Source organism: Rousettus aegyptiacus, unplaced genomic scaffold (genome assembly GCF_014176215.1).
Source record: "Rousettus aegyptiacus isolate mRouAeg1 unplaced genomic scaffold, mRouAeg1.p scaffold_m13_p_6, whole genome shotgun sequence".
NCBI classification, from domain to species: Eukaryota; Metazoa; Chordata; class Mammalia; order Chiroptera; family Pteropodidae; genus Rousettus; species Rousettus aegyptiacus.
The window spans coordinates 75,888,485-75,951,313 of NW_023416309.1; the positions used below are offsets into that span (position 1 = coordinate 75,888,485).

Below are 62,829 nucleotides of genomic sequence, written 5' to 3' on the forward strand. Positions count from 1 at the left end.
AGTTCCTTAGAACTTGAAGCCACACCCCCACACCAGCACCCTAGTAGAATACCTCCAAGACTATGAATTCAGCTCCCACCTTTTGTTCAGAGGATAAGTTCACACAGAGGCTATCCTGTGCCCCCCTGAGCCTGCAGAGTGGGGAAGCTGAGTCACAGTGGGATGTCCAGGGTTTGGATGCCTAGAGACCCATCTGAGCAGCTACCTCAGTTTCCCCACTTCAGGGGCAGCCCCGCATCCTTGGCCGGGACTGCCCACCTCTTTCTCTCCTGTTTCCACTCCCAGCAGAGGCACCTCAAGGCTATAAATAACATAATAGTCCAAAGGCCAGAAATCCGTGGGTTTGTATTGGCCATACTTTAATCGGGGCCCACCGGTAGCCAGGCTGAGAACTCCAGGCTGGAGGAGCCTCATGCTAGGTGCAGGCACGGGCCCAGGCCTCCCACAGAGGGTGCTGACAGCTCAATTCCCAGTCCAAATGCAGGTACTGCCAGATCTCTAGCTGGGAGCGAAGAAGTGGCAGGTGCAGCAAGCCAGAGTCCCTGAGCAACAGCCAAAGGTGAGCAGAGGCACTGACACTGTGGAAGCCAATGGGAGGGGTGCAGGCAGGGTGAGTGGGACCTCCCTACTGCAGGGCAGGGGGCTCAGGGGCCCTCTGTGGAGGCCTGGGTTCCAGAAAGCAGGCTTTGTCTCTCCATGTCCTTGCTGTCCATGTCCTTGCTGTCTGGCATCCCTATGGGAGGAAAGAAGCTCAGTCAGCCCCAAAGAAGACAGAGGTGCTCTGGGACCAGGCCCGGGCAGTCTGTCAAGAAATCTTCTACCTTCCATTTAAAAAATAAATTCCAGATCCAACCCCTTCCCCCTGCCTTCAATGCCATCACCATGGTCCCAGCCCCACTGCTCTCCCTTGATAGCTGCAGAGCTTCCTATGGTCTCCCTGCTTCAATGCCAAGCTCCTACAGTCTGTTCTCAACACAGCATCCAGAGTGGTGCTTTTGCAGTATAAAACAGATGCCTTGGGACTTTTCACAGTGCTCCCATCTCACTCAGAGTTAAAGTCACACGGTCCCTACAAGGGCTCCCCGAACTCCCCGTATTCCGGCCCCATTCCTGCCACCTTCATCTCTATCCTCTTGCCCCTGCTCCAGCCACACTAGCCTCCTTGCCAGTCCTCAAACACATCAGGTACCTTCCCACCTCAGGGCCTTTGCACTACCTGCTCCCTCTGCAGGAAGCACCTTCCCCAGAGAGCTGCATGTCTCCCTCTCTCACCTCTTCCAAATCTCTGCTTCAGCGTCACCTGTGCAGTAAGGACCTCCCTCATCATCCTTTCAAAAATTGCCCCTACCTGCTCCACTCCACCCACTTTCCTGCTTTATGTCTCTCTGCAGCACTTATCACCTCAAACATACTCTATCTTTTCCTTTTTCTGTTGTTGTCGTTGTTTTTGTTTTGTTTTGTTTATTTTGTTTTGTTTTTTGTTTTTTGTTTTTTGTCTATCTCTGCCTTCTAGAGCACTGGCTCCATGAAGGCTTGGACTTGGCATGCACTCCCCAACATCTGCAACGTTGCCTGCCTGGCACATAACAAGGGCATAATAACTATTTTTGAATGAATGAATAAATAATTGAACACGTAAACTGGCCAGGGGCGCAGGGGGTGGCCAGTGTTCCTTGCTCCTACAGTTTAGCTCTGACGCCAGCATGGGTAAGAGAAGTAGGGGTACCTGTGTCAGGCTGCCTGGCCTGGTCCTGGTCTCCTTCCAGGTGCAGTGCAGCCAGTAGGAAGCAGCCGCCCCCTAGGGCGATGATGAAGGTGCAACACAGAAAGCTCTGCTGAAGACTGAGGAAACGTTGCAGGTAGGAGTCGGGGCGCCTGGCTCGCAGAGCGCTGGAGATCTACAGAGGAGGGAGGCTGGGTCTGCCAGGTCCACCAGGCCAGCCTCTAGGTCTCATCATGTGTAGGTCCCCACCCCCCAGACCTTCCCCATCCCACACATACTAGGGCATGCCTGCAGCCCAGCCACCCACCCAGCCTTACAAGTCCAGTGAGATAGGGGCTGCCAGCGTCTCCCAGGATGTGGCCCACTGTGATCTGAAGCGCCTCCGCTGTCCCTCGGCATCTGGGCACCACCACTGACTGCAAGACACAGGAGCACCAGGGGAACTCCCCAAGTGAGGGCAAAGAGTGGATGCCTCTCATAGCCACCTCCCGCTCCCCATCTGCCAGGACTTGCCTGGAGGTGTGATAGGTTGGCCAAGAAAGTAAGATAAGAGGGAGTCAAGACCCCAATACCTGAAGCCCCACCACCAGAATGCCAGACCCCTCCAAGTCTTAAGAAGTCTCCCCAGTCCCCCAGGACGGGGCTGCCAAGTCCCCTAATGAGGGCTACCCCTCTTGAGGGTTTTCTCTTGAACCAAGTGGGAACCAGGCATGGCTGTGACAACAGTGATGGAGCTGGGGTACCCTAGCTCAGGGACCCAGGAGGCAATAATACAGGCGGGTAGGGTGAAGAGTGGGTACCAAGCCAGGAGTCTACATGTGTGGGCACTGGGTGGGATGGTACAGGCAGCTCTCAGGAAATTCAAACCCCACTGGACAGACACCAAGGCAGGCTTGGTTGGGAGGCCCACATGACTACACGGAAGAGAGTTGGGGGGAGGGTTAGAAATATGAATTCTGGAGGCAGATACTCGGTGTTCCAATCCCAGATCCCCACTCAATAGCTGCGTGACCAGGCCAGGTGCTTCGCCTTCCTGTGCTTCGGTCTCCTCATCCCAAAATGGAAATAAAAACTATACCTACATGGAGGGTAGTGCTCATTATTATTCTTCATCTGGTATCTGGAGGCTTTATGTGGACATCAGACAGAAATAATGCCCCGTGATTCTAGGAGGCAGAATGCTTCCGGGCATTTGAACATGCTGTGCTTTCTGCCTGGCAAGCCTTCCCCTCTCTGGTCCAGTTGGAGCATTCTTATTGGGCCTTCAGGATTGACCTTTAGGTCATCTCCTCTGTGAAGCCTTCCCAGAGTTCGGGGGCCTACCCTGACCTCCCATAGCCCCTGTGTGTGCCCCTAAGTGAACACATGTCCCTCACAATTGGGACTGTTCCCTCTTTGCTTCTTACCCTTACATTATCTTGGCAGCAAAGCTCCTGTCTCATTTCTCTTGGGCTCCCTGGGGCACAGCACGGTACCAGGTACAGAAGGGACTAGCTGAAAGTATGCCAACTAAATAAATCAAGCAGAACTGGGAGACTGGTCCCAGGAGAAACCCTGCCAGAACCCAGGGCTGCAGCAGGAGTAGGTGGGGTGGAGGAAGGGGTTCTAGCAGAAGCCACAGGTCACACAGTCCCTACGGGGCACCCACAGGAGAGCTTCCCACCACAGAGCCTTATCCCCAAGACCTAAATGTCCATAATCTGAGCCCATAATGTCAATAATCAGATAATAATAATGATAGTAATTATTAACATTTATTAAATGCTTCCTGCATGTTTTTATATATCACGTGTATATATATATTTTGTATATCTATTTAACCAAACCATGAGAAAGATACAATTATTATCCACATGTTATAGGTGAGGAAATCTTCCACAGGAAGGGTAACTTGCCCAGAATTGCCCAGCCAGGAAACAGCAGGGCTGCGGGCTTTGATCTCAGGCCTTCTTCCTGCATGGCCTGGCCTTTTGACCACTCTGCTGCTGTGAACAAGGAGGAGACTTTCCAGCAATGTTTATGTGTTTGTTCTAGAAACATTTGGAAAATAGAGAGAAGGCTAAAAAGGGCAAGTTCATCCTTAGCCCTGCAAACAGGTAACTGGCAGGGAGATTGGGAAAGGGCATTAAGGGCAGCGGAGAGTGTGAGCAAAGGTATCCCTTTGTGAGCAGGAGCTGCAGGGGGTTTGTGAGAGGGGCCTTGTGGGTGGGTAGGGCAGAGTGGCAGGAATCACTCCTGTGGGTGACCAGCTAGTCCCAGAGTCACTGGTACTCTTTCCAGGTGGTGAGAGAAGCTGGGCCTCCCACCCGTCACCGCCACCTGCCAACAGGCCTAAGAAGGAACTGACCACAGCTCTGCATCTTCCCTAAGCTCTTCCTTCTCACCCCGTAATGTTGTGATTACTCACTGGTGGTTCTGGGGAAAAGGGCAGGGCCTCCTAGAGGACGGGACCTGAGTGTCTAAAAATGTCCTTTTGGAGCCAGGGCTGTCTGGACCCTCAGAGTAAGATCCAGGCAGGCTGGTTCCATCCTCCCCTCCCAGGAATGCCAACCAGCTGGGCCAACACCAAGCCACTGCTGCCATTGGCAAAAAAGGTAGGTCTCCCCCAGTCTGTTTTGGGTCTGCATTGTGTCTCCACATAGTCAGGGGCCACGACTGGGCCCGCCAGCAGCTGGAGAGCCCACGTGGTAATTTTAGGAGAGGCTTTTGGGTTCCCAAAACTCCAGGCTCGCTCTATTCTGAGACAAAAACACCTCTGTTTTTGACTTTCCCTTCTTAGAAGAGCTATTCCCTTTATAGCCTGGGGCATAACCAGTGCCAACCGAGGGCCTACAGAAAGTCAGAGTGGCAACCACCAGGTGAGACTTCCTGGCAGTCTGCCTCTTGCAATCCCCACTCAGCCCTCACACCCAGACACCCCTGGGAATGCGAGCAGACAGCTACCTGGGAGGCAGAAAGCAGAGCAGGGAAGAATTGAGACAGGGTCAGCAGGAGAAGAGGAGGGTGATAACCCTTCAGGGGGTAGGAAGAAATCTGCTGAGGAGGTGGGGGATGAGCCTGGCAGCTGGATTCCAGAGCCCCAGAGGACAGACCTGGGAGAGGGAGTGAGGTCCCCTTCTGCTCTATTCCCTACTCCTGGGGTGAAGTGAACTGGCTCTGGGGTACCCCAAGTGGAGCCCAGAAAGATAGGAGGGTTGGAAGGCAGGTGAAGACACCATCAATAGGTTTGAGGGAGCAGGGAGCTCAGCCTGGAGAGACGCAAGCTCAAGAGATACAATGTCAACTTTCCAGGAAACACAGCCTTCTGGGGTCCAGCCAGGCTAGAGAGAGTTTGTTAGATCTGAAGTTGTTCCTGGCTGTAATGGAGCCAGATCCTTTCACCAACAGAGTCACCAGGAAACAGGGGCTATCCAGGATTCAGGGAGGAAGCTCGCTGTCAGAGGGTATGTGAATAATGAGATGAACAGTGCTCATCAGAATTTTGCAGAGGGTTCATGGAATGGGGAACTGGCTGTGTCAGACCAGTGGTCTCCAAGTATGCTGAGAAACATCTATATAAGGATCACCTGGTAGCTCATTAGAATTGCAGATCCCTATACCTCAGCATAATCCCACTAAATCAGATTCTGAGGATAGAGAACCTAGCTCATTTGCAATGAGTTCCCCAAACCTGAATCAATAAAGTTTGAGAACCACTGGACCAGAGAGAGCCTCTGAGGTCTCTTCCCCAGAAAGAATCTGGCTTCTCCTACTTGTGGCTAAGTGATCAAAGAGAATAGTGCCTCTGGGACAGGACTGATACGCAGGCCAGAGAGTCCTACACTGACCCCTCAGGCATATGTATGATGAGGGTAGCACAGTGGTTCCCAACCTTTTTGGCACCGGGGGACCGGTGCTCCTATGAGAATTTAATGCCTGATGATCTGAGGTGGAGCTGAGGTTGTAATACTAGCGCTGAGGAGCAGCTGCAAATACTGATGAAGCTGGGCTTGCCTGCCACTCGACTCTTGCCGTAAGGCCTGGTTCTTAACAGGTTGGGAACCCCTGGGATAGCAGATATTAGTTAACTTGTCATTATAAACTGGGAAGCACAATCGAGGGCCTCCTTACTCCCTGGGACCTGCCCGATGAGACTGCCTGTGCCTCAGGAGCAAAAGTAGGCCAGCAGGTGGGACCTTCCTGCACTTCCTGGCAAATCCATGTCCCCACACAGTTCCTGCCCCCACCCTATTCCAGGCTGCTTCCCCCAGCCTCTTAACCCCCCACTCCACATCCTCCTGGCCCCCTCTCCACCTTTCTCTCCTCCCCGCCCCTGGAGGCTACTCCTGCCTCATCTCCTGAAAAGCAACACTAACTCTTGCCAACTCCAGCTCCCATTCTCTCTCTCCTGTCTCCTCAGCACATCTTCCTGTGTGCGTGGTCTATACTGCAAGTCTCCTTCATTCCCTACTCTTTCCTCACCCGGCTCCAAGCTGGAGTCTGCCCCTCCATTCCGCAGCCTGCCCCTCATCTGCATTTTGCCAGAGGCCACTCCCTCCTTGAGTGTCCCCTCTCTGCCAGGGGACTAAGCTCCAAGGGCTGCAAGAACTAGTCTAGCTCCCACCACCAAAGTATCCAAAAGCAATCTTTCATTAAGGGGCTTAAGGAAGGTAGGAAGGAAGGGGGGCATGACATGCCTTCCTAGGGTAGCGGGCCTTGCTAAGCTTTGGAGGTTGGAGGCCTCAGCCAGGGACGGATACCAGGAAGCACCAGGTGGTCTTAATCATGGCCAGCCGGCCCCCTGGGCAGCTCCAGACAGCTCCCCAGCAAAGCTAGATCTTCGAACCAGGGCTGAGTAGCCCCACAACCCACCCCTTCTCCCCAACCTCTGCCCCAAACATACACACAGCTCTATAAAGAGCCTGTTCAGCCAGGTTAATCATTCTTTCAAACACAGACACTGTGGGGGACACAGGCGCGGTCTTCACATATCTGTGAGGCTGTCATGTGGAAAAAGGAGCAGCACAGTGGGGGGCAGGTGGAGGAAGCTGCAGGTGGCAGGTTTCAGCCCCATCTGAATCATCTGAGAAAACAGCTATGTTAGAGTTAGGGGGTAGCTCCCTGTGCCTAAAAGTAGGCAATTCCACTAAAGAAAATGTTTGCCGACACTTTTCCGCTTCCCCATTTACTGAGGGTTTCCTGCAGGCTCTCTCGCTCACCCTGCCAGGCCGGTATGATTAGCCCTTTTTATAGATAAGGAAACTGAGGCCCAAGGCCATTCAGGAGGTCTATAGCCAAGTTTGGGCAGGTGCCCAAGTTTTCTGTCTGGAGAGAGAAGAGAAGACCTGCCAGCCCTGCTGCTGATACACCCACTCAGGACTCCAAAGACAGGGCAGGCCTGTCTGCACCTGCTGAGCCTGGGCCATGGGAAGCGGGCAGAACAGCTAGGTAGGAAGTAAGCATCCAATCACGGTAATATTAAAGCAAGCTTTGTTGGCTAATTAAGTAACTGCTCTTCCCCACACCCCTTTCATACTTAAATTTTAGGACTCTAGGATATCTCTGGGAGATGAAAGATGAGAAAGTAGAAACCTCTGACTAGCTATCAGCAACCTGGCCAGCATTCTCTGTGCTGGTCACAGGGCAAAAGCTTCACACGTATCATTTCATTTCTTCCTCACAATAACCCATCAGGCATTTTCATACCCATTGCCGCATGGGGAAACTGAGGCTCAGAAACACAAAGTGAATCGCCTAGGTCACATAGCTAGTAATTGACAGAAGCAGGGCTGAAATCCAGGTCTGTTTGCTGAATCCAAGTTTGTGCCCCTGCTACACCATCCTTAGGACAGCTCTCAGCCAATTGCCAAACTTCTCTGCTTCCCTTGTGCCCAGCACTGACCTGTGCCAGCCTGCCAAGAGGCAGGAAGAGGGCTCTTGGGGTGCCCCTAGGTCTGAGACTCTGTGTTATTCAAAAGGGCACAGTCCATTAGTGTTCAAAGCCCTTCCCTTCATGTCTCTGAGAAGGAGGCAGGGAGGTTGGACTCTGGACCTAGCGAAGTTATGCGGTCAAGACAGCATCAGGCCTCATTATAGCCTGAGCTGGCTTCCTAGCTTGACATGGGAGCTGGGGCAATCTAGAGTCACCTGGGCTCAGTGGCTATAGCCCTAAAGTCCAGCATGCCCAGACTGGAGGCCAAGGAGCCTGCTTGCTGAGGAGTGTAGTCAAGAAAGGGGGAAGAGGGAGGGAGCCCTGGAGTCAAAAAGCCTGGGCCCTCTTCCTGGCTCTGTGCCTTTGCATGTTGTGTGACCTTGATCCAGGCACCTGCTTTCTCTGAGACTCTATCTGCTCATCTGAAAAATGGGAAGTGATAGTCAGAGGAGAGGCTTGAGAGTGTCAGGGGGCACCTGGTCCAAGACAACTATTCAGTGACCTTGGTTCCCTACCCCATGATCTCTGAAGCCCCTCCCAACCTCTGGGCCACTCAACAGCAGCGGTCCATCCCTGAGCTGAACAGACTTCAGCTCCCACTGCTCAAGAGGCCCCAGGACCAGCCCCCACTCTGACCCCCACACCTACCAGCAGGATGTCAGCAACTACTGCCCAGTTGCAGGACAGAAGCAGCTCCCCAAGGGCCAGGAACACCTGTGGACAAAGGGAGGCCAGGGTGAGGCTCCCAGGACTTCAGTCGCCTACCCCTCCCAGCACCGTCTCTTCCAGCCTGTGGAGAGGGAGACTGACACTCCGCAGAGGAAGGCACCAAGACTTATGGGGTAGACGAGGTCGAGAACTTCGTTTCCAGTTACAGCAGCCTCAAAGGTGGGTAGACAGTCCCATCTGGGCCAGCTGGTAGCCATGATTCGGAGGGTGGTGACAGGCCCCACTCAGGCCTGAGAACGGCACTCTCCCTGATGGATGGCCCCCAGAGTTCAGCTCCTGAGGTCACCTGGGGTGCCCAGGGAGGAGGCAGTCAGGACACCCAGTCCACTTTTAAAGGTAGGGAAACAGACTCTAAGAGGAGAAAAGCCCAGGGACTACTCAGAGCTTACCCATCCCTTCTTTGTATTCCCCTAAGGCTTGATCATACTGATAAGGTGCCTATTGTGTGTCCCCTTCCCCCGCCCTGCCCAGATGTCCACTGGTGACTGAAGGCCACTGCAAGCCTGTCTCTCCCAGCTCCCTGAACCCCCCACCTCATGCCAAAGGATTAGGACAATCCTCATTCCACTTACTCAAGAAGAGTTTAATGAAGCAAGAAGAAAAAATGTCTTATTTCTCCGAGCTTCCAAGAGCTTATTGCTGGAGTGGAATTAGTCATTCCTGAAGTCACGGGGCTGTGCCCTGGGCAGCCGAGGCCCTGACTCCCAAAGGCCCATAGGCACCCAGGGCAGAGAAACCAAAGGACCATTGCCTGCACACCTGTTGCATGCCAACCACGTCCAATCTTGTCACCTGTCTAACCTCTCAGCCATCTTATAAGGCGAATATTATTAAACCCATTTCACAGACGAGGATACTCAGGCCCAAGGTATTATATCAAGCCACTTTCTGGCAAGCCTCCTACCACTGTGGCTGTCCCTTTGAAAGATGAAGAATAGGAGGTCGTGACGGGGAAGACTCTATAGAAATTTCAGCAGCCACAGTGCCCAGTGAGGCTGGCAGGAAGGAAGTCAGAGGAAAGCCCAGGATGAGGAGGGCCTCCAGGTGGAGGTGGCACTGACCAAAGCCTTGAAAGGTAAGTAGGGATCAGGATGGGCTGAGAAAAGCCCCAAGGCCATGCCAGGCAGAGGATCCATGAGAGCAGAGGCAGGGGGGCTGGAATGCACCCACCGTGCTGGTTGGGGCAGAAATATGGTCCCGTGCAATGGAAAAAGAGCAGAACCCACGGAGGAGAAAGAGCAGCTGTGTGTTCTCAGTCTAAGTAGTCCCTGGCCCTCTGCACCCAAACTGTGGAACCCTTAAGGGCAGGGTGGGTAGGCACTCACAGGGGTGGGACTGAGATCTGCTGGCAGGTCAGGTCTCAGGTGGGGCCCAGGCAGGCCACAGACCCACATTCCAGCCTGACAGGATCTGTCACCTCAACTTCCTGAAGCCACATGAAAGCCCAGGCCAGGCTCACACCCACCCTCCCCACACATTCCAGCCACCTCCACCTGGACTGCCAGGCTACTCCCCTCCTTACACCTCCAGCTTGTGGCTGTCCTTCACTCCAAATAGTGGGTAGCAGCCGCTGGAAGCCATGCATTCTGCTGGTGCTGCAGCCTCCCATTCTGTCTCTCCCTGCCCCCCAACACCCACAGGACATACTGAAATACACCTTTTCCTTCCTCCAGCTGGAGCAGGGTGGATCCCGACCCCAAAATAGAGCCGATCAGAGGGAGGCTGCAGCCACAATGGTGCCTTTCAGGCTGAACAAGCCTCCGAAGGATGCCAGATTTCCTAGGACACACCTGGAAACCGGCCTCCAGCCACAAATCCTCATCTCCACAAAGGAGGTGGCTGCTTTGAGGGGCAGAGGGCCTGGCTGGGGAGAGGCCACCTCCCAATCCAGTAATTACAGAGTCTCTTGAGGAGGCTGCTCAAGGAGTGACTCTCCAACAAAGGGGTGTGACCTCCTGGGGAAGACAGGCCCAGCCCCACCCTTCCATGCTGCGGAACCCAGGGGAGGTCACCACCCTCTAGGCCTTGGTTTCCCCAACAGTACAACAATGGAGGTGGCCCAAATGCTCTGCCAGGAATCTCCAGCACCAACAGCCTGTGCTTCTAAAGCTGTGACTCTCACTTGGCCACTACTCATGTTCCCCACAGTGTGTGTGCAAATGAGTCTTAGAGTTCGGAAGCTTCCGTGACCGATTCAGACTTAGTTCCTCAATTAAATAACTGAACAAACTAACTAAAAGAGCCGTGGGTGAGATAAAGTCACCATGAAGAATTTATCTGACTGTTTCTAGCTACTCCTGCATGGGTGACTCAGTGCCACAGTGCCAGGCACCTCCTGGACACCCTCTCTTGAACTATTATAGGCACCTCTCACTGACCAGATCCCCAAATTCATTCTCTCCTCCTATCCTCCCATGTCACTGTTCTAACCCAGTGTAGCGAAGCCAGCCAGGACACAAGCCCCAGACTGGCCTGGACCAGCAGGCTGCCGAAGCTGCTTCTCTGAGAAAGCTTGTTGTAGGCCATCGCTCAGGCCAGAGGGGGACGTAAGGGGCTCTTACGTTACTAGTTCACCCTCGCTGCCCTCCAGTCAGTGAATCCTGTCCATTCTGTATCCTAAATGTCCTCCTATCTGCCCATTCCTCCTGTCTGCTGTTGGTCTGGTCCAGGCCACCCCTTCTCTCTCCTCCTTACCAGTTTCCCAGGCTCCACCACCCTCACACCCACTGTAGCCCTGGAGGGGACTTCCAAAAGGGAAATCTGACTCTGCCCTTATCCCCTTAGCGCCTGTGCATGCTTCTCTGAACCCTGAATTAGTCCCCCTGGGTGATAGGGCCTGGGAATGCTGCCTGGAGCCTGAGAAATGTGGAGCCCCTCGGCCCTTGGCCTTTTCCATTTCACACTCAAGAGGATTTCCTCTTTAAGCTGGGGCAATGATGATGAATGTCCCTGGCCTTAGTCACAGAGGAAGGCACATATACACACACCCGCTCACACTGTAATACAGGCACACACTCACGTACACACGCAGTCACACAAGCATACACAGACATGTGCGTATGCAAAACCTCACGCATGTGTACACAAGCTTCAACATGTGCACACTCATACATATGCACACATACATGGACACTCGTAACATGGAAACATACAGAAAACACACACCACAGTACATGCAAATGAAAGTAACATGGATGACAGTTGAAATATTAAAAGTGTGAGAAAAGTACCAACCAAACAGGTGGTGGCTGTAAACACTGGTACACGCTTACTGGGGTGAACTTGCTGAAGAGCAGCCTAGCATGTATATCTGTAAGCTTGTGGTCTCATGATACAGACAGCAAGTTATATACACACAATCACACAGGTACACACAGGTACGCATGTATACAAACATGCTTATGCCCTCACATTCATGCACATGGACCTGCATACCCTCATGCCTTCACACACATACATATTCACAACTCCCCTCCAGTACACCTGCATGCACAGCAAGGCAGTGGGAGGGAGTAGGAGGAAAGATGGGGCCCTGCCCAGAGAAGGCTCAGTCTCTATGGGGTGGTGGGGGTGGTGTCTTCACCTTGGTCCATCTCGGTCTTCCCATTGGGCAGTAACTGATCTCTGACCTTCAAAAAATGGATTCTAAGCCCCCCAGGAAGGAAGAAAGCAAATATCCCCCATGGGCCCATAGAGACTAGGGCAGAGCTAAGACTCAGTCCTCCCTTTATACAGATCAGCTCCTTGCCCTGTATGACTGAGCAGGTCAAGACACAGGTCCGAGCAGACTGGCTGCCAGCAAGCTGCCAACTGGCTGGCACACTTTACCCCCAGGCCTGCCAACCTGTAATCGCAGAGACTGGCTTCAGGGCACAAGAGCACCACCTGTTTCTCAGGGGCCAGCAATAACCTGGCAGCCTGGTAGGCAGGCAGGTGGGGAGTGAGGAAATGAAGAAGCAGAGCTCTGGTGTCCTCCTAAAGAATTCAGCAGAGATTGTGGGCTTTCTGGGTGGGCTCTGCTGTCCATCCAAGAGGAGACAGCTGCCGCGTCATGGCAGGGAGGCGGGGCCCTCAAAGGAAGGTCAGGTGGGCCTTTCTCAGTCCTTCAGAGGCAGCCCATGGCAAGTCTGGCTACTTGAACTCAAGATGCGAAAGAAAAATGGCTTATTCAAGAAGTCTCCCAAGGGCTAAGTTATAGAAAAGCCCCTCCAGAGCTGGGGCACCTGCATAGTCACGCTGTCTGCCAACTACCCCACCCCCCCGTGCTACCACCACCACAGGCTAGAGAGCAGACCTCACAGCCATCCCCAGAATCCTTTGCTGACCCTGACTACAGCTATAGTGGGCACAGATCCTGGCTGATCCTGGCAACCACCTCGCAAGGCTCCCCTGTGGGCACCAGGCTGATAAGATATTGGTCCTTGCCCAGGAGTCTTTAAGGATAAGAAGGGCAGCATACCCTCCTGTGTGTAAAGGCCTTAGTGACAGCCAGGCTATCTCTGCTCTGTGTAGTGGTGGCCACATCTCTCCTTGGGCAAGTAGGGAACTCAGAGTCATGATCGAGTTTGGGCTAGAAGGGGCCTTAAAGACCATCGGGGGCAACTCTTATGTAAAGATGGAGAATTGAAATTGCAACATAGACTTCCCTTCCCTCAAAAAGTAAAAAATATTAAGTTGGGGAAAAAAATTGTTTTTCACCAAAGAACAGAACAAAACCTAATGAGATATACATTAAATATTGACAGCCAAGGGGGGGGACAGACAATTCTGCAGTGGAGTACAGAATATAGCCATTCTCAGCTCCCCTCTCCAAAACTATTCCCACTTAATTCCCACTCTTGATCAAGAACCAGTGGGAAAGCTATTAGGGGAAAATGGGTAAAAGTGGAGAAAGTAAATAATGGCTCTGCTTACTGACTCCACTCAAGGGCAGAGCACAGCCCCCATCCCAGAAGGGGAGTATACCCAGTAATTAAATGGAATGAACCCTGTGGTAGAGGATTTACCTAAATCCTGGAAGAGAGAACAGAGCCCGAGTGTTGAAACAAAGACTCCTCACTGCCTCACCTGAGCCCTGCAATTCCCTCACGCAACAGAAAACCTAATGCTCAAGTTTAGAACAGAATAGTCACAAAGAAGAGAATAGTCACAAAGAAGGCTGGAAGAAAGTCAAAAACAAAGGGTCACCCACACTATACCAAAGCAAATTCAGTATCTGAGCAGAGTTGCCCATGCCCAGGCTAAGGGAAAGCATTCAGTAAACACAGGGAAGAACTCGAGGGAGAGGGAGGTGGGAAATGGAAAGGAAGAGAAGGGAGGGAGAGGGAGAAAAAGGGAGGGAAGGAAGAGAAAGAAAGGGAAAACAGAACAAAAGAAAACGAAAGAAAAGAAGGGCAAGAGGGAGGGAAGGAATGAAAGGGCAAGGAAGAGAAGGTAGGAAGGAAAAAAGGAAATCAAGAAGGAAGGAAGGGGAGGAAAAGAAAGGGAGAGAAAAAGAGATAAAGGAAATTCCTTATAATTGCTTTAAACTATATTGAATATTAATTCAACCAAGAAAGAGCTCAAAGATGAGATGAGTCACCACAGCATGAGATACAAAGGGATATCACAGACAGACTTAAGGAAATAAATGGGGAGTGGGGCAAAACAACTAACATTATTACAGAACTAATAAATCATAAACAGCTAGAAACAGAATAGACATCAATAAACATAGACTTACTGATATAGAGAAAAGGCTTAATATAATCTCTCTGGCTGATGATTTTTAAAAACACAAAGAGAAGGCAACATTTAGAGAGAAATAAATGATATGGAAGACAGAAAAAGATGATCATGGCTGGGACTAACATACAGCAAGCGAGGCACATAAGGCACCAGATTTAAGAGGTGCTCATTCTCAGGGTTACACAAGTGCAGGGTTGGTACTTGAGAGTGAGAGCCCCCTTAAATTGTGTGCCCTCAATGCCTCACTTGCCTTACCCTAGTCCCAGCTCTGAAGATGACTCAACCCAAACAAAACTCAACAAATAAATAAACATTCCAAGAGATAAAATGGGTAAAAAGGATACTCAGTACTGATTCTGAAGACATGAAGAACACTGTTAGGAAGAGATTTTGATATAATATAAAATATTTTGCATTGAACCACAGCCTAGTTGTGGCAAGCATCTTCCAACATGGCTCCAGAGATCCCTGCCTCTTATATTTTCATCTTTGCCTTGATTGCAGCCTTCGAGAGACCATAAAGCAGAGGACTCAGCTAAGCTATGCCTGGATTCCTAACCAAGAGAAACTGAGAGGTAATAAATGTGTGTTGTCTTAAATGGCTAAATTTTGGGGTGATTTGTCACACAGCAAGAGATAACTAATACCCTAGCTAAACTATTGAATTTCAAGAATGAATAATGAAATTTTCAGGTATCCAGATGGAAAGGTGAATCAACTTCAAGGATTTTTAAAAAATCAAGTTAACTTTATTTTCCATAGCAATATTTAATGCCAAAAGACAACAAAGTAAATGTTTGCAAAGTAATGAGAGAAAGAAAATGTGAGCCAAGAATATTATATCCAGTTAGATGTTGTTCAAATAAAGAGTCCAAGAGAAGACAATCTCAAATATAAATGAACCAGAGGAATGCAATCTTTCTAGCCTTTTGAGGCGTGGAGGTAGGGTACAGGATGGATAAAAACTACTTAGCCACAAAATCTATCCAGTTAGAAGTTGAAGCAAAATAAAAAACTCAGAAATGGAAGGTTTATGTAAACATACTGATAATGAGCATTGACTCTATTTAAATCTGGGACTACTGTCAAACAAATATAAGGATTATCCTTAGAAAACAGACTGAGTGTTACAAATCTAGAAGAAGTAAAACTAATAATATAACTAACAAAAATCAGGAGATTGGGAAGAGAAGAAGGAAGCAGTATAAAAATGCTGGTGTTCTCTTTCATAGTTGGGATTCATCCGTAATTCCAAAATTATAAAATTAATGTGAAATTGAATAATCCCTTTGATTTCACTTCAGTTTATTCATGTAAATTCACATAAATTAATTAAACATTATATGATTCCATTTATATAAAATATCCAGAATAGATAGAAATTAGATTAGTGGTTACCTATGGCTGGGGTAGAGTCAGGTTGGAGAGAAATGGGGAGTGACTGGTAATGGATATGAAGTTTCTTTCTGAGGTGATGAAAATGTTCTAAAAGTGATATGGTGATGACTGCACAACTCTGTGAATGTACTAAAAACTACTGAATTCTACACTTTAATGGGTGAATTGTATGGTATGTAGATTACATCTCAATAAATCCATTTTAAAAATCACAGTACCATATGACCCCAGTTTAATAAAAATATTTCTAAAAACATAAATCTGTGTATATATACAGAGAGACACATTTAGAATGAGGGTCACCTAATAAAATAACAAAAGTGGAAGCAAACAGGCCAAAATGTTAAGAGTAGTTAATTCTGGAGGACAAGAATATGGATAATTGCCATTTTCTTCTTTGTGCTTTCCTGCTTTTGCTTTTGTTTTATAAATTTCTCCCAAATAAAAATGTGAAGGTCATTTGACATAGAGTGGTTGATTGATTTCTTGGCCCCAACTCTTGACTTCACTGTAGTAACATGATGTATCCACAGCCTTGACACGTGGAGTGCCCTGGAGCTTGATCCTTGGTCCTCTTCTCGTCTCTATCCATGCTCACTCCCTTGATGATCTCATTCAGTCTCGTGGCTTTAAATAATTCCCCTAGACCTCTCTCCTGAACTCCAGACTCATATATATCCAACTGCCTCTTAACATTTCCAGTTGAATACTCTAAGAGGCATCTCAAATTTAACATCTAAAATTGAACTCCCAATCCCATTCCCTCCACAAAGAGAAAAAAAAAATTTTTTTTTTAAACTCTGCACTTATTTCACTCTTCTCCATCTCAGTAAATGCCAATTCCATGCTTCCGGTTGTCCAGGCCAAAACCCCTGGAGTCACCCCGGATTCCTCCTTCTCTCTTGTACTCCACACCCAATCCATCAGGAAATCCTGTTGATTCTCCTTCCAAAATATACGCCAAATCCGCCATTCCTCCACACTTCCTCCATAACTACCCTGGTCTCAGCCACAACCATCTCTTGCCTATATTATTAGAAGACCTAATTTGTTCCCCTGTTTCTGTCTTTATCCTCTTTCATTCTATTATCAAAGTAACAGCCAGAGAGACCCCGTTAAACCATGTAGTAGATGTTACAGATTGGTCCCCATTTAATCATGCTTCTTAATACTCGCACTCTTGGATAGTCCCCTCCCATGGTGAAACTGGGCTGGCTTTAAGCCTTGCTTTGACTAATAAAATAAGATGGAAGTGATGCTGTGCTCTTCCAGGACTAGGCCTTAAGAGACTTTGCAGCTTCCACTTTTGCTTTCTTAAGATGCTGCCCTGAGACTGCAACATAAGAAGTCCGTCTAATCTAGTGGAGGATGAGAGGCTAAGTGGAGGAGAACCAAAGGGCCCCAGCCAACAGCCAGACATGAGTAAGGCCAGGATGAATGCTGAAGCCCAGCCAGTCATCCAAGGGAGGGCAGCCACTTGAGTGAGCACAGGCGAAACCAGCAGAGGAACTATATGGCCAATCCATAGAACCACAAGAAATGGTATCGTTGTTTTAAGTCACTAAGTTTTAGGGTGATTTGTCACACAGTAACAGGTATCTGATATAAACCATAAGTCTGATCATTTCATGTCTGGGCTAGACATCCTCTAATGGCTTCTCATTTCACTTAAACTCGAAGCCAAAGTCACTGTAAGTACAGGGTTTTACACAATCTGCATCCCCACTGCCATTACCTCTGACCTCATCTCTGCTCTTTCCTGGCTCACCCCATTCCAATCACATTTCCTCAAACTCACCAGCCATGCTTTCCCCTCTCAGGGCCTTTGCACTTGCTGTGCCCTCTGCATGGAATGCTCTTCCCCATCCACCCACATACCTCCTCGGTCACTCCCTCACCTGCTTCAGGTTGCCACTGAAATGTCACTATCTCAGTGAAGCCTCTCTGACCACCTTGCACTGCCTCTGTCCCTCTTCTCGTCCCCTTTCCCTGCTCTGTTATTCTCCACAGAGTTCATCCCCATCTAACATACCACTTATTTACATGCTTATTTTACTACATACATATTCTTGCTTGTTTTGTTCAATGTTGTATCCGCAAAGCCTAGAAAAGAGCCTAGCACACTGGAGGTCCTTGAGAAGTACTTGATAAGAGTGAACACTGCTGCCCATCCAGCCATCTCACCATGGTCTTGGCTTTGCCCCTCAAGGCCTCTGCTCCCAGCCCATGACGCACAGCAGGGGTTTGAGGATGAAGACTCAACCCCCAGTTTTCTCACCTGTGAAACCAAAAGAGCAGCACAGAACTAGAGACCTGCCCAAGGAGAGGGTGGCCCACACTTGCGGGGGCTTCATGGCCACATTTTATGTGCCCAGACTCTCCTCCCCACAATGTCGGATGTCAGCAAGACCTAGACCACAGTGGACGAGGAGCCCTTGGGGCACTATGACAGATTGTATTTACCCAAAATGGCCACTGCAATATTTCCACATGCTCTTCCAGATCACTGCTAGTCCCCATCAAAAGATTTAATCCATTTTCTCTCACCTCGAATCTGAGCAAGGAATTGTGGCTCAAGCAAAGAACAGAATGCCATGAAAGTGATGCTGTGCCACTTTCGAGGGCCAGTCATAGAAGAGACAATATGGTTTCATCTGGCTCTCTCTCTCAGGATGCTAGTCCTTAAAACCTAGCCCAAAGTTGTGAGGAAACCTAGGCCACATGGAAAGGCCACAAGCAGGTGTCTCAGCCAATAGCCCCAGCAAAGTTCTCAGCCGATAGCCAGCATCAATCTCTGATAGCCCCCGGCCTTTGGTGATCCAACTCCACCCCCATCCTGCTTAGTTAACCCCAAGTTAAAAGAGATAAGCTATCCCACCTCCTAACCTTGCCCAAACTGCAACTTCATGAGCAAAATAAATGTTTTTGCTGTTTTAAACCACTAAGTTTCATTATATATCCATAGCAATTAAAACAAGCACTGGCAAAGTTCATTTAGCTCTTTAAGAAAACCAAGAGGCAAATACTAGCACTCCCATTTCATAGCTGAGAAAATTGAGGCACAGCGGGCCCAAGATCTTGTTCTAGCTCACACAGCAATTAAGTGAAAAAGCAGGAACGATGTCTGGTTCTTGCAGATGCCTCAGTGCAGGCTCATTCCCATCCCCCAACTCCTGCTCCTCCACCTAGACCACCATGCCCACCAGAGAGAGCGTGCCAGGGTTCAGCCACGTCCTCCAGCCACCAGGCCAGCAACGGTGGAACCCCTGCATTGGGCTCAGTCCATTCTCTGAGTACAAACCCTTTCTCCTCTGAAGGGCAGCCACTTCAGGAAGAATGCCAAGGAAGAGAGTGTGAGCCAAGACCTGCTGTGTGTGTCTGGATCCCAATTAACAGCTGAGAAGCTCACTTCCCCTGCCAAGGGGACTGGAAGAAAGGAAGAGATGCTACCTTCTGCTCCTGCAGGTGGACCACAGGACATGGGCTCCCCCAGGGAAGACCTCAGACCAGACTTTATATGCTCGGGAAACCTTACTGCCATGAAACGTACAACATGAGTTGGCCCCTACTTCAGGAAATTTGGGGACAAACACATGCCACCAAAAAACCCTCCTTCCCACACAATGCAACTACAGTCACAAAAGCAGTGGAAGTAAAACTTCACTCAGTTGCAGACACACATGTGCACACCCATCCCATACAATTATCCATATGCCCTGATACACATATATGTGTTTGCTCATGTACATACATGTATACAAATCAGCACACATATACATACTTGTAGACCCTGTGTATGTATAGAATGAATATACATGTATATGAAATATACATAAAGTATGACAATACAGGTATACAGAAATATGTGGACACACATAAGCACACTTATCTCCACTCATATTCACAAACCTAAATATAGTCACACTCGAGTGCATGCACACACTACCACACATACCCACATTCCCATGGGCCCTTCCCAAGAAGATCTTGGGGCCCATTATTTTCCCCAAGACTCACAGAGGTAGTGCAGGAAGAACTTTGGTTCCTGGAATCTGAGAAGGAGAAGGGACAAATGAATGGATGGAAGAAGCTCAAGTGACTCTTCCTATTCTGAAGCTCATCATAAGCCAGTTCCTCAGGCCGTTTTGACACCCTTTCTGAGGCTGACCCTTCTAGGTCCCCCAAACTTCATGACATCCTTCATGATGAACTGCAGCCAGTTCCCACCCAGTGAAGTTTTAGGAGTGATGTCACGTCCCTTGGACTCCAGAGTCCTCTATCCAACTCTCCACTACACCATCACTTGGATATTGACTTCCTATCACAAATTCAGAATGTACAAAACCAAGCCTGTTGACCTTCCGAAAAAAAATCTACTGCTCCTGCCCATTTTGCTATCTCAGTTAATAGTGTCTCCCTCCTTCCAGTTGCTCGGGCTGATATCTTAGAACTCACCTTTGATTCTTATTTCTTACACACCACACTGAATCCATCAGGAAATTCTGATAGCTCTACCTTCAAAATATATCTTTAATCCAACTACCTCTTACCACCTCCACTGCTACCACTCTGGACCACACCTCATAGTTTCTCACCTGGATTAGGGCAGTATCTAATTCTTCTCTCTACTTCTGCCGTTGCTTCCCAACAGAGAAACCAGAATGATTCTATTAAACATGAGCCAATAATAGAAAAAGGATAGAGAAAATCAATAAAACCAAATGTTGGCAGCAAAACTGATAAATGTTTAGTTAAGCTGGCTAAGAAAAAAAGGAGTGAAAACTCAAATTTCTAAAATTAAGAACTAAAGAGGGAACATTATTACCAACCCTACAGAAATTAAAAGGAATATGAGGAATTACTAAGAACAAGTGTATACCAACAAGTTCGATAACCTAAATAAAATGTACTAATTCCTAGAAAGACCAAAATCACCAAAACTGACTTAAAAAAGAAATAAAAAGTCTTAATTAACCTATGACAAGTAAATATTGAGTCAGTGATCAAAAAACTTCCCACAAACAAAATCTAGAACCAGATGGCTTCACTAATGGATTCTAACAAACATCTAAAGATGGATTAACACAGTCCTTTATAAACTCTTCCAAAAAAAATAGAAGAGGAAGAAACACTTGTCAACTCACTCTGTGAGGCCACTACCCTAATACCAAAAGTAGACAAAGACACCACAAGAAAACTATAGACCAATATTTCTTATGAATATAGATGTAAAAATCCTCCACAAAATACTAGCAAGCCAAATTCAACAACACATAAAAGTGATTATACCACTGTCTCTCAGTGTCCATGGAGAATAGGTTCCAGGACCCCTAACAGATACCAAAATCTGAGGATGCTCAAGTCCCTTATATATAATGGCACAGCATTTGCTTATAACCTATGTACATCCTCCCATATACTTTACATCATCTCCAGATCACATATAATACCTAATATAATGGAAATGCTATGTAGATAGTTGTTATACTGTATTGTTTAGGGAATAGAGATCCAGACAAATCCATACATGATCAGTATAGATGCAACCATTGTAGGCCTGACTGCATAGTACACATCAGCAACAATGTAACTTTTTATTTCCAAATATTTTATATCCACGATTGGCTGAATTCATAGATATGGAACCCGTGGATACAAAGGGCCAACTGCACACCATGGCCAAGAGAGGATTCACTCTGGGAATGCAAAGTTTGTTAAACACAAATATCAATCAATATAATATACCACATTAATAGAATAAAGAACAAACCACAAGATCATCTCAATAGATGGAGAAGACATAAGCCAGATCTTCCATTCCTGAGCACAAAAACCTGTCTCACTCTCAGCAAAAGCCAATTTCACCTGCAGCCCACAAGGCCCTACATGACCTTGCCCTATCACCTTTTTATCTTCATCTCCCTCTCTCCTTTTACTCTCTCCACACAAACCACAGTCCTTGCTATTCTTTGAATCCGCCAGGTACACTCCTGCCTCAGGGTCTTTACAGTTGCTGTTCCTTCCACCTAGAAAACTTCCCCTGAACAGCCATATAATTCACTCCTTCACCTCTTAGCAGTCTTTTCTCAACAACCACCTTCTTAGTGAAGCCTCTCTGGTTACACTATATAAAATTGCAGCCGTCTCCCTGCAATCCCACACAATCCCCTTCTCCCTTCTCCACTCTAAGAATTTATTGTCATCTGAACTATTGTGCTTTACTTGTATATCTTGCCTGTTATCTGTTTCCCCCAACTAGAGTGTAAGCTCCCTAAAGACAGAAGTATTTTAGTCTATTTTATCCATTGCTATATCCACAGCATTTTAACTAGCATGTCACTTTCAATAAATATTTGTCAAATAAATAAATGAGTGCAAATAGCTGGTCATTTGACCATTCACTCAGCAAGCAGTGATTACCCCCACCCAACCCCAAGTTCCTGACACTGTTCTTCTGGCTGGAGTGCTAAGGAAGATTGGAATTAGCCTGGACCCTGCTGGGAGAGGGGTCAGAACGTAAGTGACTATAACCCAAGGAAGGCAATGCTGAAGAGTATCAAGGATGAGGAGAAAGGGTCAGGCCTAGCAATCAGGGAAGGCTCCATGGAGAGATGGAGCTCAAACCAGCCCTCGATGGCCCCAAATGATTCGGGCATATGGAGAAGGGGTGGGAGTGGAGGGAACAGAGGGAGGGCCCAGATATGGGAAGCATGGGGCATGTCCTGGGAATCAGAAAGGGACCTGCATGGCAGGTCTGCATGAGGAGGATTAAGGCTACTAAGGTTATCAGGGCAGTTCATAAGGGGCTTGGAATGCCAGGATGAGGAGTTCAACTTAGTTCCAGAGGTGCCAGGGAGCTTTTCAAGGCTTTGGAACAGGGAAGATCCATGGATCACTCGGGCAGTGTGGGAAGAAGAGATTGTGATGGATGAGCAAGAAGGCAAGGAGACCAGGAAGGTGGCTCCAGAATAGTCCTGGAGAGAGATGGCAAGGCATGAGCCAGGAAAGGACAGAGGGGACCGAAAGAAGAGAGAAAGTTTGAAAGTATTTAGGGTTTTATGATGATGTTGAGGGGAGGGAGAGGTAAGGAACCGGAGCCTGAATCTCAAGTCAGAACATCCGGGCGGACCTCAGAGGCACAGACAGAGCCATGGAGGCAGGTATCTGGTCGGAAGGTCCAGAAGGAACCACACCACTTCTGGAAGGCTGGAATTCTGGCTGCGGGGGCTCAGCATTGCTGGGCACCATGCCAGGGCCATACACAAGCCACAGGAAGGAACAGCTTCCCAGCACCAAAAAACCAATGCATCCTGGCTCTGCCCACTTTCCTGCCCCTCACCTCTCACCCCCGGGGCAAGCCTAGAGAAGAGTTTCTCTAGCGGGCTTTGCCAGCCAAGACACAATGTCATTTCTGGATGAGCCATCCAGCTCTGGAAATGTGCCAAGCTGTAGGAGGGGGGACAGCTGTGTTCCCAAACATAGCCAAGGAGCCACCTCCCAGAGCCAACCAAGACAGTGGCAGAAGCAGAGCTGGCAGGGGGTTCACCAGCCCAGCCAATGCAGGGACAGGCCTTTGACAGGGCCTCCATCTGCCTGGGGCCTCAGCCTGTATGCAAGGTCAGGCCCAGTCAGACCCCACCAGCTGGAGCTGATGGTGCCGATCACAATTCTGCTACCTCAGCCAATAAGCATTAAGGCATTTATTGGCACCTAAAGTATATAGGCTGTTTCTCTCCCACAGGGGTGGCAAAGATCAGTGCATCATGAAGGACACGGACTTGATAGTCCACGGGGCTAAATTTGAGTTTTGCGTGTCCCACTATTTGTGTCACTATCTCTGGGCCTCGGTTTTCTAATCTATCAAGCAGGCATGAGAAAAACTCTTCCCCATGAGGGCATCATAAAGGCGGAATAAAAGCAGGTAAAGTGTGCTCTCCAGGAACTTCAGCAGAAGCCCAACCAACACTGAGGACTTGTTCTTAAGAGAGGTTGCAGACACACCCTTGGGGCTTAGAGAAAGAAATGAAACTGTTTGGTGTGGCCTCCAGCTTATATAGAAAGCTGGAGACTCAGGCTGGGGATGGTTTTTTGAAAAGGGAAAAAGCTGAGTGAGGGGCCTCTGGTGACCCACCCACAGATAGGGCGGTGCCTGCTAGGAGGGAGACTGACCTTTCTCCTTGGCTAAACACCAATGAAATGCTGACCATCCTGCACCAGGGCCACCCAAGGGGCACCCACAAAGGGCACCCTAAGGCCATCTTGGAGCATATCGCCTAGTATTCAGAAAGTATGGACCCTTGGGCCCAAGGGGAGGCTGAGGGCAGGAATGGCAGAGGGAGCAGCCTACAGTGTCAGGGTGAGGAGAGACGGCAGGAGTCGGGGCAGCTGTGCTTCCTGAGCTCATCCAAGAGGTTAAACAGACACTAGAGAGGAGACAGGCTTGAGGGTCATGAGAGGGGAACCCCACAGGGGATCTGTCTGGGGCCACAGGGTCTAGCAGGAAGGTATAGAAGCCCAACATCTGAAGAGGAGCAGGGAAGAAGATGTGAGAGGACAGAAATGCCAATGTCATCTGCATCAAAGAACTAAGCAATGTAAAAGCCAAGGCCAGAGGCCCAAAAAACTCACAAAAGTGGCCTCAAGAGAGGAGTCAGCCAGCATCTGGGCATCTGCCACATGGAGGGTGCTGATAGTCAGCAAAACAACTGCGGATACAGGTGATACTTGGCCCATTTTTCCGGCCATCCTTCCTGGCCTGCCCAACCCTAGAGGGGTCAGGATCTCCAGGGAGGGGCAGTGCTGGGGATGAGGGACCGAGATGGAACAAGGAGGACAGAACTAACTAAAGCTCCCCCTCTCCCCAATGCAGTTTTATAGGCCTGGATAGAAGCTTTACTGGGAAATCGTTCCAAAGTTTTGATTTCAATGGGACCAGCTGTGTAGTTCACGAATGTGACTGGAAAAGCTATGGGATCTGGTCACAGATGGGGGACACGCCCAAACTGATAGAACATTAAAGCTGTTGTTGATTTGCTTTGAGTCCAGTCTGTTCACTGAACTCTGCACACACATGAGGGGGCATCTGTGTCCACAGTGGTGGGTCCCCAGGGCCTTGGGACTGGGGAAGGGGAAAGGGAAGGGGAAGGGAAGGGGACTCGAACCCTTCTGGCCGAGGCTAGGCTGACACCATCTTCCCAGAATCAGTGGCACCTTCCAAGTGGGTAGGACAGTAAGGGCTGGGGCTTTGGGGAGCCAGGGACACTGTTGCACACGTGTCTGTCTATATGTGGATACAGCCCCACCGTATACCATGGTGCCTGATGGAACCCAAACACGTGCTGAGCCCGTGGGAAAGGTGAATTCTGTGAGCAGACAGTAGTCTGGAAAGGGTTTTGGAGAAGGTGCCTTTGAGTTGGGTCTTGCAGAAGAAGGATTTCAGGAGGCTTCCAAGAGAGATGAAGTGTCCCTGGCAGGAAAAGGCTGAGAGATATGAGTGCCTATCAGAATGTGAGGCACATGAAGGGATGAGTGGGCTATGGATCTGAAAGACATGATATTATCACGATTGTCACCTTTAATGTAGTATCTGCACTGGCTATGGCCTCACTTTCCTCATCTGTAACTTGGAAAGAATCACCTTGTTTTTTCTTGGACTCACAACATGTCCTAGGAATAAGTGAGTCCCATTATCTCTAATCAAAGCATCAACCAGGAGCTCAGAGGACACACTTTAGAGTTGGAAAAGCTTAGGCTCAAGTCCCAGTTCCGCCCCTTCTTAGCTGTGTAACTCTTGGAAAGGCCTTGGTTTACTCATCTGTAAAATGGGGATAATAAGCTCCACCTGGCAGGAGTGATACCCAGGATGTAAGCAAAGGCCCGGCACAGTGTAAGCCAGTATGAAACAGGAGCTCCCTACCCACCTCACCCCACCCCACCTCTGAAGGGGCTCTCACTTACATAGGAAGCCAGGAAGGTGGTCGGGGCCAGGATGAGAGCCAAGTAGAGGCAGGGGGCTGCAGCAAGCAGGCTAGAGGCACAGATGAGGGGCTCAGCCCGTGGGTTGACTTTCTTGTATCTCCTTGAGGCCTCTGCTCCCAGGACAACTCCAATGATGCCAGTCATAACAGTCAGCGCCCCAAAAATCAGGCTGATGTGAATGAGCAAAGAGGGGTTGGTCAGTGGGTACGGTCAGGATAAGGGTCCAGATGCTTGTCCCTGTGCATGATCTGCTACCCACAGGGCATGTGGCTGTGGGCTCCTTCCCCTCCCTCTTAACCGGTGCTCCTGGGTCCTCTGGGAGCATGCTCAGGGACCCAGGAACTCTCTCTATCCTCCCCCATCCTCTTGCCTGCCTCATCCTGGGGACGCCACTAGCTATGTGGTGAGCTGCTCAGCACCCGAGTTCTCAGCCTTCCTCAACTCTGTGACTTTCTCCAAACTCTCACCACCCAAAACTGTCCCACTCAGAAATCTCAATTCTGCAGTCCCACTCTGGCCCTTCAACCTCCTCACCTTCTAGCCCCCAATACTAAAGGAAGTGGAGGCAAGCAGACATTTATTTATTGAGCTCCTATGATACACTGGGCCCTTCTCTAGTCACTGTACACACCCTTCCTCCTCGAATCCCTCCTTCTCCTCTCTGTCCTTGAATACCTCTCGAGCAGCCCCCTCCTAACTTCACTACCTTTCCCACCTATTCCTGTACCCACCACAACTTCACTTGGCCCCTCTCGCACCTACCTCCTATGCAAACCTGTCCCTCCAGAACAACCTCCATATAGGTCCCCAGAGGGTGCTTTCTAGAACACAAATATGACCACCCCCTGCCCACTTCCTGCCTAAAATTCTCCACTAACTCTCAAATGCCCACCAGATTTGTTGCCAACTCATTGCAACATACAAGGCCCTTCATGATGTAACCCTGGCTGACCTCAACCTCCAACTCCATCCAGCCCTTAGACTAGTTGTTGTCCGTTTCATATTTTGATTCCTCCATTTGGACACTCTTCACTAGTGTTTCCATTTACCAAACTCCTACTCATCCTTCAAGACACATCATAAATATCCCCTCTTTGGAGATGCCTGCCCCTGGCTCTTTGCTTATTGCTTCACTCCCTTTAGTTTCCATAGTACCTTCTGTGTCTCTATCATCGAGATCATTACTTATTACCTGTGAATTCCTAGAGACCAGAGACAGGTACGGTTTACTTTTTTGACTCTATATTGGGAGCATAGAGCCTGGACCACAGGAGATATATGAGCAAATTAGCTCATTGAGTCCTCCCAGGATTCCCAGGTGGACAGATAAAGAAGGTTAAGGTTAAGATTACCCAGCTAATAAGCTACAGAGGCAGGATTTGAATATATGTCTTTCCCTCCTGTTTCATCCTGCTCTCCCAAACCTCCTATTAAAGGAGTTCAAAGGGATGCCACGACTGACCAGCGTGAACTCTTGAAAATGTGAATATAACCAGGAACTTCCCAGCCCCTCAGTGGCTCCCTGTTGTCCTTAGGGCAAGCTCCCAGCCAGCACTGTGGGACTGGCCCCTGCTGACTTGTGTAAGCTCCTCTCTTTTCTCCCTCATAAACTCTGCACAAATGATTAAGAATTCTCTAATGTCACCCTATGTTTTCCGGCTTCCTTGCCTTGGTCCACACTGTTTCCTTGGTCTCGAGTGCCATTGCTCTCCCACCTGCCTTCTCTACCTGGCTAGTATCCCCACCCTGACCCGAACATTTCCAGAAGTGCGTGGGATGTCCAGGTGCCCTGCTATTATTTCTGTGGCTCCCACAAAGATGTAAGAACACGACAGATGCAATAATATGGTTACTGAAAAATTGAGTCACAAAAAAACAGCTCTCCTCTAAACAACTTCTGTGAAATGTCCATTCGACAGGCTAAGGACTTGTTCTTCTGTCCCACCTCCTCTCTCCTTTATAGGAGAGAGCATAGAGCCTAGGGAGAGCAGGAACCTGCCTGAGGTCACACAGCCCCTCAGAAGCAGAGCCAGGGCCTCCTGGCCTTCTGCCTACCAGAGGAAGCATGTGTGTCTTTGGCCTTCTGCCTACCAGAGGAAGCATGTGTGTCTTTAGGCAGCTTAAAGGTGCTCATCAAACCTTCCCAGCCTTCCAAGCTGTGCAAGGCTCTGGCTTAGCCCAGTCAAGTGATCCCAAGCCCCAGATGAATGCTATCCACTTCTGAGTCCTGGTCTGAGCTGGTCTTGGCAGGTTCTCGAGACCTTTGTGAGACTTAGGATCAATTATTCAGATAGGCAGTGTAGACAAGAAAGACCTCCCATCAGTCCCCGAGAGAAGATGTGGCCAGAGAACATGCCCAGCCACAAAGGGACCCCTCACTCCCATAAGACCTTCCCAGAATCAGACTCTCAGAGCCAAGAGTGTCCTTAAAGGCCTGCAGGTTCTATGCTGATTCTCTGTACAATGGTCCTGGCAAATAGCTGTCCAACTCCTACTTACATACACCCCCAAGGACCAGAAGCTCCCTACTCCCATACAGCCCTTCCATCTGGCAAGCTCTAAGTGTTGGAAGTTCTCCCTCTGGTTGAGTTTGAATCCTGTGTCCTGCAGCTTCCTCCCCTGCCCCACCCTTACCCTGGGGTTTATCTTAACCCCAGAGGTGTGTTAATAGCTGAGGTCTGTGCGGAACCTCAACACTGGGACCTTCTTCTCACTCTGTAGGTAGGCTGAATAATGGCTCCCTGAGGTGTTTACATCCTAATCTCTGGAAGCCGTGAATGTTACCTTATATGGAAAAATGTGGATACATTTAAGGATCTTGAGGTGGAGAGATTATCCCCCATTATTCAGTGGGTCCTAAATGCAATTACAAGTGTCCCTATAAGAAGGAAACAGAGATTTGAGACAGAAGAGGAGAAGCCATCTGTCTGTGGATGCAGAGCCTGGAGTGATGCAGCCACAAGCTAAGGAGTGCCAGCTGCCACCAGAAGCTAGAAGAGACAGGGAAGTTTTCTCCCATAGAGCCTCCAGAAGGAGACTGATCCTGACGAACTTGATTTTGGCCCAGTGAAACTATTTTGGATTTCTGGCCTCCAGAATATGAGAAAATAAATTTCTGATGTTTTAAGCTGCCGAGTTTGTGGTCAATTGTTATATCAGCCCCAGGACACTAATACAAACTCCCATGTCAGTTTCTCACACAGGATCTCTGGAGGAACTGAGTTAGAGGAAGAGACTAATGCTGAGAAAAGGGGAAGTGACTTGCCCAGAAACACACAGCCAGTTAATGCCTGAGGTGGAATTGCATCCTGTTTATCCCCAACTTTTTCAAGCTGTCGTGGGGTTTTTAGGGCTCAGTCTTTGCTTCCAGAGAGATAACAGTCTAGCTGTGGCACCAAGACCAACTTCCAGTCTCGTTCGATGCATGAAGTCATTCACTCACTGGATGCTTTCCCTGAACACCTATGGTGTGTGTGCCAGGAAGCTGCTCCCAGCTAAGTGGAGAGATGCTCATGTCAACTAAGTAATGGGCAGTCTCCAGAGGCAACGGGACTTGGAGCTTGAGAGCACCAGCTTTGGAGACAGTAGGGTTTGAATCGTGGCTCTACTAGTCGTTAGGTATGTGACCTTGGACAAGTCACTTAACCTCTCTGATCTTCCAATCCCTGGTTTGTAATACATGAATAATAACAGGGTCAAATATTATAAAACTTCAGAAGGTTTTTCATGTAAAATGCTTAGCTTAGGACCTGAACTAAAGTTGAAGCTTAAGAAGTAACAATGAGAAAAGGGAGAGGAGCTATGGGCAGAGGGCAGAGTTTGGGCAAAGACACAGACAGGTGAGAGGGCATAAGACATTCTGGAAAGCTCTCTCTGGGCATCAGAGAATGAGGAAGAGGCAAGAGAGGAGGCTAGAGAAGCAGGGGATGTGCTGCCAGCAGAGAACTGGTGTCACTGAAGTCTCAGGGAGCATCGAGCTCCTGGGAAGACCTCAGAGCTCTGAGGAACTCTGAGGAGCCCGTGGGGCAGGGTCAGAGAGGAGGGGACCACAGGAGACTGAAAAGCTTCAACCAGAGAGGAGGAGGAAACTAGGACTGCGGGTTTCCAGGAGGAGGAGAAAGCAAGTGAGAGAGGACTGAGACGTACCCTCTCGATCAGGAGGTCCCTGAGTCCTTGGAGAATGAGGTGAGAAGGGCATTCACTGAAGGCAGAACACCAATATGGCTTTTGCTCTCCACCCCTCTCCACCTCTCAGCAGTTTCCCCAGACTCTCGGCACTTGAAATGAGGCAGAGAATCAATGAATGCATGGGTGAAATCCCTAAGCCAGATGAGTAATGAGGCCTCTCAGTGACTCAATTTGCCATCTGTAAAATGGGATGGCCTCACACTATGGGTCCCTTTGAGGGAAAGTTGCCTGAGAGTACCATCACTCACTCCGACTCAAGTGCCTTCTGGACCACTCCCGGCAGCCCAGGAGTGGGGGGACAGGCACTGGGGCCCAGAGATGCCTGAGGAGCTAGCTTCCTGTGGCCACTCAGGATGGCAGCAGCACAGCTAGAGCTAGAACCAGACTCTTGCCTGCCAGCTGTGTCCTGACCTCTGGGGTCTTCATATGCCTAGAGAAACTGAGTTTTGGGGCTCAGAACCTCCTAAAGACTTCCCCACCACAATTCCCCCTGACCTGAGCCACGTGCCCAGGGCTCCAAGAGGCACCTCACCTGTCCTTGTTGTTACATGGCTGCCGGAGGCAGGGAAGCTGCAGCCCGTGCACCACACGGGCCTCAAACAGAAATGTAGGGGCCCAGAAGCCCAGCGCTCCAGTCACAAAGGCCATGGCTGTCACTCCAAGGGTCGACAACACATAACTCCAGCTACAAGAGAAAATACCCTGGCTGAAGCGGAAAGAGGACTAGAGCTGAAGGGGCCCGTCTGCTCCTGTCTGCTCTTCTTCTGGGCATTTCAGTCACCCGGGCACTCAGGTGGGCTCTAGGCTCCAGATCCTCCCAACATTCCCTAACAACCCAGCACATCCCACCTCCACGCTTTCACTCATGCTTTGCCTTCCTCCCTCCTCTCTGCAAAACCAATTCTCCCCATCCTGAAGGGCCAACAATCCGACATCGCATTCTCCAGGAATCTGCCCCTGCCGCCCCTGCCTTCCTCTGAGTGCCCTCCACTGGCCTCATGGCTCTGTAACAAAGAGAGTTGGGTCCTGTTTGTGCCTCACATTTCGGTAAATCATGAGGCCTGGGAGTGCAGTTGACTCCTGTCTGCCTCCCAACCATGCCTGGAACAGAGGATGGATGCACTCCCATGAGGCTCAGAGAGGTGAGTGATTAACTCCTGGCATCCTCCCAGCAACCCTGAGAAGCAGGCAAGGCTGGAGAATTATGTCCATTGAATAAATGAGGGAAGTGAGGCTCCAAGTCTCAGGTCACTCAGGGATAAGGCAATGACAGAGCCAAGGCTACAGCTCATGCTGCCTGACTACCTCCCTCCTTTCCTGTCTCCCTCCCAGCCCATATTCTGTCACATGGCCAGGGGAAGTGGGCCTCCAAGTGAGGGAAGGGCATCTCCGTTGGTGAGTGGGAGCTCAGAGGAGAAAGAGGGCTGTGAACCTTGGACAGCCTTCTGGAGGCAGAGAGAGGGAGGTCAATGATATTGGGGCAGACAGTGGGGTTTTCAGTGACCAGAAGGAAAGAACAGAAATACTCACTTTCTCCCCAGGTATCTGATGTCTGCACACCAGCTGCTCCTCAGGTCCCCCATGGCCACCTCCCCCTGCTTCTCAGCAGCTCCCCGGGGAGGGTCTGGAACCAGTGCAATAAGCAGGATCAAGGCTACAGCTTCCAGGCAGGGCAGGATCTGGGAACAGAAGGGCGCAGGAAGCTCAGGACCACGGACTCCTAAAATCCAGGAGATCCTTCGGGGGAATGAACTCTGTGGTCGAGGCACTTGGGGTGCTTTGTGCCCTGAGAGGTAAGGGAGGACAACTCACTTCCCGGGTGCTGGTTATACAGAGCCTGACATACCACTGTTCCTCACCCATGAGAGTATGGCCTCTCTGGGGAGTGGGGTCCTCTTGGGAGTTAATTTAATACCTGTCTGTCTAGCACAGACACAACTCTATTGGATCAGTGATCCTGGCAAGACTGAGAACTGAGTCCTGACTATACTGGCCCTAACCATTGAGTACTCATTGTCCCCATAACTGCCCATTTTCCTGGCCCATCCCTTCATCTGCCACACCAGTCCTGCCCTAGTATCTTTCCAACCTGTGTCTCATTAATCCTCAAGATTCCATAGGCAGCATTTACTCCCCCATTTTACAGATAGACAAGGTGAGTCTCCTAAGAGGGAGGTGACTTGCTTCAGGTCACAAAGCTAGCAAACTGAACAGTCAGGATTTAACCCCACGACTTCCACTGTCCATATTCCATATGAGGCCCCAAATGTCTGAAGCTGCCGATGTCTGACCACCCCCCACAGCACCAGTTACTGTGCCAAATGGCTAAGGCTACTCAAGGCTGGAAAGTCCCTGCTGGCCCGGGGGAAAGCAGAGTGAAGAAAAAGAAGCTGGACTCACTCGGAGGGCCCAATGCCAGTTCCCAGTCAGCTCCGTCACAGCCGACCCTAGCACGTAGCCCAAACCACTGCAACAGAGAGCCAAGGGGAATGGGCAGTGAGGGCAGATGGCAGGCCCAAGGACCCAAGGCCAGCCTAAGCCAGGAAGCCCCCACCCCAGGGAGCTGGCTCTCTGCAGCTCATAGCCCTTTCACTGGGAAAACTGAGTCACACGAGGCCCAGATGTCCACTGCCCTTGGTCAATTCACCAGTGACCTCTGGCTCCTAGCCCATCCCCGGCACCACTGTTCACCATCTCCCTATATAAGGACCCCCTCTCTCACCCAAGGCTCAGCCCTGCCTGAGTCAAGCGATTTCAGGAAACCTGGGTCAGAGCTCAGAGGCTTAATTGTAAATCCCACTCTGTCCTACCCCTCTGTGGAATACACTGCCCAGCCCTAATGCACTTCCCTGCCTCACCTCCCAGAGCTGGCCCCTCCCTGCACAGGCCACACTGCCAGGCTGCTCTATCTCACCCCTTCCGGAGCATACTAGCATTTAAGAAACACGTTTATTCTCTCTAATCCTCACCACAGCCCATCAGTGTTGTTGTCCCCACTTACAGACGAGGAAACTGAGGCTCAGACAGGGAAAGTGACCCAGTGAGGAAGGGGCAGAGTTGGGGTTTAAATCCTAGCTCTCCTGGTCTAATGTCTTCTCCACTAGCCCAGCCCCTGTTCTGACTCCTTTGGGCCTCAGTTTACCACCCAGGGAAGTGGATCCAGGGTGATACTAACCTTCCAACAGGAATAAAGATGTAGAAGATGGCCAGCACCCGGGTCCGCTGGTCCCTCACGAAGAGGTCACCCAAGACGGTGGGCGCAATGGTGGAGTAGCTGGCAGTGCCTGTGCCCACGGCTCCTCGGAACAGGAAGAAGAGCCAGGAATACTGGGCAAGCAGGCACAAGAACAAGGTGAGTTCCAGAAATCACCCACAGGCAAGGGACTCAAGGATTTGTCAGAAGGGCTGAGGGTACCTGGTGGCCCATGCCCCCAGGAGAGTAAGAAAAGATGGGGCTTCAGCCACCTCTCCATCCTCCCAGCCCAGGTTCCCCAAATCACACGGGTGCCCCCTGCTGGCACCTACAGCCGCTACCAGCCCTTGAACCCAGAGATGCCCTTTCCCTGGGCATCGCCTTTGCTAACCAGGACAGTTCCCCAAGACGGTAGCTGTTACCCCATCCCACCCCCAGCACAGTTGGCAGGAATGAAGCCACAGGCAGCAGCAGGAGATGCAAGAGAGGAAGACTCCCATTAAGAAAGCCTAACAGGCTTCTCTCTCAGCCCTGGAAGGTATTCCCCAGCCAGCCTCGAGCCTGGAATAGAGCAGAAGCAGCCCTGCCTGACTCTGATGGGACTGAGTCAGAGAGGAAGCTGGGGGGAGGAGGTCCCCGGGGGCCTGTGTATGGGAGAGGGCACCTACCTGGGGGGAGATGAAGGAGCTGGAGAGGCCTGCTCCTGACCAGAGCAGGATCCCAAAGCTCAGTGTGGCTTTGCGGCTGTGTCGGTCACCCAGGTAGCCAAACACAGGTGCAGATAGAAGCAGGCAGCCGATGAAGACTGGAGAAGACATGCAAGGTGTAACATGCATCTCTCCGTAGCAGTGGGTGGGCAGATGGGTTCAACAGGCCCATAGAGGGGCACCTTGGCAGTGGGTCAAGGCCAAGAGGAGGAAAAGGTAAGGTGAACCTCCAATCTCCTCCTAGCACGTAACCCATTTGCTCAGAGTCAGGTAGCTGGGCCCTGGCTCAATCCCAGCTCTGCTACTTCCTCACTGTGCTGCCTTAGGTCACTAACTCCACCTCTCTGAACATCACTGCAGCATTGGAGAAGTCAACATCACACCTGCATCCTGCCCCCAGGCTGTGTACAGGTGAGATAGAAGTGAACATGGAACCTGGCATGGAGCTGCCAGTGTTCAGTGCACACCAATGCCCTATCTTTACAAAGACACCTGCCCTCTCTGAGCCTGATGCTAGGACTGGTCTGATTTTGCTGTCACACCCCCGCTGAGGTCAGGGGATGGCAGGAGGGGTGGGATATCTGCCTAGGCCCGCTTTGAGCAGATAAGCGCGGTTTAAAATGAGCACAGTGATTCCTGGAAGCCAGAAAAGTGTTGTTTTTCTAAGGAGGTAAAACATTCCTCTGACAGTTGTATTAAAATCATTTTTTTTTTCAGTAAACTCTTAGGAATTAGCGACTGAATTAATGAATACGTTTGTTATTCTGTGAAGACAAAGAAACTGACACGTTTTTGCATGACATTCCACATGGATAAGTACCCTCACTGCTTCTGTTACTTAAATAAATCACCTCCAACCCATGAGTATGTGTCCGCTGCCTCCAAGAGTCTGCGGGTGGGTAAGGGAAGCTCTGGACCCTCCATGTTCGGTCCCACCTGCCAGGGCTTCTGGATATGGGGGGCCCCGCCCTCCGCCTGGGTCTCCATTCATTGCGCACAGATGATTGACATTTTCTGAGGCCAGTAAGCGCCCAGATTCGTCCTGGCTCAGGTTCCAACCCCTCCCACTCCTCTAGTATAGGGTTGGGCCACATGCAATTGCGGAAATTAGGCTAGTTTTGACCTACAAAAGCTACAGTTTAATATGGTTCGACCTCATCCTCCACAGAGAATAGTCTTTGGTGTCAATGGCATTTATAATTCTAACAGCTACTGCCAAAATGGCCTCCAAAAAGGCTGTATCGATTTACACTTGCATAGAAGCATATGCCAGCACCCTTGTGATACTTTATAGGCTGAAACACTTTATTTTTATTCACCTAGTAGTTGAAAAACAAATGGCTTCTCGCCGATGTTTTAATCTGCATTGTCCTATTCCCAGTGAAGCTGAGCATCCTCTGCCTATTTTTCTACTGGGCTTTTTGTTATTTTGAAATAATTTCTCCCAGTCCTTTATATTTGTTTTAAGGATTTAAAATGCAAGTTTGAGACTAAACTACAGGGGCTCACATCCTGGCCCTATCTGCTTCCTAGCTGTGTGACCTGCAGAAAATTCCTTGACTCTCCTGTTCTCCCTCCTTAAGTATACAATGAAACAGTACTTGCCTCATAAGATTAAATGAAATAAAACATATAAAAGGCCGTGACTGGTTTTATGTAAATACCTAATAATAAATAATTACACCCTAAATAATAAATGTTAACCTATTATTATTACTAATTGCGTTTACAGTTTTAATCATCATCATATGGAAAAATTTATCCTTAAGGTAGTCAAATTTATAATCTTCTAGGGGGTTATTTCATGATCGTAATACATACCTTTCTTTTCTCAAAGGTTGTAAAAATATTTCCCCAAACCTGCTAATACTTGTATTAGATTTGGGACAGGGATCCTTTACAGCAGGGGTTCCCAACCATTTTGGCCATCCATGGCCTGGAGGTTTGGGACCCCTGCTTTAAAGGACATAAACACCTTAAACCTGCAGATGCCCTCGAATGGAGACATCTGTCCTCCAAGGGAAGGCAGGCGCCCCTTCCTTCCTCCCTAGCATCTCCAAATTCAAATCATTTCTGTGACAAGGTGGGTGTATTTAAGGAGCACAAGGATAAGGGAAGGGCTCTACAGGTAGCTGCCTGGATTTGAACTTTAGCTGTCACTCATCAACTGTGTAACTGTCAGCAAGCCCTATAGCCACCCTATGCCTCAGGTTCAGCATTCATAAAATGGGTATTTAAATAATAATACCTGCTTCTTGGGATTGTTGTGAAGATTAAATAAGTTAATAGTATAAAGCACTTGGAATAATGCCTGGCACAAGATAAAGACATTGGTGTTAATTTTAAATATTATTAATTAATTAACTAACTCCAACAGCCTCTCTGTCCCATTGGAGCAGGAAAGAGGAGGGTTCCTGACCACTATTTTCTCCCTGCCCATCCTTTACCTAACTCTTACAGTTTGACCAAGCTCTCTCTTAGTCATCAGTTTCCTCTATTCTGCAGCCCTATGTACAGACAGTAGGGTAGGTCTTCTGGCCATTGTATGGCAACCCAGAAAGGTGAAAAGACTCACCTGAGGTCACTGGAGACAAGTCTGGCCATCAGGCCTTCGGCCCCACTGCCCTTTCTATATACCTTTTTGGGCTGCTTCTGCCGAGATGACCCTACCCTTCACTCACTCCCAAACACATTTACATACACATCCCCATAACACTTGCACTCACGTATACACATGTTTGAATGTGCTCCCTCTCTCTCTCTCATAAATACACACATATTCATACGCGCGCGCGCACGCACGCACACACACACACACACACACACACACACACTTCTTCTGTCACAGCATCTCACTTATCAAGGCCTGGTAGTAATAATCCCATGTACCATGATAAGAACCAAGGAGGGGAAATGTTGACTCAATTGCCATTATCTGTTAATCTAGAAGGTTGTGGGCATCAAGCCAAGAAGGTCTCACTTTGGCTATATTTATGGCTGGAAGATCAGCCCCAGCTCCTGGTCTCAGTTCTGAAACAGGAACAACTGGAAGACCCATGGTCTAAAGCAGGACTCTGCTAACTCTTTTGCCCGGTGCCTGCCTCTTCAAGAAGTTTATAGAACTATGCACCACTCCTTCATTCTTTTTCAGCCAACATTTAAAACATTTTTATCATCAGTTTAAATAGTTGCAAAGGATGTGATTTCCAGTATTATTGTATCTTTCAAACTATATCTTCATCCAAATCCTTGTGGCTGCAGATCAAGTTCTTTCAGTTTATGGGAAATGTCCGCTGTAGACTCTAATAAACAAACTAGTCATTATTTGCCAAATCAGACTGGTTGTCTTTAAGAAAGACATTAAAATGTTGGCTATATTTTTTATTGAAATAGATGTGCTGACATCCATCCCTGAGACAACTATCTCACTTCTGAATTCTAAATCGTAGATAACTAGCAGATTGTCACACACCAGCAGGACAGCTAAATGAGGTTTGGCACCATGCCATGGGTTTGCGGCCTGGAAAAAAACATTCCCAGTGTGTTTCTACTGAGACTCTGTCTGCTCTACTCCAGGGGCCAAGCATCCACAAGGGGTCCCTCTGCCTGACACCCTTGAGGTTTTTACACCCTCAGACAATGCACCATAGTAAACCTCAGAATGGGGAAGAGGTGTACTTTCCTGCTTAAAATGGTAGATGGGTGATTATTAAAGGGGAAGTAAGAGAAGAGAACTGGAGGTTTGCTCTCAGATCCACTTTAGGAAAGAAACATACTGACTTGAGAATCCGTAAATGTATTTTCTCAGAGCTCTGCTCATGTAGCCCCTGAAAAGTTTTTATGCCTCCCAGGGGTCCCTATACCCAATTTGAGGGCCTTGTTCTAAAGTTTTGAAATAGTTGATTTTTAAGAGGAGGAACCATGTATTTGCTAGTTATTGCCTGGGTATATGCACACATGTGTATCCTGTGTTGTGACAGCGTGCACACAATGGGTGTGTGTGTGTGTATGTGTGTGTGTGTGTGTGCGCGCGCGAGCATGTGTGTGTCACCATCCAGCACCTCATGACCCCTTTGTAATGGGATGTGTGGCTATTCCCTGCTGCTGGACTACAGGCCAGTGTGGCCCCAGACCCTAGCTGAACTCATGTTGGGGGACAAATGTCTCTGTCTGTCAGTCTGCCTTTCTGGATCTTGGTAGTCAGATTTTTCAGGTACATGAGAGGAAAGCAGGCATCCATTCTCCAATACTCAGCTAATTTGTACAAACGTGAGTGAGTGAGCTCCACATTCAGGGGTCCTTTCCAGCACCAGCTTCCTCTGTTCTTTCTGTAGCACCCACACTCAAACCCAAAGGGCTGTTCAGGCATGAGATTTCATCCTATACCATCTCTTCCTCCTACCCAGTCTGTCCCTCATAGCCACTGCCACCAATTTCAGTGGCCTGTCCTCTGCCAGGGGACTTAGTGGGGCTCAGCTTGCTGGCCTCCAATTCTTAGCAGCTAAAGCTGGTCACAGTACAGGACCCACTGAAAAACCCCGTCCCACATGAGCCCAGGGCTCCAGGGACTTGCTCCTTACCTGTCTGAAGCAAACCAGCATTGCTGTCACTGATCTGAAAAAAATTCTGTACATCCAGCAGCACACCTATGGACAGACAGACAGAACTCAGGAAATAGAAAGTAGCCCACCGGGCCTCTAAAAGCAACTGCCTCCACATTTGGGACAAGGCCACAGCTAAACACAGGGCATGGCACCTGGGCCCACTGTTTTCTTCCCCTCTCTCCCACACATATTTAATCATTCACACACACAGTTACAGAAGCAGGTACACAGATGCGTGCACATTAAACACACACAGAAACACATATCCCAAAGGCACCGATTTATATACACACATTCACACACAGCATGCACTCCCAGGCATAGATACAGAGTCATGCAGACACACATTCAGAGCCACATACAAACAGAAATGCCCAGAGAACTATACTCATGGAGACACAGATATACAAACACACAGGCACCTGTATTCATAGGCATGAAAGCCCAGTCTCATACAACCAGATGCATATACACATATACACTGTGCATATAAAGAGACACCTGCAGTCATGCATGCATATGCACATGCTGCCATTCGCATTATAGTCAGAGTGACTGGCAGCTCCCTGTTGTGGCACAGAGCACAGCCATTCGCTTAGACTACAGTGTAAATGGAAGTTCCTGGGATTCTATAGCAAAGCATCTCCGCTCATGTACAAACTCCAGATAGCCATAGACATCCATATATATGTGTTTGTGTGTAAATGCAAAGACAAATGTGCCCTGGCCTGCACACATGCACACACAAGCATGTTCTTCCAGAGGTGTGCAAACACAGACATGAGAGAGCACATAAGGGCTTAAGAGACAGGTCCCATGTAGGACCAACCTTGGCCCCACTTCCCTGAGGGTGGCAGGTTCTTACTCTATACTAGCTAGGTCTCTGAAGCCCCTCCAAGATCTTGCTAGGCCATGGGCTGGTGCAGTGGGCACTCAGCCTAAAACAGAGAGAGAAAGCAGGCCCCTAGATACCAGGCCCTATTCCCAGAAATCCCCTCAGTCCTTAGTGTATTTCAGAAGAGTCAGTCAGGGTCCGAGTCACCTGCTGTGAGGCTCTGGCCCTGTCATAAAGAACAATCATCACTTACACTGAATTATGAGATGGCTGAGGGCCAGGCCCTGAGCTGGACACTAGCAGTTGTTTCCCAAGAAGTGGGGACTATCATTGCCCCATTATGCAAATGAGGAAACAGAGGCTCCAGCCAGCTATGGTTGTACAACTGGAAATGAGGAAGCTGAGACTAGAATACCAGCCAGAAGCAACCCACCCTCCCTCCTAGTGTCAAAGAAGGGAGCAGAAGCCCACGGAAATGCCCACACAGTGGGGAAGAAAGCCCCCCACCCACACCTCCAAGACCTGCCAGCAGCAACAAAAGATCAAAGAGTCAGAGAAGCAAAGTGAGAATTTTGTTCAGATGTTTATTTTAGGCCCAATTGCCACAGCACCCAGGCATACCAACCTGTAGAGCTAAATAAAAATTCTCTCTCATCATATTCATTGTCCGTGTTTAGGAATGGGGACTTGCTCCCTTGTTTGGTCTCCTCCTGGGCTCCTCTCAGCCCTGTGGTGCTCTGGGTGCTTGGGCCTGGTCTCATTTTCTACCTTTAAGCTGTCACTCTGGCTTCCCGAAGTGCTGCTTCCCACAGGAGAATTCTAGTTGCCGGAGACTTGCCTGTTCCCAACAGTTCCCAGGCACTCAGCATGGTTTCACATCTCCAGACCTCCGTCATCCCAGTAATGGCCCTGCTTCTCACACAGCCAGAGGACGTCCCAACAGGGAAGGGGCCTCAGACAGGCAGAACTCAGGGTCTTCCCAGCCAAAGTCTTCTCAGGACAAGTGGCAGTGAGAGCAGGGAACCCAGCCTATGGGGCTCAAAGAGCTCTATTCTTGTGATTGCCCTGCTCCCATCTGTGTCCTACCCAGCTCTTCCTCTTCATACCCTAAACCCACTCCAGCTCAGGCCTCTTCAGCTTCAGTCTAATCCATTGCAGTAGCCTCTGAAAAGACTTTGGATGTGGCACTGTCTGTAACTCCCACAACAGGACTGTGGAATCAAGTCCCATTCATTCCGCAGCCGCTCTCTAGTATGCCTAGCTGGTGACTGATGATTTAGTACAATAGCCTCAGGGATGCCCAGAAACTGCAGGTGCCCCCTCTGAGCTCCCCGGGCCCGTTGGTGCCTCCCTCATCTGGCCACATCTCTCTACCTTGCAGGAGTCCTATTAATGAGCTTCTCCCTCTGCCCATGAGATGGTCATTCCTGAGTTCAGGAACTACAAGGTTGACCTCCTCTCTAGTGGGTCCCCAAGGCCCATTCAGAGGGTACTGCCCATAGTTAGTGCTCAGTCAATCTTGAATGAATCAGTGAAAAACAGAAAAGAAGGTTGAATCTTAAATGAATAAATAAGTGAATGAGTGACAAAAAGACAGAGCAGTTCAGCCCGGGGAACTATAGGAAGGAAGGCAGAATGTGCAAAGTTTGCACGAGGCCTGCTGTCGAAGAAACACCCAACAAGCTATTTCTTGCTTGGGAACTGGGCCGGGCTGCCCTGTCTTCTTCACCCTGGTGTTCTACCCAGAACCTCCAGGCCTTTGCCTGAATGCCCAGTCCTCCCTGCTGTCCTCACCCACCTACTCATCATCATGCACCCACATAAATGTGCACACTCTTCAGTTTGAGGCTAGATTGAGAACTCGACTGGCCCTCCCCCCATTCAGGAATGGCCAGGGATGAGGACAGTAGGGATATGCTCCATGAGGAGAAAGCTTGCTGAATGAAAGGCCACCATGGACATGCAGCACCTGCTGGTGGCAGGGCACTTGGTGGACAGATAGGCAGGGGCTGCCCAGGGTGCCTGTCCCCTTCCTCACCTGCAATGATGAACCAGTTCATGTAGTTCAGGAGGTTGATGTAGCAGAGCACTGCAGCAGCCACGTAAGCTCTCCAGCGGGGCAGGCTCCAGGGGTCAGGCATAGTTGGAGGGGGGTGCTGACTTGAGCCTGAGGCTCCAGAGTGCCTGCCTGACCCCAGGGACCAGCCCTGAGGCCCCTCTGGCCCAGGATCCCAGCACTCTGCAGACGTGCCCCCAACCTCGTCAGCCTGCTGCTCCTGTCCCAGGAGGAGTGTGGAGGCAAATGCACATTAGCTCTGCACCAAGTCACTTCCTCAAAGCAACTGCCCTGACTGCTGAGCATCTTATCTCAGGTTTCTGCTGAACCCACCGCAGACTTGCTGGTGAGATTTCACCATCCCCAGCCCCTGAGACCTACTAGATGGGAGGAGAGCTCCTGCTCCCCCTACCCCGCCTCATCCTGGGTAACTGGACACTTTGGTCCCCTTGATCTAGCCTGCGGCTATGGTAGCTGTGGTGGCTGCAATGAGGAAGAGAAGCTTCACAAGACAGGAAATGAGATGAGTCTCCCAGAGTCCTGCTTACTGCGAGAGGGTCTGGCTCCCCACATGAGAGACATAAACCCGGGTCAAATCAGGAAGGCTGGGCATTTCCAGGGGAGCAGCATTAGACCGGACAAAAACGGCAGAGAGGCTGTCTACAGGAAAACAGCCTGTGGACAAAACTCATCAATGGATAAAAAATCTATGGGGAAATTTTTGAGGAGAGGCAAAATATTGGCATAGTATCTATCAATTGTTTATTAGTAGCAAGGTATGGGGGGAAGGTTACTACACAGTAGAAGAATTGGGCAATATCTCAAATGAAGGATTAAAATAACATCACCAGTGAGGGGCAGTGGGCAGTTTCCACATGAAGCCCTGAGCAAGCCACATCATCATGGTAGGATTCCCACCAGGAATGCATGACCCGAATCATGCCTGATTTCTGGCAAAACACCAGACAAACCTAAATTGAGGGACACTACTTTTTTAAACAGACTTTATTTTTTAGGGCAGTTTTAGGTTCACAGCAGCTGCAGCTGCCCCCTCTGAGCTCCCCAGGCCAGAAGGTTCAGAGATTTCTCGTATCCCCCCTGCCCCTACACATAGCCTCCCCAGTATCAACAAGCCCCACCGGAGTGGGACATTTGTTACAATTGAACTTACAGGGACACATCATTACCACACAAAGTCCATAGTTAACATTAGGATTCACACCTGGTATTGTACATTCTACGGGTTTGGACAAATGTATGACATATACTCACCATTACAGTATCATACAGAGTAGTCTCATTGCTCTAAAAAACCCTCTACGTTCAGCCTACTCATCCTTCCCTCCCCCAACCCCTGATCTTTTTACTGTCTCCATAGTTTTGCCTTTTCCAGAATGCCGTATAGTTGGAATCAGATGGTGTGTACCCTTTTCAGATTGGCTTCTTTCACGTATCATATGCATTTAAGTTCCTCCATGCTATTTCATGACTTGATACCTCATTTCTTTTTAGCACTGAATACTATTCCATCATCTAGATGTACCACAGTTTAGTTATCTATTCAGCTACTGAAAGACATCTTGATTGCTGCAAGTTTTGGCAATTATTAATAAAGTCGCTATAAATATTTGTGTGTGGGTTTTTGTGTTGATGTAAGTTTTCAGCTCCTTTTGAGTAAATACTAAGGAATGCAATTGCTAGATCAGACAGTAAGAGTATGGAATACTATTTTTTTTTTAAAGAACTGCTTTATCCAAAAATTTTAAAGTCATAAATGACTAAGAAAGACTTATGGATTGTTTCAGAAGATGACAGAGATGTTCTAATTAAGTGCAACATGAGATCCTAGACTGAGTCTTATAGTGGAGGGGAAAATGCACATTATTGGGTCAATTGATAAAATTAGAATGCAGACAGTAGTTAAAGAAGAAATATATCTGTGTCGAGTTTACTGAAGTTGGTAACTATACTATGGTTATACAATGAAATCCTTATACTGAATCTTTAAGGGTTAAAGGACTGTCATGTATCCAACTTACTCTCAAATGGTTGAGGAAAAAAGATAGATATAGTAAGAAAGTAAATGGGGTAGTGTTAATAAGAAGAATTTGAAAAATAATCTGGGTTTCTTTGTATTATTGTAATTTTTCTGTAAGCTGAAAATTATTTCCAAATAAAAAGACATAGCACAAAATTACAAACAACCCAATTAAAAATGAGCAACAAACTTGAATTCTCCAAAGAAGATATATAAGTGGCTAACGAACATATGAAAAATGCTCAATATAACTAACTAGTCATTGAGGAAATGCAAATCAAAACCTCAATGAGATACCAACTTCAGACTCACTGAGATGGCTAGAATAAAAAAAAAAAAAACTTAAAAAGAAAACAAAAAATAATAAGTGTTGGTAATGACGTGGAGAAATGAAAATCCTTATACATTGCTGGTAGGAGAGTAAATGGTCCAGCCACTGTGAAAAATGATATGAGGTTCCTCAAAAGGGCAAATATATAATTACCATATGACCCAGGCTACTCCTAGGTGTATACCCAAAAGAGGGACTCAAACAAATACTTGTACAAAAATGTTCATAGCAGCACGATTTACAATAGCCAAAAGGTGGGAACAACTTAAATGGCCATCAATTGATAAATGGATAAACAAAATGTGGTATACATATACAATAGAATATTATCTGGCCATGAAAAGGAAATGAGGTCCTGATCCATGCTACAATGTGGCTGAACTTCAAAAACATGCTAAAAGCCAGAAACAAAAGGTCACATACTGTATGTTTGCTTATATGAAATATCTCAAATAGTTAAGTCCATAGAAAGACAAAGCAGATTAGTAGTTGTCAGAGGCTGAGAGGAGGATAGAATGCTCCTCTAAGATTGATGGAAATGTTTTGGAACTAGACAGAGGTGATGGTTGCACAAGATCATGAACGTACCAGATGCCAACGAATCGTATGCTTTAAAATGTTCTCAATTTTGTTATGTGAATTTCACTTCAATTTTTTTTCACTTCAATTTTTTTTACTTTAATTTTCTGTCACTTCAATTTTTAAAAAAAATTTTAAAGCAAACAATCAAAAAAATGATCTGGTGGCATGGCAAGAATGTGAGTTTTGCCATCTGACAGGCCAGGGTTCAAATTCCAATTCTGCTTCTTCCTAGTTGTTTGCTTTGGACAAGTCCCCAACCTCTATGAGCCTCAGTGTCCTCATATGTGACAGAGAGAAAAAAATGTATGCTTATTCTTCTTAATAATTGTGAGGATGAACTAAGATGAGTCCTTGTAACATTCCTGGCATACAGCCTGGAAGCACTCAGTGAGTGATGATTGTCATTGTTGTTGTGATGAGGATGATGGTAGTGGTGATCGGTCCTTGGCCTCTGCCATGTGATTCAACCACATACCCCATATGGATGGTCTCAGTAAAATAAAGAGAAGTTCAAAATCAGGCCCTCCAACACTGTAGGCAGTTGAGCATCATGGCTAAGATCCTGTACCCTGGAGCTGGACTCACCACTCCCTGGCCATCTGATCTTAGGCAAATCAACCTCTCTGTGCCTCAATTTCCTTGGGGGTAGTAATAATACATACCTCGCTGGTTGTTGTGGTTAAAGATGATGTTTGAAAAATGCCTAGATCTTTGCTTGGTATTGAGGAAGTGCTATGTGTTGTTAAGTAAAATGGGGTTTTCCCTGGTACAAATAGATAAAATTTTGGTCTCAGCCTGCCCTCAGAGTTGAGGAGTGACAAGCAGAGTTATATCCTCAAATATTAATATGAACCCAGGCACATGTATGTGTGTGTGCAAGCGCACGTGCGCACACACACACACACACACACACATTCATGCAAAATAAAGAGCATTGCAGCTAATAAGCACCAAGATAGAACTGCTCCCATCCAGAGGCTACTGCCCCAGACAGGGCTTGTCACAGTCATCCCTTTTCAGGGCCCAGCCCTCACCATGCCAGCCAGAATGCCACCTCACCTCAGCTTTCAAAGCCAGGCAGACAAGGGAGCAGCTCATAGGGTTAGAACTCCCAGGACTGGTAAAGTCCAGCAGGCTAAGTGTTGGCCACAGGGGCAGCATCAGAATACAACCAACTACCCTGGACCCCTTGGCTTCCAAGCATGAGGTCCCATTAGCAACCCAGGGTTTGACCTCCAGAGGCGTCCTGGATGAAGAGGCTTTGCCCCACATTTCCAGAGGCATCTTGGAAATAAAGTTGAACATCACTTCCCAGGAGCAGAAGGTCAGCAGTGAGGAGGATTGGTTTTCAACACTGCGAGGACACTTTTCCTCTCTGGGCCTCAGTTTCCCCATTTGAACATTGGTGGTCATGGTGATGGAGGGATTAGATAGTCCTAGAAAGTCCACTCAGCTTTGCAGTTTATGTGCACGTTTGTATCTCGACTCAGCTGCAGGCTCCTTTGAGGGACCCAGGAAGCAGATCTCATTGATTTCTCTAGGAGTCATCATCAGGTATGCACTGCTGCCTTCTGACTGTCCATATGGGAATAAGGACCCACGAGTCCTGCTTTTCAAAGGACAGAAAAATTTCCACATGAACACTAATAGGAAACGCTGTTTTTTCAAGAAAAAAGCATGGACTAGGGAAGACAGCTCTGTGCATGTTCTGCAGCTCCTACTTACAGAGGACACAGGAAGGAGATAGGTCACCCCCACACTGGCTGCAAATCCTTTGCCATGGGTGGCGGTCTCCTCCCAGCCACAGCACGACTCAGATGTCTGGCACTGCAAAATCTGTAGTTTTTACAAACTGGGAGATAAAATGTTCAAAATCACTCTCCCTTAAAAGTAAATGTGCACTTCTGGACAGATACCCATAAGAACTGAAAGAAGGGACTCATACCTGTACACCCATTTTCATAGCAGAACACTACTCACAACAGCTGAAGGATGGATACAACCCAAATGTCTATCAATGAATGAACAAATAAGTAAAATGTGGTATATACATATCATGGACTATTATTCAGCCTTAAAAAGGAAGAAAATTCTGACACACGCTACAACATGAATGAACCCTGAGGACATTATGTTAAGTGTGATAAGCAAAACACAAAAGGACAAATACTGTGTGATTCTACTGATGTGAGGTACCTAGAGTAGGCAAATTCATAGAGACCAAAAGTAAAAAGGTGGTTGCCAGGGGTAGGGCTGGGGGTGGTGGGCAATGGGGAGCTATTGTTTAAGTACATAGTTTCAGTTTGGAAAGATGAAAAAGTTCTAGAGATGGACAGTGGTGATGATTGCTCAACTAGGTGAATGTACTTTTGCTATTGAATCATATACTTAAAAATTATTAAAATGATACATTTTATTTTATGTATATTTTACCACAATTAAAAAGAATAAATGTGGTAATCATATCAAAAAAAATGGCAACATTCTAGATTCCAGGTTTCAGGGGATTGGTAAAATAAATAAAGGTACATCTCTACAATAGAGCACCCTCAGTTCTTTATATAATATTAGTCTACGTTGATCTGAAATGTGTTCAGGATATAAATGAAGTGTAAATACAGTGTATAAAAGGTGTATGTCTGTATGACCAATATGACAAAATCTTATGAGTTAGCCCATCATAATTCGCTTGGCTGCTTGCCCCTGTAAACTCTAATACAGAAGCTCATTTGAGATTTTTTTTTAGTGTAGGCCCTTCTAGAAGGGTTCTCATTAGAATTTTAATTTTTTTTTTTAACAAAAGAAAATTTTCAGCCTCACAGAATAAGAGGGGACAGGAAATCACCCAGGAAGTCTCCTTTTATAGAATGGACCAGTAAGGATGCTTTTGGCTGCAAGCTATAGCAGACCCAACAGCAGCTAAACAAGGACATTATCTCACATGAGAAGTCGGGAAGTACAAGGTTTCAGGGTTGGTTAACTCAGTGGCATCATGACATCATCAAATATTCCAGTATTTTTCATCTTTCCTTTCTGAAATCTTTATAGTGTCGGCCTTTGACTACTTATCTATTACAGCATAACAAATGGCCCCCAAAATTTATGGCTTTAAACAATAGTCATTTGTTACCTCTCCTGGTTTCAGTGGGTCAGGAGTTTGCAAGCAGCTTATTGGATGTTCTGGCTCAGAGTCTCTCACGTGGCTGCAGTGAGATGTCAGCTGGGGCTGCAGTCATCTCTAAGCCTGATTGCAGCTGGAGGGTTCGTTTCCAGGGCGGCTCACTCACATGGGTGGCAAACTGGTGCTGGCTGTGTGTTAATCTTCACAGCATTGTTTTGAACGTCTTCATAGTACAGTATGTGTCCTTGAGTGTCCTTACAGTGTGGTGGCTGGCTTCCTTCAGAGGGAGCAATCCAAATGGGACCAAGGCAGAAGCTTCACTACCTTTCACTACCTTTCAATACAGCCGTCTAGGTCTATATTCCGTTGTATTCTATTGGTCACACAGGCCAGACCTAATTCACTGTGGGAGGGAGCTCTGCAAGGCCATGAACACTAGGAGATGAAGCACACTGGAGATCATCTTGCAGGCTGGCTACCATGACCTTCATCTTGAGGTTTGTCGTCTCACATATTAGAAGGAAGGAGACTTCTCCTGAAATATGTTCACGTGTCTTTATCAAGGAGAAAAATCGTTCATAGAAATGCCCCAGCTGGCATTCCCTCAGGACCCACTAGCCCGTTTTGAGTCACATGTCCATGCCCCAGCTTCAAGAGAAGCTAGGAAGGCAAGAACCATGGGAGGCTGCCTCTGTTTATGAGAAAGAAGGGGAAGGAAAGTGGCCGTTGGGTGAGCAAATATCTTCTATAGATTGCCAATTACCTCAGTGCCTGAGATGGTTTCCTGCCCTACAGAAGTGAGTGAGCAAACCATGTTCCCAGGAAAAGGGGATGTAATTTGACCTTCATATTTGGAGGTTTTAAAGAAGCTCCTAGGGCGGGTGACTAAGGAGGAAAGGAAAATTGAGTTTCTGGATGGATCTAAGAGGCTACAGATGCCAGAAACTGTCCTAACCCAGGGCTCCTGAAGTTAGCAGGCACCCTAGATAGGAAGAAGTGTACAGAAAAGAGAGCTGCAAACTTGGTTTCTCAAGCTGGGGTTGCGGGGAAGAGGGGAGCTAGCTAAGTTCAGCACATTTTCAAAAAGTTATTTTGTCAAAAACTCATAGACACAGACAACATTTTAGTGGTTACCAGAGGGAAAGAGAGAGTAGATAAGGGTAAAGGGGATCAAATATATGGTAATAGAAGGAAATTTTACTTTGGGTGGTGAACACACAATGCAATACATATGATGTGTTATTGAATTATACACTTGAAATCTATTTAATTTTATTAACCAGTGTCACAGGAAAGCAAGAAAGCGAAAGCAAGCAAGAAGAGAGGGAAGGAGAGAGGAAGAGAAAAGAAAAGAAGACAGGAGAAGAGAGGAGAGGAGAAAGGAGAGGAGGGGAGGGGAGATGAGAAAACAAAACAAAAGACAGCATCATTCACCAGCACGTCCTGGGGGCCGGTTGGGACTAGGCTTCAATAGCGACACCATGTGTCCATAAGAAGTAACAGCAGTCATGAACTATTTCAGGCGTGGTTTAAGTTCTCAAAGTTCTTGGATAATGCAGGGTTGTCTTAAGATCTTGGATTCCTTGCAATTAAGACACATGCAAGCATTAGTGATTAATTGGAAAAACAAAAGTTGTGAACATCTTTTATATCGTGCTTTGGAACCAACCATATTTGTAGGGCATATATACACAGGGCAAAAGTATGAAAGGATATATGTTAAAGGGTTTACAGTAGTACTTATCTCAGGCTCAAAGAATTATAGGTAATTTTTTCTTTTTTTTCTTTACTTGCCAATAACAATAACAGTAAATGCTAACATACACTTACCATGTGCTGGGCCCTGCAACCACCTATGAACTGGATGTAATAATTATACTTATTTTTCAGATAAGAAAACTGAGGCACAAAGAGGCTAAATAACTGGCCCCTCTGGCTCTAAACTGTGTGCTCCTATCCTCTTTGCAATACTACCTTCTCATCTTATTTGTAGGTACTAATTTTTCTGCCATCTATCGCTTATGTAATAATATAAAAAAGAAAAGGCAGTGGCATGTATAGTCGTTACAATCACACACACAAAAATAATGCTATGAAACAAAACAAAATAAACATGGCTGTGAGCTCTACCTGTGGCTGCAGGGGTAAGGGCTGCTGGTGCCACATAGGTACAGCTCCACCAGAAAGGATAGGACTGAGTGCCTGCAGGGGCCCACTCCCCCTGTTCACCTGGGCTATCTTGAGTTGATAATTTGGAAAAGTCCTCCTTTCGCTTGGTATCGGTGAATAAAGAGACTAACAGTTAATAGGGACCTACCCCTGGTGAGCGGTGGGCCTGGACCTGGGCCAGGGTGGGGATGAGGGAAGCTGGCAAATTGAAGGAAAAAAGAGCAGCGGAGGAACAAAACAGAGAGAAAAAGGAAATAGGCAGATATGGATGGAAAGGGAGGAAGAGAATGTGCTAAACTCCCCCCGACCCCTGATCCCTGGCTCTCAGATCCCTGAGTTTTCGATACCCACTCCATCAGCTTCATGACGCCACCTTCTACTGATGTTTCCAAATTTCACTCAGAAGTCACCTCCTCCAGGGACCCTTCAGGCTCAGCTGAGTGCTTATCTTTATCATACTTATCGCTTGTTATTGGGAATTTCCTGTCTCCCCCACTGGTCAGCAAGTCTTTTCTGTCTTCCTCACAGTCTGGCCCAAGCTTTGACGATGGCAGGAAGACAAAATGGATGATCTGACTGAGTGAGTGAACCCTGCTTTCCAGGCCACCAGCCACACCAGCCTGGGAGGAACAGCAGACTCTCAATTTCAGCAAAGGTGTTTCTGTCACTCTAACCTTTACCAGCAAAACAAGGAGAACTCTATCCACACCACCACCACCCCCACAGCATAGGGCATTTTATTTTTACAAAGATAGGTTCTAAAAATCATAAAACAAGATAGATTAACAAAACAAATACCAAAATTAGATTTAAAATGTAGGTCTCGGCTCTCATTCACTTTGTCCTGGTATTAAAGATGTTACAAAGATACACACTTCGAACACCAAGTATTGCAACATTTACAGACACAGGTGTTGTCAAAAAGGTTTTTCTCTGATTTTAACAAAAAGAAACCATCCAAATTTTATTCTTTATACTACTAGTGTGATTTAACTTTGGTACATGTTATAACTATTTCTCCTAGAAAATTCTAGTTTTCTCAAGGCCTTTTCCAGAACTTTTCTGGGGAAAAATATATATATTTCCAACCTTCAAATTAAATGTTATCTTCATAAATATATGTACCAGGTTGGTAAATTAACATATATCCTTTCCAATTTCAGGCCAAGCGAAGACATTAATTAGAGCTATGTTCACATTATTAAAGCCATAGCCAATCCAACTTAATATCAAGAGAAATTGTGACCTTCCATGCAGCGTTCCACATAGAAAACATTGATTTTAACATATTTTATTCAAATACCAGTCTGATCCCACATAGTCCAAGAACATTCAAATAATAAACCAAAAAGAAATAGGTGGAAACACATGTTAAATATTGATCTTCAAACACTGTAGCCAGTGATGCCCCGCTTACCTATGATCTTGCCAACATAAAACCACATCCAGAAGAAAAAAATGGCGTCGATGATAGAGGCTCTGTTCGTCCCTCTGGCAACCAAATCAAAGTTGTGAGGGTAATAAGTAGAAGCAAGCAAGGAAAAATCACCTGGAATCTAGATGAACAAGCCACACAACTAGGAAGAAGTCCAAGAAAGCACCGTGCAACAGCAGAAGGTAGGATGGGGTGAGGACGCGGGGCTGCCCGGTCTTGAATGGCTGAGTTTGATGGAGGCTGCAGCAGAGGCAGAAACCTCTTAAAGGGGCCGCATCCGCAGACAGATTTTTGCTGTGAGGGACCTGCTTGCTCTGAGCACCAGTGACTGTTCCGCTGCGCGCAGGGGTCACCAGGGACTTACAAGGAGACATTGTCGGGGTGAGGGCCTATGCGAGACTCGCTCTGTACACAAGTGCTGGCGGTATCCATTGTTCCCTGTTGAGTCGTCCCCACTCCCAGTATGCAGAAACAGCACTGCCGTAACCATGACATCATCAAACTGGATGACAGATGTTGTTCCACGCAGAGGATTCCCTGAAACCTCACCTCCGCAACTCACACCCAAACCACATCCAGGTAGGTGTATCCTCAGCAGAGCAGCACCTAGATTCACACTGGAGGCAGCTGGCCTCAGTTTCTGGTGTGGCCTTTTGAGGCAACTATAAGCACAACATCTGTGGATTGCTTGCTGAATCTTAACAAGTGGCCCCAGAGGGGTAGAGGCTTGGACTAAATTTGACCTGCAGCTGAGCCCCAATCAGGACTGTGCCACTAGACACCTACTTCACAAATACACATTAATGAGACCGGGAGACTTATTTGCTTAGTACATAGACACAGACACAGAAAGGCAGCCAAACTGGGAAGACAAAGAAGCAGAAACCATATGAGAGAACAGAACAGAGATCAGAAATAGTGGAGTCAAGCAATTTAACAGATGCAGAGTTCAAAACACTGGTTATAAAGATGCTCAATGAACTTTTGGAAGTGTAGATAAATTCAGTGAGAACCTCAACAAAGAGATAAAAAACATAAAAATGGAAATGGAAATTATAAAAGGGAACCAGTCTGAAATGAAGAATACATTATCCAATATGAGAAATATATTAAATGAAATAAACAAAGGAATAAACAAAAGGATTAGATCCCCTATCTAGAGGACTGGAAAGCCAAGGACATTCAATCAGAATGGCAAGAAAAAAAAGGTCAAGACTATAAAAATAATTTAAAGAGCATATGGGACACAATTAAGGGTCCAAATATCTGACTGATTGGTGTACTAAAGAAAATCAAGATGTTGAACAGCTGTTTGAAGAAATAATGATGGAAAACTTCCCTCACCTGGTGAAGGAAATGGACATAAAACCCCAGGATGCTCAGAGAACCCCAAAAACCAGGGATCCAAAGAGGCCCACACCAAAACATATCGTAATTAAAATGCCAAATGTTAAATACAAAGAGAGAATCTTAAAAGCAGCAATAAAAAGCAGTTAGTTACCTACAAGAGAATACCCATAAGACTGGCAGCTGATTTCTCAAAATAAATTATGCAGGACAGAAGGGCTTGGCACAAAATACTCAATGTGATGAAGACCCAGGATCTACAACCAAGAATAACTTATCCAACAAAGCTATCATTTAGAGTTGAAGGATAAAGAGTTTCCCAGACAAAAATAAGCTCAAATAATTTATCACCGCCAAGCTAGTATTAAAGGAAATGTTGGAGGGACTTCTTTAAAAAGGAAAAAAATGTATCAAAAACAGGAATAAAGAATGGTAACAACTACATTTTTATCAATAAGTACCTTAAATGGAAAAGAATCAAGTGCTCCAACCAAAAGATAGAGCAGCTGAAAGGATAAGAAAACAAGACCCCTACATATGAAAAGGAAGGGGATGAAAAAGGTATTTAAGTCAGACAGAGAAAGATAAACACTATACGATTTCACTTATATGCAGAATCTAAGAAACAAAAGGAACAAACTAGTCAAAAACAGACTCGTAAATATAGTGGACAATTTGGTGACAGACAGAGGGTAGGGGGTTGAGGGTCTGGGAGAATGGGGTGAAGGGCTAAAGAAGTACAAATTAGTAGCTGATGGATGGTCATGGGGATGGGGAGAACAGCATAGGGAATGCAGTTAGCATTAATACATTGGCTAGGTGGAGGGTCAGTAGAGGGAGAGAGCACTTGGGGAGATCATTTTATGAACTATATTGATGTCTAACCAATGTTCTGTATACCTGAAATAAAAAAATTAATTTAAAAAAATTTTTAAGCAAAAATAAATAAAACCACATTTACACCTCAGCGGCCACCAAACCTTTCAGCAGAGCTTCCTTAACTGTGGGCTGTTTGAGGCTACAGGTTTGAGCTCTTAACTCTGAATAGCTGTAGGGATCTCAGCAGGGGTTGGAGGAGCCAACTCAACCTAGGCATAGTGGCCAGTTGAGGCTTCCAATAAGTCACAGCAGTGTTTACCAGTGTTAGAGTCTTCTCAACAAGGTTATGGAGAAACTGGGTCTTGTTTCTAGGATGTTAAGTCCGTGGCCTCAACAAGGCCCTAGGATGGAAAGTCTGTGGCCTTGAACTACCAGCTGAATGTCAACCCCCAGAAGCGACTCTATCCCCTTTTGAAAATAGGACCACACACACTTCTTTTGGACCATGAAGAGGGAGTCTTGCTTGTTCACAGAATTCTCTCTCAATTATATGGCACCTAGGCACTCCCTGCACACAGGGGCATGTGTCTGTGGGGCTTTCAGGTTCTCTCAGGGCCCCAAGGAGCCATTCTTAGAGTAGTGTGCACAGCTGCCTTCCACTTTGTCATAGGCTGGGATCTGGGGAGCAGAGCTCGACCTTATCTGGGTGGTGGGCAGGAGCCGTACAGGGCATCCCTCTGCCCTCCAGAACGGGAGGTTTTCTCCAGAAAGCCTGAGGCCCTGACTCTCTCACTATGTAGGGCTACTTATTTTCCAGGGGACAACCCAGACCCTCATACTAATAGACAACACTTGTCTTCCTCATGTATCTAAGCATAACTGAAAGCCACAGGAGAACATAACCGAAACTCAAGCTTGAGTCATCACTCCCAATGAAAGAATTTGGAGACCTAGGGAACACGAGGCTCAGGTTCTAGTCCCAGCTCTGCCTCCAGGTGTTCCATGCTCCAGCTGTAACTCCGGGCCACAAGAGAAGAGTCCCTGGCTCCCAACTCCTTGTGAGGCTACCCGACCACCCTATCGCTGGAGAGACAAGGCCCTCAGCTGCACAAGAGAACAGAGACTGGAGAAGATAACTGCCTCGCTCTTGGCCACACTCTTCTATGTCAAAGAGGTGTCTGCAGCCCCATGCCGGGCAGCTTATATTAGTTATCTGTTGCTGCTTAGCAAATTACCCTCAAATCTGGTGGAGGTTCCAGTCAGGGCAATTAAGCAAGAAGAAGAAATAAAAGGTAACCAGATTGGAAAGCAAGAAGTAAAACTGTCTCTATTCACAGATGATGTGATTTTGTAAATGGAAAATTATAAGGAAGCCACTAAAAGACTATTAGAACTAATAAATGAGTTCAGCAAGGTTGCAAAATACAAGATCAATACATAAAATCAATTGTATTTCTATACACTTGCAACAAAAAATCCAAAATGAAATGAAGAAAATCACTTGTCACAAGAGCATCAAAAAATAAAATAATATACCATACTTAGGAATAAATTTAACAAAAGAAGTGCAAAATGTATACTCTGAAAATTAAAAACTTTGTTGAAAGAAATTTTAAAAGATCTAAATAAATAAATAAACATCTCATGATCGTGACCAGAGACTTAACTTAGTTAAGGTGACAATAGTTCCCAAACTAATCTACAGAGTCAATGTAATTCCTATCAGAATCTCAGCTGACCCCTTTGTAGAAATTGATGAGCTGATTCTAAAATCCATATAAAATTCCAAGGGACCCTAACAAGCCAAAACTATCTTGAAAAAGAAGAACAAAGTAGGAGAACTCACACTTCCCAATTTTGAGACAGTGTGGTACTACCACAAGGATGGACATGTAGATCAATGGAATAGAATTGGGAATCCAGAAATAAAGTCATGTATCTATGGTCAACTGAGTTTCAGCAATGGTACCAAGACCATGCGATGTGGAAAGAACAGTCTTTCCAACAAACAGTGCTGGGATAACTGGATAGCCACATGCAAAAGAACAAAGTGGGACCCTTAACTCATAGTATATACAAAAACTAACTCGAAATGGATCAAATGTCTAAATTTAAGAGTTAAAACTATAAAACTTAAAATAAAACACAGTGGAGGGTCCACTTACAAAACGGCTCACTCACATGGCTGGCAAGGTGATATTGGCTGTTGGTAGGAGGTCTCAGTTTCTCTCCACGAGGGCCTTTCTACAGGGCTGACTGAGTGTCCTCAGGGCATAGCAACTAGCTCCCCACGGAGTGAGCAATGCAAGAGACCAAGACAAAAATGGCGATATCTCTTATGATCTTGCATTGTAGATCACCCACCATCACCTCCACCATATTCCATTGGTCACACAGACCAGCCCTGATTCACTGGGGGAGGACTCTACACAAAGTCATGGACACTAGGAGACAAGGCTCCTGGAGGCCCATTTCGAGACTGTCTACCATGACTAATTTCCCAATTTTCCCATAGAAGACCACCAAAACCCATCCCATCATCCCCTAGAAACTTCATCCTCTTATCCTACTCTCTGCCTCCCCTAATCTGACCCAATTTCCTGCCCCTCATCCCTCTGAGACCCACAATTTAGCGGTACAAAATTCCCCCCACCTTACTCTGAAGTCTTTCCCTTTTACCATCCCGTCATACCTTTTATCTCCAAATGAACCTGACCATCACTTGATGACATGGCTTTCCCTGCAGACTTTCAGGAGAATGGTGGTTGCTTTGTTTCCCCTCCTACTCCTCATTTCTCAGAACCCTGGATCCTGGTGGATGTTCTTCCTGCTCCCCATTGCCACTTCCAAACCACTTTCCTGCCTTGTCTTTCAAATCCCCAGTTCCTGTGAAGCTCACAGCATCAAACCCAGATACCCATTTCTCTTTGCCCATGTACCCAGCGGACCTCCGGGTTCTCCCCTCATTCACCGAAGACTTTGATTGCCTGACTCAGCCTCTTTTCTGTCCACTCTGCTCCTGTCATCATTCAGGTGACTACACCATCCACACAAATGATCTGTCCGTCACCTAGACCCCTGGTTCTTCCACTTCTCCTTGAAAAGTCTTTCCCTCCATCTCGATCATCACTCCTGTAGTCACACTAACATCAGCAGCATTTTTGAAATTGTGACTTAAAGCATCTGTCTCTCTGACCACAACTCCCCCTCCCTCTGTTCCTTCCTCCAGAACTCCCTCCTATCCTATTTCTTCAATCCATGGGGCCCCCCAGTGCCCTGAGCCCAACGGGTTCACCAGCCATCACTCACCCATGCCCTCACTACCCTCTTCAGTAGCTTCCACTTTGCAGGCCTTCACCAACACCACCCTTAACTCCTTCTGCCCTTCTCCTTCCCTCAACTGACCTGCCAAAGCCCCAGCCCTGGCCTAACCTCATAGTCCATCCCTGCACCCAGACAACTAAATATCACTGGAAAAAAAACAACAAAAGATGTACCATGCCAAGGAACTTGTTTAAAATTCACCCCACGTGTCTCCAGTGGCCAGTGGGCAGTGCCCAGAAAGCTTCCTATACCCCTGGAATGTTGTTTATCCCACCTCCCAAAATGACTATATCACATCGCTTCCTCAGGTCTCCATAGTCTGTGCCCCCTTTGCTCTCAATGAATGCCCTTTTTTCATAAATAATGAGGGGCTGGGAGGGAGCAGCAAATAAAAAAGAAATCCCTCATCTTCCTACCACCCACTCTACCACCCTTCTTCCCGGAGCTTCCATGGAGAGGCCTGGCTCCCAATCAATGGTCAACCCTCACTCGGTCTGGGTCTCACCCTCTCTCCCCTTTGTAGTGACTTTGTTTCCTATATTTATCAGCTTCATCAATCTCCCCGCTCCATTAGACCATTCCTGAAGCATAGAATCATCACGTATCTTTTTACAAAACTTTCCCTACTTTGTGTCTCTAATCACCAGGCTCTTCTCTGCTTCCCTTCATAGTATCACCTCAAAATCACTGGCTCTCCTCACTATCTCCTTTCCTCACCTTGAATTCCTGCCCTACTGCCCTCCAGTTAGTCCTTACCTCTCAGCGGAGACTGCTCAGGGTCTCAGTAGATCAAAGTCACCAAACCGCCTCCTGAGAGCCAGACCAAATGGTAGCTTCTATCTTAATGCTCTTGGCCTCTCAGCAACAGAGGATCCAGCTGACAGCACCCTCTTTAAACACTCTTCTCTCAGGTTCTGTGGCCTTCATGTCTTTCTGGTTTTCCTCTTGCCTTGACCACACCTCTCCTGTAGCTGGGTTTTCATCCCCTGCTGCCTGCTGTATAAGCAGACCCTGGAGCTCCACCCTCAGCCCTCTCTCCACCTTCTCTCTTAGGCAGTGCCATGGGGCTAAACTTCATCTCTGTGACTCCCAAATCTGAATATGCAAATCTTCCACTTTGACCTATCTTGCAAGCACATTTCCTACTACCTCTTTGACATTCCTACCTGCATGTCCAGCAGGCATCGTAAACTCACCATGGCATAAACAGATTTCTTGTTTCCTCCTCCCAAATTCCTCCTCTCTGAGATTTCTCACACCCGTTAAGGAGTTAAGGAACGGTCATCCACCCAGAGGCTCAAGTCAAAACTGAATGAGTCTTTTCCTTCCTTTGCCCTCCCCAGTCTGTCCAGGAAATCCTGCTGACTCTACCTCTGTATCACATTTCCATTCTTTTTTCCAATCTCCATCACTGCCAGCCTAGTCCAGGCCTCCACTGCAGTGGGATGCTGACTGGCCCCTCTGCTTCCTCCACCGCCCCCTCAGTCCATTAGCCACACAGCAGAGTGATCTTTGTAAAATGAACATCAGAAAAAGTCACTCCCCAGTTTAAAACTTTTGGGGGTTGCGGGGAGACTTTCCAAAGGCTTTGCACCACACACAGAATAAAAGCAAATCCCTCAGGCCCAGGTCTGACCTGCCGTCTTGGCCTTGCATCCCTTAGCGCCCTCTGCCTTGCTCACTCTGTTACAGCTACACTGCTTTCTCTGTTCCTCCGACAAGAAAGCTCATCTCTATTTCAGGGACTTAACCAATCTTCTGCCTGGAATGCTGCTCCTTGAGATCTTTGCACAACCAGCTAAATGTCACAAGCTCCAAGAAGCTCTCCCTGACCAATCCGTTTAAAGAAGTCACCCAATCACTCTCTGTCCTAGCTCCATCGTTTAATGCTCTGCATGGCTGTTATCAATTGTCTAATAGTTTTCTTGTTTGTTTCTTTTTCTTCTCCCCTGCTAGACGTCTGTTTCAGTAGCTGTTGTATCACCAGCGCCATGGTCCCTGGCACTCAGGCCATGTTCATTCACATTTTAATAAAGAAAAGAATGAATTGCTCTGTGACTTTTAGCAGGTCAGTGTTAATTCTCAGTCTTCTTAAGGAAATGAAGTTATGTGACTTGGGTTAGCTCTTTGCTTCTGAAGATCAATCCACCTTTAAGGTGAGTCAGAGCTATGACAATCAATGACCACAAGGTGTCGCTAAAGACAAAGGTGAGAACCCTCTCTGCTACACGGCAATTCCATGGCAAGGCCCAAGCGTCTAACTGGTCAGCTCACTGCTGAGAGGGTCTCCAAAGACATTTAGAGTCAGCATATGCCTTATAAGGGCGACCTGAAGTGAGGGGATCTCAAGTGACTCAGCTAACCAGGTAGAGGACCTAGAGCTGGACCCTAGGTTGTTCCTGGGCTTCAGTCTTTCCATCTGTCCATTAGACTCATTGTCCAGGTTCTACTAGGTCAGACCCTTCCCTTGTGGCAGAATCGTTGTAAGAGGAGCACTTTTTCTTTCCTATTCTGTTCTCAGGGGCCCTTCCCTGGAGGCAGGGACATGACCTTCCCTGGGTACACTTCTGGTATCCACATTCACCTGGTTGAATGTAGACAGTGGAGCTAGCATTATCATTAAGGCTGTGACAAGGTAGAAATGATCACATTTCACAGAACTCCTCTGGTGAAGATTAGGGAGCTCCTGAAGAAGAAGGGGGGATGTATTTTTCTAAACAAACATATTGTTTGTTAAGAAAATGTATTTTTCTTAACAAATGTTAAACCCATTATTAGCCTAGGGATCAACAAAAGTAGGTCAACAGCTAGGCCTGCCAGCAGGCCACATTTTACCAGTGTAGAGGAAAGCCTGACAAGCCACTTAGGGTCTCAGGCATCTATTCAACAGAAGAGACACAGGGAAAAACACTGATTTGTCCAATGTCTCCATTTTCCTTCAGATAAAATATACACAAAATATGCTCAAGAACAGCTCTGCATAAGTCCAAATGAGAAATTAGTTTGGGTTCCGAGAGAGAAAGAAGAGAGGGGGAGCTAGAGAGAAAGGGAAATGCCTGGGGCTTCAGGGGGACAAGTGCCCAAAGCCAAATCTTCAGTAAGAATGAATTTTACTGTGTATATCAAAATTGTCAAAATGGTGAGATTGGGCGGGTTATACCTCTCACCAGAACCCTCTTCCTGGTCCTGAGAATGGGAGAATGGGAGCATCTTCCAGGGGCATATTCAGACCCAGGGCTAACGAAAGACTTGAGAACAGAGCCTCCTGGTCCTTGTCAAACACCCAAGAGCAAGCAGGGACCATAGCCCAGGCTGGGCCTCTTGTGGTTAGCAGACCTCAAATAAAAAGGCCGTACAAAATAAAGATGAATTTACATACATACAGATATATATATGTACATATATACTTACATATATAACATATATACATATTAACTTTATTGAGATATAATTTACATACCATACAATTCACCCATTGAAATTGTACGATTCAATGGTTTTCAGTATATTCAGAGTTGTGCAACTAATGTAGGGAGGAGGCAAGAGAACTAAAATGTTAAATCAAGCTACATTCAGATTCTGCAATATGCTGATGAGCCCTGCAGCCAGGCCACAAGGACACCTGCAGAACAAAGGAAGATTTCTGCTGGGATTGCTAACAACCCATTTCCTACACCTGTGAAGGGGAAACAGGAAAAACAGTCGTTAAGTGGCTGTCCTACACAATAAAATCGTTCATTCTCTACGGCTAAAACCATGCGGATTAAACCTATGGATTAAAGGCTGGGAACTGCCAGCAGGCTTTTCACATTATATATTCTTACCTTTCACGCTGCATACTCTTTAAACTAATTCACAGGAACTAAAGAATGATATATAAACTGAATTCCCCAAACACTAGGGGTCCGCTCAGTCTCTTTCTCTCCATCCCCCAGTGCCTTTACTTTGTTCCTCTGAGTCTCTCACTCTGAGAGATAACACTCTCACATCTGTGGAGTATTATCCATTTTTCAATAAACTTTTCCCTTGATTCTAACTTTGTCGTGTGTGTTGAATTTTTTCCACACTCTCCGCCAAAGGATCCTCTTCTCTTGCTGCAAGGGTTGGTCCCCCCCCCTACTTGGGGGAATTTACCCTGTCCTGCATCACAACCATTACCACAACCAACTTTAAAACATTTCATTACCACAAAAAGACTCTCTATACCCACGAGCAGTCACTCCCCATTTTCCCCAACTTCTCCCGCTCCCTCCATTCCCCACCCCACACCAACTCTGGCAAACACCAATCCACTTTCTGTCTCTATAGATTTGCCTGTTCTGGACTTTTCATATAAATGGAATTGCCCAATATGTGGCCTTTTATGTCTGGTTTCTTTCACCTAGCATAATGTTTTCAAGGTTCATCCACGTTGTAATAATATTTCATTGCACTAATACACTACAATTTGTTTATCCATTCATCAGTTGATGGACATTTGGGTTGTTTCGACCTTTTGGCTGGGACGAATAATGCCACTATAGACAATCATGTACAAGTTTTTGCGTGAACCTATGTTTTTAATTTATTGAATATATGCCTACTAGAATTGCAGGGTCAAATGGTAACTCCATGTTTAACCACTTGAGGAACTGCCAGACTGTTTTCCAAAGCAGCTACACCATTTTATTTTCCCATCAGCAGTGCATAAAGGTTCCAATTTCTCCACATCTTGCAAACATTTGTTATGTGTTTTTGATTCTGGCCTAAGTGGGTACGAAGCGGTATCTCACTGCCCTCACTGCCGTTTTGATTAGCATTTTCTCCATGACTAATGATGTTGAACATCTTTTCATGTGGTAATTGGCCATTCCTATATCTTCTTTAGAGAACTGTCTATTCAAATCCTTTGCCCATTTTTAAATTGGGTTGTCTCTTTATTGTTGAGTATGAGATCTTTATATATTCTAGATGCAAACTCTTGTCAGCTACATGATTTGCAAAAATTTTCTCTTCTCCCACGGCTTTTCTTTTCACTTTCTTGGCATTTGCTTTGTTTTCAAGATATATTAGATATATTATTAGATTTTTTTAGAATTAAGAATTGTTTCATATTAGCAAGTCGTTCCTATAATCATTATATAGAAACTCTTATTTTCCCTCATAAATATTTTTGGTCTTAAATAATATTTTGTTTGATATCTGTATAGATACACCAGCTTTCTCTTTGTTAGTATCTTCTATGCATTTACTTTCGTCCTTCCGTATCCTTGTTTTAGGTGCTTCTTTTATAAACAGCATGAATCTGGACTCTCTTTCAAATCCAATCTGACAGCCAATCTGGCCAAGTTGGTGTATTTACAATTATCGTGGCTCAGGCTGATCAGAGGCACTTGCAATCTGCCATGAGCCAGAAAGGAGGAGGAAAAAGGAACTGGCATTTATCAATCGCTAGTTTTGCGCCAGTCTCACAGGTGGCCTTGCTCAATGCTCACACTGTGTTGACATAAATATCATTACCTCTTTTTTATAGAGAATGGGACCAAGGCTCTGCATAGTTAAGTCACTCAAAGTCACATAGCTCGTGAATGGCAGAGTCGGGGCCCTGGCTGGCTCCAGACAGCATCCCTACCACCTATAGGGGCATGCTGGAACCCTCCCAGAGTGGCAGAAATCCAACTAAGCTTTGAAAGTCTTATGATAGGAAGAAAAAGAAAAGGATTACCAGGCAAAGGGAACAGTCAAACTGAGTCTCTGAGGTGCATCAAGGTCAAAAAGGTGGGGTCCCTGTTCCACTTAACCCAGCCCACCCACATGTACAGAAATGCCTGTTCCTCACACTCATTCTCACCATCCCCCACACACCCTACCCGTCCTGAATTTTTACTACCTGCAACATGCCCAGTAGAGTCAGGCTGAGAGCTCCCACAGCAAGCAAAGGATTCTCTTCTCTTCTAGTGGTGTGCAGGGAAATGTTTAAGAACCCGCCAAGGGCAGAGGTGGATAAGTAACATTTTCCCATTGCGATAGTATAAATATTCCCACCATGGCCAAACTATCAACATCACTAAACACACAGAGTTGGGAAGATACACACCCAATCAGCTCTCATAAGCCCGGGAGATCCAACTCCAGCCCACCACCCTATCTACTACTTCCTTTTAGAGACGTCTTCGAAAAGGAGGGTGGGAACTGCTTTTGGAAACTGTGCCTTCTCAATGGGGTAGAGACACTTTGTGTTCCTCCTCCTCCTCCAGCTGGTCCTGGCAGTCTCTGCTCTTCAGGTAGGGGTCCAGACAGACAGCCTGTCACAGCTGCAGAAACTGAGGCTGAGAGAGAGAGAGCTTGCCCAGTGAGTTGCTGGAGACAATGGGTGCATCAGCGAGTGTTGAAGTGCACGCACGACCCCGTGTGTGACTGTAGAGCCTATGCACACTCACGTGTGCCTATAGGTGCATAAATGCCCCCATTTGTTTTGGGGCTGTTCTTGAGGTTGAATCAGAAAATGGACCTGTAAGTGGTGATTTTTTAAATGAGATGCTTTTAAAAAAGTACCTAGGTGCTAATTTTACCCACAGTTGTGTCCTAAGCTACTAATTACAAATGGCTTCTCTCTGCTGCAGCATTTCTGACCC

General features: G+C 47.1%; 1 protein-coding gene and 1 long non-coding RNA gene across 6 annotated transcripts; one reads left to right on the forward strand and one right to left on the reverse strand.

The window, feature by feature from the left end:
• Nucleotides 1-336: 336 nt before the first annotated feature.
• SPNS3 (sphingolipid transporter 3 (putative)) lies at nucleotides 337-41,524 on the reverse strand. Of its 5 annotated transcripts, none has more exons than XM_016138803.2 (12): nucleotides 41,032-41,524; nucleotides 38,135-38,200; nucleotides 33,516-33,652; nucleotides 32,830-32,981; nucleotides 32,055-32,121; nucleotides 31,185-31,333; nucleotides 30,187-30,339; nucleotides 25,446-25,635; nucleotides 8,283-8,348; nucleotides 2,041-2,139; nucleotides 1,727-1,898; nucleotides 337-733 (listed from the first exon to the last, which is right to left on the reverse strand). In XM_016138803.2, exons 1-12 carry the CDS (start codon nucleotides 41,132-41,134, stop codon nucleotides 645-647), a joined length of 1,443 nt encoding a protein of 480 aa, XP_015994289.1. In that variant the 5' UTR covers nucleotides 41,135-41,524; the 3' UTR covers nucleotides 337-644. The 5 variants fall into 5 exon arrangements, with proteins under 5 accessions (XP_015994289.1, XP_015994290.1, XP_015994288.2 ...); XM_016138804.2 differs by having other exon boundaries at nucleotides 33,516-33,736; nucleotides 41,032-41,064; XM_016138802.2 differs by lacking the exon at nucleotides 41,032-41,524 and adding an exon at nucleotides 39,619-41,004.
• Nucleotides 7,829-20,129, forward strand: LOC118603944. Its single transcript, XR_004951483.1, has 4 exons — nucleotides 7,829-8,522; nucleotides 8,835-9,438; nucleotides 14,595-14,665; nucleotides 18,806-20,129. It is a non-coding gene; the product is annotated as an uncharacterized LOC118603944 (long non-coding RNA).
• Nucleotides 41,525-62,829: the final 21,305 nt, after the last annotated feature.

Coding starts and splice junctions, on each gene's coding strand:
- SPNS3 (XM_016138802.2), bottom strand. CDS start 39,754: ATGAGACCAGGCCCAAGCACCCAGAGCACCACAGGGCTGAGAGGAGCC. Junction 32,982..33,515: donor GCTCCTTCATCTCCCCCCAG/GTAGGTGCCCTC, acceptor CTGCTTGCCCAG/TATTCCTGGCTCTTCTTCCT. Junction 2,140..8,282: donor TAGTTGCTGACATCCTGCTG/GTAGGTGTGGGG, acceptor TGTGTCTTGCAG/TCAGTGGTGGTGCCCAGATG.